The sequence below is a fragment of the Cetorhinus maximus genome, chromosome 12 (assembly GCF_964194155.1).
Source record: "Cetorhinus maximus chromosome 12, sCetMax3.hap1.1, whole genome shotgun sequence".
Classification (NCBI taxonomy): domain Eukaryota; kingdom Metazoa; phylum Chordata; class Chondrichthyes; order Lamniformes; family Cetorhinidae; genus Cetorhinus; species Cetorhinus maximus.
This window is the reverse complement of record NC_135890.1, coordinates 108,719,373-108,791,461: the sequence shown is the minus strand read 5'-3', so window position 1 is coordinate 108,791,461 and position 72,089 is coordinate 108,719,373. Positions and strand designations below refer to the sequence as shown.

Below are 72,089 nucleotides of genomic sequence, written 5' to 3'. Positions count from 1 at the left end.
TGAGTCTGTCAGGACAGGTGGTCACTGACCTATGCGGCATTGCTGGAGATGGAGTTGAGGCCAATGGGATGTGGTGTGCACCCATTGCAAAGGTGACCATGGTGTTCAACATTTTCACTACAGGATTGTTTCAGGGATCACCTGGAGAAATTTGTGGAATCTCAGTCAGTGGCTAATTATTGGATCAAGCAGGTGACGGATGTCTTGTTCGAGAGAGCAGGGGCATATATCAGGTTTTGCACCAATCAGGCAAGTTAGGCCAAGAGGGCTATTAAATTCATCGCTCTATCAGGATTCCCTTAGGTCCAAGGGGCTATAGACTACACATGTGGCCATTAAATCTCCCTCAGAGTAGCCAGGTACACTTGTGAACAGGAAAGGTTTCCACTCCCTTAATATTTAATTTGTCTGTGGCCAACGCTAAAGGGTCATCCAAGTGTGCGCAGGGTTCCGAGGAAGCTGCCATGACTCGTACACCCCGAGACACTTCTAGCTGCCTACCACCAGAACGCCTTGGAGAATGGATCCTCGTCAGAATGGTTAACCGCTAAAGACATGGCTGCTCACACGATTGCGGACAACACCAAGGCAGAGGAAACATACAATTGCTAGTATTGGACTATAGGTTGACCACTGAGCAGGCAAGTAGCCCTCTGAAAAAGCAGTTCAGATGCCGAGATCTTTCTGGGGGATCATCCTCCGCCATTTCCGCCAACTCCAGCATGATGCCACCACCAAACGCATCTTCCCTTCACCCCCCTCGGCGGCATTCCGTAGGGATCGTTCCCTCCGGGACACCCTGTCCACTCCTCCATCACCCCCTACTCCTCAACCCCCACCTATGGCACCTCCCCATGCCCACGCAGAAGATGCAACACCTGCCCCTTCACTTCCTCTCTCCTCACCGTCCAAGGGCCCAAACACTCCTTTCAAGTGAAGCAGCATTTCACTTGCATTTCCCCCAACTTAGTCTACTGCATTCGTTGCTCCCAATGCGGTCTCCTCTACATTGGAGAGACCAAACGCAAACTGGGCGACCGTTTTGCAGAACACCTGCGGTCTGTCCGCAAGAAAGACCCAAACCTCCCTGTCGCTTGCCATTTTAACACTCCACCCTGTTCTCTTGCCAACATGTCTGTCCTTGGCTTGCTGCATTGTTCCAGTGAAGCCCAACGCAAACTGGAGGAACAGCACCTCATCTTCCGACTAGGCACTTTACAGCCTTCCGGGCTGAATATTGAATTCAACAACTTTAGATCTTAAACTCCCCCTCCCCCCATCCCCACCCCGTTTCTTCCCCCTCCCCCTTTTTTTTTCAATAATTTATATAGATTCTTCTTTTCCCACCTATTTCCATTATTTTTAAATCTAAAACTAAAACTTTGTTAGTCTTTCCACCCCACCCCCACTAGAGCTGTACTTTGAGTATCCTGCCTTCCATTCTTAATTAGCACTTTTCTTAGATAACATCACCTTCAACACCCCTTTGATCCTTTTGTCTGTGATATCTTTTGATTATCTTCTCCTATCACTGCTTGCTTATCTCCACAACCACCCCACCCTCAACTTCTCTCTACCCCCGCCCCCCCACCTTAGACCAGCTTATATTTCACCTCTCTCCTAACTATACCTCAGTTCTGCCGAAGGGTCGTGAGGACTCGAAACGTCAACTGATTTGTTCTCCACCAATGCTGCCAGACCTGCTGAGTTTTTCCAGGTAATTCTGTTTTTGTTTTGGATTTCCAGCATCCGCAGTAGCTTTTAGCTTTTTGTTTTTATCTTTCTGGGGGAGCTCACTGCCAATTACACACCCATAAATATAATTTGCTGCTTACATGATTTGCAAAGTCAGGTTTGGATGTAGAGTCTGATGTACTGACACAAATGGGATGATAGGCTGAGAAGTTGCTGTAGGTTTGTTACACCAGTGATGAAATCAGCCATACACGGAGATGAAAGCAAGGACTGAGTGATAAGTGACAGCAAGTGCATGTGAAAGGAAGATAAGGGGGTCATTAGGGAACAGCAGAGAAATGAATCATGCAAATTGGGAGCAATAACTCATGCTCAAGGACAGGATTTTCTGTTCGAAGTTAAAGGTTGCTTCCTGTGGAGAGCCCGGATGAGGACAGCTGATAAACAGTGCCCATTAAAATGTGGGGACAGATGCAAAACATCAAGTTTTTGTTTGTTATTACTTTTCCTTCCAATCTTCTCCCCTCAACTTCATCAGACACTGTCCTGAAACTCCAGTATCCTACCTAACTTCAGCCGGAAACTAGGAAAACTTATGTAAATAACTTAACATAAACATTTGCTTTACGTATTTTTTTGGGACTTTGCCCATCTTCTCTTGAAGTTACAGTGGAAACCAGGAGCTTCACTGCAGGACGATAAACGTTTGCTACGATGCTGTGTTTCATACGAATGCAGCAACACTACATTCAACCTCATAACCACTGATGGGTAATATTTCTTACCTCCACCACTGAAGGTGGGCAGAGGTAATGTTTTTGCCATTGTTTGTTAGTCTGTAACAATATATCTCAAAAACTATCTTGGTATATACGGTTAGGATATTGCCCAAGGGTTAGTTTCTGGCAAAGATGTGGATCTGGATGTGGATCCTGGAACTTTTTTTTAAAGGAGATAAGGAAAATTATGCCTTTTAAAGAATGTTGTGGGTTATTTTATTTAGAATGTTGTTGATTGTCTCAGCCGCTTGTGGTGGAATTTGTCACAGCTGCCAAAATGTGAGTTTTCAGAGCAGGTTGTTGGATGTGGCTTGGACTGAAACCTCCTCACTGAGCTGGAAGCTCTTTATAAAAAGATTTCTTTTTTCAGCTTTGTAGTTACAGAACACCAACTACACAGGGAAAAGTCTCAAGCAAGAGCTGTGTATTTGCAATAATGCAGAGTTAACACAAGGTGGTATGCACTCTATGGAGTGCTTTTTCACTTGTAGTACTAATTGGTGTCTCCCACAAGGTTATTTATATATATATTTTTAAAGTTGCACCTCTTTTCCTACAAATGTGTCTTGTTCCATGCTGCCCTTTCTGGTATGCTTCGCTCTCTCTTTCTGTTTACCTTCCAGTCCTTTCCTCTGTATAACTCTCATGCACTTTTCTCACTGAAGTGTGCCTGCCTCAATTTCTCAATCTTCCTTTCTTTCTTTAGGGTTGATTTTAATCCCACCCACCTGCTAGAAATCAGGCCTTCGATTGATTGGGAGGTTTACCTGACATCATGCACCAACCCTTTTAATTTTAAGATGCTCTTTTGAGCAGATGGCATGACATTTGAAGCTGGCAGGGCTCTTCTTTAAATATGTAGATCTGCCATCTCCCTACACATAAGGAGTGCTTAAGATTGCTGCTGCCAAAAAGAAAAGAAAAAAAGCAAAAAGGGAACATCTATAAAATTTTATGAGAATCCTTATGATAAAATAGTTTGTTGAGACAGTCCATATTTATACATGAAGACTGGCCACTTAGTTGAGGTTTCGGGAGGTGAGGGGAGCAGGGGGTGCTTTGACATCTACGATACTGTGCATACTCCAATGTGAACCAGAAGAATAAGGAAAATTGAAAAGAAAATTTTTAAGTACATACACAGACCAATAGGCAAAAGCACAGTTGGTAGATATGATGGTTGACAATTCACTGCTACAGCTCGCTGCACCTGGGAATTAAATCTTGGCTCTCTGCTGACCTCTGGTGTACTGACAGCTCTAGATCTAATGAAAGTTACTGACCTAGAAATTCAGCCATGCAGCATTTTTTTTCCCCCCAGGTGCTAACCAGCCTAACAAGTTCCCAAATGCCAGACAGGAATCATGTGTACCCATTTCTTGCTAGAAGTGCGTTGCCCGCCATTGGTTAAAGTAGATGCACTAGTAGGGGTTCAGGTCAGGAACGTTTAAAGGCCAGAATAAGTTATTCAATCAAGAGTCCCATGTCTTGCAGGATCAACTTTCGATTCTTCACTCTCTGCGTACTGAAATCAACTCAACAAAGGTGCTTGCTGGCAGGTAGACCTTCTTACCAGCATTATTTAAAAGGAATCGTTCAGTTCCCATAGTTGCTAGTTTATCAATTCATACTGTTGCTTGACCTCGGAGCAATTTTTGGTGTGTTTCATCAAGTCTGCACAAACAAATTGCTGATCTTGCATTGTTGTTGTTTTCCTCAGACTAGCCAAGATGTATTTAGGGGAAGCAAGATAAACACTTGAAGAGAGAAAGGAACAGAAGTATATGTTAATAGGATTAGGTGAAGAAAAGTGGGAGGCTCCTGTGGAGCATAAACACTGGTATGGACCCGTTAGGCTGAATAGACCACTTCTCTGCAGTAAATACAATGCAAATTGCCTGGCGGCAGACATAGATAGTCTCATTGGGATACCTTTGGGGCTGGAGGATGATGGAGAGCAGCAAGAAAGACACCAGAACAAGAGAGACTGCTCTAAAGGGATAAGGAGGACACTACACAGGAAGCCATATCCACAGCTCATATTCGGGGAGCACTTCTCCTACAGAAAGTATACTCAGGAGAAATGCATGAGATATCTTCACTTCAGCAAGGATACAATCACTGAGGTAAATCACCTGCTGCAATCAGAATTAGAGCCTCAAACCAAGGAATGGACAGCATTTCCTTGGCTGTATAGGTCATCACAGACTCCAACATTTATACCACAGCTTCCTTTCAGGCTACAACAGGTGCTGATATAAGCAATATCTCAGTTTGCAGTGCAGGAAGGTCACGGGAGGCTCTCTACACCAGGAGGAACATCTCCTTTCATACGGACAAAGCAAAGCAAAATGTGAGATCACTAGGTTTCATCCCCATGGAAGGCTTCCCAAGGGTACAGGATACCATTGACTGCCACACACATCACCGTACACGCTCCATGGCATTTTTGTAAATTGAAGTGGATTCAATTAGCTCATCTGGTTTGTGAAAAAGAGTAGTGCATCATGCAGGTCAGTGTCCCCTATCTCAGAGGCAGTCATCAATCTTTCATCCTGCGCCAATCCTCTGTCTCTAATCCAACCAGGATACAAACTGGTTATTGGGTGACAAGCACTCTGAACATGACTCGTGACTCCTGTCAGGAAAATATGCACTGCTGCAAAGGAAGCCCATGCTGCTATGTGAATATTAACAAGCAAACAAGGATATGCTCAAGGAACACATTCACTGCCTGGACTATTTCAGAGGAGCTTTGCAGTACGCTCCTGAGATCCCCAGAGCAGATATCCAGATTTATCATTATCTGCTGCATGCTCCAAGATTTTGCCTCATCACAGACCAGCCTTTACCATCATCTGGGAAGTAACAAATGCATGAGATAGAAGAAGAGGAAAGACTATGACCACCAGTGCCCCTACACAGCTCTCAAAAAAGCCAGCAAATCGAACAGCACTTCACTGAAATCAGCCCTACAATTCCCCACACTCTAATAGTGCCACAAACCTTACCATTTTCTTTACAACCATCCTTTGATGGCCTTCCTTCACTCCATACTTATGAGTCTTGCCTCCTCACTTCACTACAAAGGCAAAAACTAACACCAAATCCAGAGCAAAAAACCAAATTTAACAAACAAATATTCTAACATAATGTTATCATTTACATAAATTAAATCACAACTTAGCCTTGTGCAAGCCCAACCTGTCCGGTGTGCTTGTATCCTCATGTTCCTACAAAGTCTTTCCCAGTGGTTCCAGCTTGAGAGGTGGAGATTGCGAAATTTCCATTCAGGATACTTTGAATGAGCTTGACTGGCTCTGGATTCAGAGGGCCCAGCTGCAGACTGTAGCATCTCAACATGGGCTGAGCAGTCTGGATTGGGTACATCTGTGGCACAATCAAAGGCAGTGGCAAAGTAGCTGGTGAAGCATGCTCTTATCTTGAGAGAGGACAAGTAACGGGACAGTGCCTCAGCAGTCCTCCATCAACATGAGAACAGAGTACAAGAGTGCTGTTGCATTCAGGGAGCCCTTTCAACAGTGGAGTGCATGTCTCTGGCACAAATACACAGGTCTAGGCCAAGTGTTTTTAATAAGGAAACTCCAGTAACTGTGATAGGGAAAATTTGATAAGGGCTGAATGTTCTAAATTATAAACCTTTATTACAGCAACACTAATGACATAATATACAAAAGTTATTGGGCATGAGCAGAATTAATTTTGAAAGGTCCACAGAAAGTGATAGAACTTAAAACAATTTGCCTTTATATAGCACCATTAGCAGGCATTCTACAAGAGAAGGAATGTAAAATGGACCTTAGTGGAAGAAAAAACAATGAACGATAAATAACCATGAGGTCAACAGCACTCATTATTATTTACATTCAATCAGACAGTAATTTCTAGCCACAGGATATAAATAGTTAAATGTGTCACTCAGGAAATTACTTTCCAAGACGCCCTTCTCCTCAAGACTGCACAAGAATGGAATATCACTGAGAAACTCACCATTGAAATATATGGAACGGTGTGAAGTTGGTGTACTTACCTGATGCATAAATATTAAACTAGTCAGAAAAGGTTCACACATGTCCATTCCTGCATAAATAAATTTTTCACAGCATGCCAGTTCTTATGTACTGCCAAACAACCCTCTGGCACTGTAAATTAATTTTAACAAGTTTGGTGTCTCATCCCTTCAAATTATTCGAGATTCAAAAAAAACTTTCAGAAAAACTTTTAAACTTGGTTTCTTATTTGTCCTAGTCCAATCTTTCTCTCCCTCTTTTCATATCACTTTCTGTACTCAATTTGACAGTGAACTGAATATTCTAACAGATGCTTTCTGGTTCAGATTCCGCATTGCTTATTAATGATTCTTTAACCTGATTAGTTAAGGACATACACAGCATCTTGCCCTGTTCACACAGGTCCCAGATACCCTACACTTTTTTGATAGTTTGCTGACCGGAACTTTTCAGTGCAAAATCCCACAGAAAGTCTACGGACAGATGCAACAAACTTCTCTGGTGATTGCAAATCTCAGGCCCAATGTTCAGAGGGGCACTGAGGTTATAGGAAAGCCACGCACCAATAACTGTTTGGTTTTAAAATCAGAAAAAAAAAAACTAGAAATGCTCAACAGGCTTAGGCAGTGTCAATAGAAAAAAGAGTGTTAACGTTTCAGGTCAACAACCTTTGATCAGAATTCTGTTCAGGTTGTTGACAGTTCTGACCAAAGGTCACTCATTAACTGTTTCTCTCTCTCCGCCATAGATGCTGCCTGACCAGATAAAAGACTTGCATTTATTTAGCACTATTCACGACCACCAGATGATCCAAAGCACTTTATAGCCAATAAGCACTTTTGAAGTATAGTCACTGTTGTAACGTAGGAAACACAGCAACAAGAGGGAGGTGGTGGCATAGTGGTACTGTCACTGGACTAGTATTCCAGAGACCCAGAGTAATACCTCAGGGACCCATGTTCAAATCCAACCATGGCAGATGGTGAAATTTGAATTCAATAAAAATCTGGAATGTTAATTGTCATAAAAACCCATCGGGTTCACTAATGTCCTTTAGGGAACATTGCCTGGTCTGGCCTACATGTGACTCCAGACCTACATCAATGTGGCTGATGAGAAAATAAATTTGCGCACTATAAGCAGACTCCCACATACACCGTGATAATAACCAATCTGTTTTTGTGATGATGACCAAGAGATTTTTTTTAAAAATTCATTCAGGGGATGTGGGCCAGCATTTATTGCCCATCTCTAGTTGCCCTTGAGAAGGCCATGGTGAGCTGCCTTCTTGAACCACTGCAGACCATATGATGTAGGTACACCCACAGTGCTGTTAGGAAGGGAGTTCCAGGACTTTTACCCAGCCACAGTGAAGGAATGGCAATATATCTCCAAGTCAGGATGGTGAGTGACTTGGAGGGGAACTTCCAGGTGGTGGTGTTCCCATCTATCTGCTGCCTTTGTCCTTCTAGATGGTTGTGGTCGTGGGTTTGGAAAGTGCTGTCGAAGGAGCCTTGGTGAATTCTTGCAGTGCATCTTGTAGATGGTACACACTACTGCTACTGTGCATCGGTGGTGGAGGGAGTGAACGTTTGTGGATGTGGTGCCAATCAAGCTGGCTGCTTTGTCCTGGATGGAGACAAACTTCTTGAGTGTTGTGGGAGCTTCACTCATCCGGACAAGTGGGAAGTACTCCATCACACTCCTGACTTGTGCCTTGTAGATGGTGGATAGGCTTTGGGGAGTCAGGCGGTGAGTTACTCATCGCAGGATTCCTAGCCCCTGACCTGCTCTTGCAGCCACAGTATTTATATGGCTAGACATGTTCAGTTTCTGGTCAATGGTAATCTCAGAGGGAGGCGATGGTCACTGTCAAGTGGCCTTACAAGCCACTCATGTACAAGGTCTCAAAAAAGGAATGTACTCTGGGTGGGGGACTTCAATATCCATCACCAAGAATGGCTCAGTAGCACCGCTACTGACCGAGTTGGCTGAGTCCTAAAGGACATAGCTGTTAGACCGGATCTGCGGCAGGTGGTGAGGAAACCAACAAGAGAGAAAAGCATACTTGGCCTCATCCTCACCAACCTGCCTGCCACAGATGCATCTGTCCATGACAGTATCGGTAGGAACGAACACCATTGTTGCGGCGACAAAGTCCCGTCTTCACATTGAGGATACCCTCCATCATGTTGTGTTATACTACCACCGTGCTAAATGGGACAGATTTCGAACAGATCTAGCAACTCAAGACTGGGCAGCCATGAGGCGCTGTGGGCCATCAGCAGCAGCAGAATTATACTCAAACACAATCTGTAACCTCATGGCCCAGCATATCCTCCACTCTGCTATTACCATCAAGCCAGGGGATCATTCCTGGTTCAATGAAGAGTGCAGGAGGATACACCAGGAGCAGCACCAGGCATACCTAAAAATGAGGCGTCAACCTGGTGAAGCTATAACACAGGACTACTTGCATGCCAAACAGTATAAGCAGCAGGTAATAGAGCTAAGCAATCCCACAACCAACGGATCAGATCTAAGCTCTGCAGTCCTGCCACATCCAGTCGTGAATGGTGGTGGACAATTAAACAACTCACTGGAGGAGGAGGCTCCACAAATATCTCCATCCTCAATGATGGGGGAACCCAGCACATGAGTGCAAAAGAAAAGGCTGAAGCAATCTTCAGCCAGAGGTGCCGGTGGATGATCCATCTCGGCCTCCTCCGGAGGTCCCTAGCATCACAGATGCCAATCTTCAGCCAATTCGATTCATTCCACGTGATATCAAGAAACGGCTGAAGGCACTAGATACTGCAAAGGCTTTGGGCCCTGACAATATTCCGGCAAAAGCATTGAAGACTTGTGCTCCAGAACTTGCTGCACCCCTAGCCAAGCTGTTCTAATATGGTCACAACACTGGCTATGTGGAAAAATGCCCAGGTATGTCCTGTACACAAAAAGCAGGACAAATCCAACCCAGCCAATTACTGCCCCATCAGTCTACTCTCGATCATCAGTAAAGTATTGGAAGGGGTCATCAACAGTGCTATCAAGCAGCATTTGCTTGGCAATAGCCTGCTCACTGACGCTCAGTTTGGGTTCCACCAGGGCCACTCAGCTCCTGATCTCGTTACAACCTTGGTTCAAACATGGACAAAAGAGCAGACTCCCAAGGTGAGGCAAGAGTGACTGCCCTTGACATCAAGGCCGCATTTGGCCAAGTGTGGCATCAAGGAGCCCCAGCAAAACTGGAGTCAATGGGAATCGGGAGAAAACTCTCCACTGGATGGAGTCATACCTAGCACAAAGGAAGATGGTTGTGGCTGTCGCAGGTCAGTCATCTCAGTTGCAGGACATCAGTGCAGGAGTTCCTAGGCCCAACCATCTTCAGCTGCTTCATCAATGACCTTCCTTCCATCATAAGGTCAGAAATAGTTCTGTTGAAGGGTCATTGGATTCAAAACGTCAACTCTCTTCTTCTCCACCGATGCTGCCAGACCTGCTGAGTTTTTCCAGGTAATTCTGTTTTTGTTTTTGTTTTGGATTTCCAGCATCCGCAGTAGTTTTTTGTTTTTATCAGAAATAGGGATGTTCACTGACGATTGTACAATGTTCAGCACCATTCGTGACTCCTCAGTTACTGAAGCCGTCCTTGTCCAAATGCAGCAAGACCTGGACAATACCCAAGCTTGGGCTGACAAGTGGCAAGTAACATTCATGCCACACAAGTGCCAGGTAATGATCATCTCCAATAAAAGAATCTAACCATTGCCCCTTGGTGTTCAATGACATTACCATCACTGAATCCCCCACTATGTTAGCCAGGTCACTGGGAATGCCTCTGCTTTTCTTTAATATGGTGCCATGGGATCTTTTACATCCACCTAAGGGGGAAGGCGTGGCTTCAGATTAAGGTCTCATCCGAAAGAAACATCTCCAACAGTTTCACACTCTCTCATTGCTGCACTGATTTTTGTGTTCAAATTCTGGAGTGGGGCTTGAACCAGCAACCTTGTGACTCAAAGGCCACTGTTACCAACTGAGCCACGGCGGATTTGTTAAGTATTCTGCATTATGTTATAATTTCAGATTTCCGACATTCACTGTATTTACACCTCTGGACTCATTTTGTTTCTTTGCTTGTCTCATTACCATTCCCTTTGGCTCTGTAGCGCCAACTCTTTTATCATGTAATCTCTCTAGTATTCCACCTTATCACAGACCTTCCCTTCCATTCTTTTACCACCCACCCCACTTCACACATTTACAATCGTTTTAAAGCATCTTTCACTGTTCCCAGTTCTCATGAAAGGTCTTCAGCCTAAAACATTAGAATCACAGAATTGTTGCGGTGTAGAAGGATGCCATTTGGCCCATCGTGTCTGCACCAGCTCTCTGAGCATTTTAATTTAGTGCCAATCTCCTGCCTTTTCCTCATAACCCTGCACATTGTTTCTATTTAAATAACCATCCAATGACCTCTTGAATGCTTCAATTGAAGCTGCCTCCACCACACTTCCAGGCAATGCATCCCAAACCCTAACTACTCACTGTGAAAAAGCTTTTTCTCACCTCACATTTGCTTCTTTTGCAAAACACTCTAAAACTGTGTCCTCTGGTTCTCGATCCGTTTATGAGAGGAAACAGTTTCTCCCTATCTACTCTGTCCACACCCCTCATGATTTTGAAAACTTCTATCAAGTCTCCTCTTAGGCTTCTGCTCTCCAAGGAAAACAGTCCTAACTTCTCCATTCTTTCCTCAACTGGAACCATTCTCGTAAATCTCTTTCTGCACTCTTTCCAATGCGTTGACATCCTTCCTTTGGTGTAGCAGCCAGAACTGTACACAATACTCCAGCTGAGGTCTAACCAGTGTCTTATACAGGTTCAAGGTCAACTAAGGATGGCCAATAAATGCTGGCCCAGCCAGCGAAGCCCACATCCCATTAATTAATAAATGTTTTAAAAATCATAACCTTGTACTCTATGCCCCTATTAATGAAGCCAAAAACACTGTATGCTTTAGAAACAGCTCTCTCTACCTGTCCTGCCACCTTTAATGACTTTATGTACATATACACCCAGGTCTCTCTGCTTCTGCACTTACTTTATTTTATACTGTCTCACCATGTTCTTTGTACCAAAGCGTATCACCTCACACACCTACGCATTGAACTTCATCTGCCACCTATCTGCCCACTCCACCAATGTGTCAATGTCCTTTTGAAGTTCTACACTGTCCTCCTCAAAGTTTACAATTCTCCCAAGTTTTATGTCATCTGCACTTTGAAATTGTCCCCTGCACACCAAGATCTATAGGAAAAGCCAGGGTCCCAATACCAACCCCTGGGGAACTCATCAACCATCTCCTTTACCTCATCAAAATCTCCAGCAAGTCAGTTAAACACAATTTTCCATTTACAACTCCATACTGCCTCTTCCAAATCAATCCACATTTTTCCATGTGACAATTAATTCTATTCCAAATAATTGTTTCTAGAAGTTTCCCAACCACCGAAGTTAAACTGACTGGTTTGTAATTGCAGAGCAGATCTTTACATCCTGTTTTGAATAGGGACGTAATGTTTGCAATTCTCCAGTTCTCCGGCTTCTCACGTTTCCTGTGTTTCTCTCTTCACCTCTGCTGCTTGACCTGCTAAGAAAGCATTTTTTTAAAAATGCTACAGTGTTCTACTTTGGTTCTAATGTTTTTGTTTTGCTGGTTTTACATGTTTTAAGTCAGGACAACAAACTCCGCATACTCCTCCCAGCTTCCTCCTATTAACAGTAATCATAAATAGCTATCCTAAACTGACCTTTCGTTGGCTCCTAAGCGACTGGTTGAAAATCAATACGCCTCATGCATTCCCAATATATCATACACATGAAGTCCGAATGGGAGGACTTAAGGTCGTCTGCTGATAAGTGCGATTTGAAGAGACCTTACTTCACAGTGGACATTAAAAAGGAACGACACGAAGTTTAACTGAAACTAACATATATTTTTTAAAACGTTATTTTTCTGTGGAGAGCTAATGTAACGTTTCCTTATAAGTTCCTCGTGATGTTCCAATAAGGAAAATGCGGGATTTGTGAAGAAGGCCCCATCATCACGTGACGCCAAGGGCGGCTGTCGGCGCCATCATATGGAGTGCGGTTGATTTGGAATCCTGGGCGGTTAGCAGCTGTGGCTGATGGGGGCGGGGTGGTTGACGACCGCGACTGTTAGGGGGCGGGGCACGCCGTGTTTGACAGGGAAAGAGGTTAACGGCCGTGACTGAGCAGGCGCAGGGTGGTTACCAAGGCGGGAGGCTGGGCTAGGATCTGGAGCAGTGTTTGGTGCCAGTCCTCTACAGCAAGGTTTCTGAGGAAAGGCGATCCACCTGAAGTGGATCCTCTCCTACCCCCTCCAAGATCCTTCAGATTTTCTGTTTCCTGGTTCCAGCAACTGTGTTATTTAAAATTCCTGCTGGTTGATTGACAGCTGGTTTGGAGGTGGGCTGGCTGATTGCTTGTGGGAAATTGGCGACTCTTTGAGATCGAGGAGGAGGAAGTCTCCCTGTTTTTTTTTAAGCGCAAGTGAAGTGTTTTTTTACCCCCTCGAAAATGTTGCGGTCAGTAGCCCGTCGGTTGCCCAGGGTTTCTGCAGTAATTGCCCCTGGAGCCAGGAGATATTCTGCGGTGGCAACACTTCCAGCCCCAGTCACTCAGCCGGACATTTACTACGATAAGGTAACAGGAGGTAGTTCTGTGCATAATAATAATCATGGTTACAAAAGTTCGATTATGTGTATTTTGCAGATGTACCTAACGAAGCTGTACCGAAATTTGAAATATAAGACGTAGGAGCAGAAATTAGGCCATTCGGCCCATCGAGTCTGCTGCGCCATTCAATCATGGCTGATAAGTTTCTCAACCCCATTCTCCCGCCTTCTCCCCGTAACCTTTGATCCCCTTATCAATCAAGAACCTATCTTAAAAACAAAAAACTACCGCGGATGCTGGAAATCCAAAGCAAAAACAGAATTACCTGGAAAAACTCAGCAGGTCTGGCAGCATCAGCGGAGAAGATAAGAGTCAACGTCAACTCGAAATGTCAACTCTTTTCTTCTCCGCCGATGCTGCAAGAACCTATCTATCTCGGTCTTAAATACACTCAATGACCTGGCCTCCACAGCCTTCTGTGGCAATGAATTCCATAGATTCACCACTCTCTGGCTAAAGAAGTTTCTCCTCATCTCTGTTCTAAAAGGTCTTCCCTTTACTCTGAGGCTGTGCCCTCGGGTCCTAGTCGCGCCTACTAATGGAAACATCTTCCCCACGTTCACTCTATCCAGGCCTTTCAGTATTCTGTAAGTTTCAATCAGATCCCCCCTCATCCTTCTAAACTCCATCGAGTATAGACCCAGAGTCCTCAAACGTTCCTCCTGTGTTAAGCCTTTCATTCCTGGGATCATTCTCGTGAAATATGAAATATTACTAAACGAAAAGTAGTGCTATCAATGTATGTAAAAATGAGATCTTCCCATGTAAAGGATTTCGTCAAGTTTTATTTGTTTTAAATTTGGATTTAGATTTGCCATCGTTTGCAAAACAACATTTCCATCATTGAATTCCTCCACCATCAATATCCTTGATTAGATGCTTAACTTGACCAAATATTGTGGCTACATGAACGGGCCAGCGGCAAGGTATTCTGTGGCAACTCAACTCCTGACTCCAGAAAACCTTTCCACCAACAAGGCACAAGTCAGGAGTGTGATAGAATACTTTCCGCTTGCCTGGATGAGTGCAACACTAATAACGTTCAGAGCTCAACATTATCCAAGGTGAAGCAACCTACTTGATTGGCACCCCATCCACCATGTTAAACACTAATTCTTCACCACTGCTGCATGGTGGTTCCGGCGTCTACCATCTACAAGATGCATTGCAGGAAATCTCATACCCGTGACCTGTACCACCAAGAAGAAGAGCAACAAGCTCTGTGATCTTGAAGTCGCATACCATTCTGACTTGGAAATATATTGTTGTTACTTTTTGTCACTGGGTCAAAATCTGTGAACTCCCTATTCAGCAGCACTTTCAATGTAGGATCACCTTCACTACACAAAGTACTGCAGCAGTTCAAGGCAGCAACTCTCCTCTACCTTCTCAAGTGAAATCAGGGATGGGCAATAATGCTGGCCTTGTGCCCACAACCTGTAAATGAATAACACTCAACTTATCTTTGACTTTGAAGAAGTGACATTTTTGAGGAAATAAGCAGTGGAAATTCCTACAGATACCTGTAGCAGTATTTTTCATTAAATTTTTTATTTTACCATATCTGTGGAAGACGTATTGACCCTATGGATGAAGTCTCCCCTTTGGCACAAACTTGAAAAATTACCTCAAAAGTGCACCATGATGATTTGACCATTAGCAATAAAGGGCAGAATTTTCTGGTCTGAGAAAAAGTTTGGCCAGTGGGCCCATTTTTGGGTCCTGGCCTCATTTGCAGTAGCAGTGCATCTTCCAGTTCAATCCTAGAGGTGTCAGCTGTGGCTCAGTCCATAGCACCCTCGCCTTTGACTCAGAGGGTTGTGGGTTCATGTCTCACTCCCGGAAACCAAGAACTGTGATTGTACTCGAAAGAGTTGCAATCTGTGACTGTTGATAACTCGAAAGAGTTTCCAGTTCAATCTTCCAGAAGGCAGCCAATTTAAAAACCCACCTCTGGGTTCACCATCCAATTAGGCTTGAGGAGTTACGAGGTCAATTCAGCACACCCCATTGAAAGAGCAACTGAGAGCTTTCACCAAGATAAAAGCAAAAAACTGCGGATGCTGGAAATCCAAAACAAAAATAAAATTACCTGGAAAAACTCAGCAGGTCTGGCAGCATCTGTGAGGGGGGGAGGGGGGACTAGAGCCAGTTCTAGCACCCCCCCCCCCTTAAACCAGCTTATATTTCACCTCTCTTCTATTTTTCCTTAGTTCTGTTGAAGAGTCATACAGACTCGAAACGTTAACTGTGTTCCTCTCTGCAGATGCTGCCAGACCTGCTGAGTTTTTCCAGGTATTTTTATTTTTGTTTTGAGAGCTTTCACTGTCTGCAGTGTGTGCGCTACTGAGGAGAATGCAATGGAGGCCCAATCAATCTGATGAGAGTTTCTGTTAATGGTATCAATTAAGATTAAGTACATACAGATAGAGAGCATTGATTGGTTACTTGAGCACATATGAAGAATCACATACTGACAGGCGGTGTGGAGTCAGTAGAGATATACCTGTAATGTTTCGCTTTGTGAATAAATCTATTCCATGTAAAGACTGGCTTTGGATTTTCCTTCACCAACTAGCTGTCAGAATATAACAGCCCCAGGTCTATCGGAGGCATCAGTCTCCAGAAACTTCTCTCAGAATGGCAAACCTTTGCTAGCGGAAGATATCAACCTTGCCATTTTTTGATGGTAAAGGTTAGAAAACCTTGAACTGCCACACCAACTTCTCACCGTACAGCAGCCTCCTAATTACTGAGGTGCTGAGACAGTGTGAAGTTGGTGGAAGATTGCTGTCAATTGCCTAATGATTCATTCAGTTGGCTTCCTGCTGTTATCAGGTGGGTTCCAATGTCGGACTGTTCCCTTGGGAAAAATAGCCACAGATGTGAATTCATCAGCAAAGCGGGTCCACGCATTTTTCTCCAACTTTATTCCCTTTTTCCTCCTCTTTACCCCCACCCCGCCCAGGTCTAATTCTAGTAAAATTCCCTCCAATATCTGTAAATCTGAATTCCTTGACGCCTGAGTCACTGGAATTTACAAATCAAATAATGATTGGCCTTCAAAGATAGACTCACTTGATAATTCAAATATTACTAGAGCACTAAGTTTCACAACCGGGAGAAATTTCTGTTACAATTTGAAGTGGAATGCGATTTAACTGATTTTTAAAAATGTTAGTGACCCTGAAGGCTGTTGAAACAAAGATGCAAGAGTGATTTGTTCAATGTTTCAAAATAATGAAGGGACTGGGTTGTTCAGCAAAAAAGATTAAGGAAATGAGAGGGCAGCGTTGGTTTGAATGTTATGTTGATTTTCTTTTCTCGGAGGCTATGCGGACCTATGGAACAGGTCAGATTGTGTAAGACCATAAGACATAGGAGCAGGCCATTCGGCCCATCAAGTCTGCTCTGCCATTCAATGAGATCATGGCTGATCTGATAATCCTCAACTCACTTTCCAGCCTTTTCCCCATAACCCTTGATTCCCATACTGATTAAAAATTTGTCTATCTCAGCTTTGAATATACTTAATGACCCAGCCCTCTGCGGTAAAGAATTCCACAGATTCACTACCCTCAGAGAAGAAATTCCTCCTCGTCTCTGTTTTAAATCACAGAATCACACAGTGCAGAAGAGGCCCTTCGGCCCATCGAGTCTGCACCGACACGTGAGAAACACCTAGCCTACCTACCTAATCCTATTTACCAGCACTTAGCCCATAGCCTTGAATGTTATGACGTGCCAAGTGCTCATCCAGGTACTTTTTAAAGGATGTGAGGCAACCCGCCTCCACCACCCTCCCAGGCAGTGCATTCCAGACCGTCACCACCCTCTGGGTGAAAAAAAGTTTTCCTCTCATTCCCCCCCCTAAACCTCCTGCCCCTCACTTTGAACTTGTGTCCCCTCGTGACTGACCCTTCAACTAAGGGGAACAGCTGCTCCCTATCCACCCTGTCCATGCCCCTCATAATCTTGTACACCTCGATCAGGTCGCCCCTCAGTCTTCTCTGCTCCAACGAAAACAACCCAAGTATATCCAACTTCTCTTCATAACTTAAATGTTTCATCCCAGGCAACATCCTGGTGAATTTCCTCTGCACCCCTCCAGTGCAATCACATCCTTCCTATAATGTGGCGACCAGAACTGCACGCAGTACTCCAGCTGTGGCCTCACCAAGGTTCTATACAACTCCAACATGACCTCCCTACTTTTGTAATCTATGCCTCGATTGATAAAGGCAAGTGTCCCATATGCCTTTTTCACCACCCCACTAACGTGCCCCTCTGCCTTCAGAGATCTATGGACACACACGCCAAGGTCCCTCTGTTCCTCAGAACTTCCTAGTGTCATGTCGTTCATTGAATACTTCCTGTCAAATTACTCCTGCCAAAGTGTATCACCTGACACTTTTCAGGGTTAAATTCCACCTGTCAATTATCTGCCCATTTGACCATCCCATCTATATCTTCCTGTAGCCCAAGACACTCAACCTCACAGTTAACCACCTGGCCAATCTTTGTGTCATCCGCAAACTTACTAATCCTACCCCCCACATAGTCATCTATGTCATTTATATAAATGATGAATAATAGGGAACCCAGCACAGATCCATATGGTACGCCACTGGACACGGGCTTCCAGTCACTAAAGCAGCCTTCTGTCTTCATCCTCTGTCTCCTACAACTAAGCCAATTTTGAATCCACCTTATCAAATTACCCTGTATCCCATGTGCATTTGCAACCCCTTATTCTGAGATTATGCCCTCTGGTCCTAGACTCTCCCGCAGTCACAGAATTGTTCCGGTGTAGAAGGAGGCCATTTGGCCCATCGTGTCTGCACTGGCTCTGAGCATTTTAACTCAGTGCCAATCGCCTGCCTTTTCCCCATAACCCTGCAGGTTGTTTCTATTTAAGTAACCATCCTATGCCCTCTTGAATGCCTCAGTTGAACCTGCCTCTACCACACTTCCAAACAGTGCATTCCAAACCCTAACTACTCGCTGTGAAAAAAAAGTTTTTCTCACCTCACCTCACCTCGCATTTGCTGCTTTTGCAAAACACTTTAATACTGCCCCCTCTGGTTCTCGATCTGTTTACGAGCGGGAACAGTTTCTCCCTATCTACTCTGTCCACACCCCTCATGATTTTGAAAATTTCTATCAAGTCTGCTCTTAGCCTTTCCTCTCCAAGGAAAACAGTGCTAACTTCTCCAGTCTTTCCTCATAACTGAAGCGTCTCATCCCTGGAACCATTCTTGTAAACCTCTTCTGCACTCTCTCCAATATGTTCACATCCTTCCTGTAGTGTGGTGCCCAGAACTGTACACCATACTCCAGTTGAGGTCTAACCGACGTCTTACATAAGTTCATCATAACCTCACTGCTCTTGTGCTCTATACCCCTATTAATGAAGCCTAGAATACTGTATGCTTTAGAAACAGCTCTCTGCCTGTCCTGCCACCTTTAATGACTTATGTACATATACACCCAGGTCTCCCTGCTCCTGCACCCGTTAGAATAGCATCCTTTATTTTATACTGTTGCTCCATGTTCTTTATACCAAAGTGTATCACTTCACACTTCTCCGCACTGAACTTCATCTGCCACCTATCCGCCCACTCCACTGAGGTGTCAATGCTCTTTTGAAGTTCTACACTGTCCTCATCACAGTTTACAATTCTCCCAAGTTTTGTGTCGTTGGCAAACTTTGAAATTGTCCCCTGCACACCGAGATCAGCCAATTTTGTATCCACATTGCTACTGTCCCTTTTATTCCATGACCTATAACTTTCCCCAAGTCTGCTGTGTAGCACTGTATCGAATGCCTTTTGGAAGTCCATATACACCACATCAACAGCCTTGCCCTCATCAACCATCTGTTACCTCTTCAAAATCTCCAGCAAGTTAGTTAGACACAATTATCCTTTAACACATCCATGCTGATTCTTCCGAATCAATCCACATTTTTCCATGTGACTATTAATTCTATACAGAATGATTGTTTCTAGGAGTTTCCCCAACACCGAAAACACAAGGGGAAACAGCCTCTCAGCATCCACTGTATCAAGCCCCCTACGAATCTTATGTTGCAATGAGGTCACCTCTCATTTTTCTAAACTCCAATGAGTACAGGCCCAATCTACTCGACCTCCCCTGATGATAAAATCCCTCCATACCTGTGATCAACCCAGTGAACCTTCTCTGGACTGCCTCCAATGTCAGTATATCTTACATTAGGTAAGGGGACCAAAACTCTGCACTGTATCCAAGATGTGGTCTAACTAGTGCCTTGTATAGTTTTAGCAAGACTTCCCTATTTTTATACTCCATTCCTTTTGAAATAAAGGCCAATATTTCATTTGCCTTTCCTATTACCTGCTGAACTTGTATGTTAGCTTTTTGTGATTCATGCACGAAGACTCCCAAATCCCTCTGTGCTGTATCTTTCTGCAGTCTTTCTCCATTTAAATAATATTCAGCTCCCCTATTCTTCTTGCCAAAATGCATAACCTCACATTCTCCCACATTATATTCCATCTGCCAAGCTTTTGCCCACTCACTTAACCTGTCTATATTCCTCTGTAGACTCTGTGTCATCCTCATGGCTTGCGTTCCCAGCTACTTTTGTCATCCGCAAACTTGACAAAAGTACATTCATTTCCCTCATCTAAGTCATTAATATATATTGTAAGTAATTGTGGCCCTAGCACCAATCCCTGTGGCACTCCACTAGTTACAGTTTGCCATCCTGAAAATACCCTCCTTATCCCAACTTTGTCTTCTATTAGTTAGCCAATCCTCTATTCGTGCTAATATACTACCCTCAATACCATGGGCTCTTATTAAGTAGCCTTATGTGCGGTACCTTATCGAACACCTTTTGGAAATCCAAATATATTACATCTACTGGTTCCCCTTTATCTATCCTGCTTGTTACCTCCTCAAAGAATTGTAATAAATTTGTCAGGCATGATTTCCCCTTCATGAAGTCATGCTGACTCTTGATTATATTATGCATTTATAAATGATTTATTACATCCTTTATAATAGACTCTAACGTTTTCCCTTTGACGGATGTTAAGCTAACTGACATATAGTTACCTGTTTTTTTGTCTCTCTCCCTTTTTGAATAACATTGGCAGTTTTCCAATTATCTGGGACTTTTCCAGAATCTAAGGATTCTTACTACCAGTGCACCCACTAACTCTGTAGGTACTTCCTTTAATATCTGAGGATGCAACCCATCAGGCCCAGGGGACTTATTGGCCTTAGCCCCATTAGTTTACCTAGTACTTTTTCTCTAGTGATAATTATTGTATTTATTTCCTCCCACCACCCTTTTTTCCCCCTTGATTATTTAGTATTTTTGGAATGCTATTAGTGTCTTCTACCGTGAAGACTGATGCAAAGTTTTTTTTCAACTCCTCTGCCATTTCCTGGTTCCCCATTATTATTTCTCCACCCTCATTCTCTAAGGGGCCTATGTTCACTTTGGCCTCTCTCTACCATTTTATATATTTAAAGAAGCTCTTACTGTCTGTTTCTTTTTTACTTGCCAGTTAAAGCTCAAAGTTTATTTTCTCCCTTTTTTTTTGGTTTTTAAAACTCTCTCAATCCTCTGGCTTACCACTAATCCTTGCCACGTTGTATTTGATACTATCCTTAACTTCCTTGGTTAACTATGGTTCATTTATCCTAGGATCCTTCTTCCTCACTGGAATATATCTTTGTTGTGAGTCAAGAACTATTTTCTTAAACATCTGTCATTGTCTATCAACCGTCTTTTCTGCTAAACTTCTTTTCCAGTCCACTCCAGCTAACTCTGCCTTCATTCCTTTGTAATTACCCTTATTTAAATTCAGCACAGTTGTTTCTGACCCAAGTTTCTCACTCACAAATTGAATGCTAAATTCTACCATGTTATGGTCACTGTTTCCTATGGGATCTTTTACTCTGAGATCATTTATTGAACCTGCCTCACTACACATTACCAGATCCAAAATAGCCTGATCCCTGGTTGGATCCATAACATATTGTTCCAGGAATCTGTCCTGAATACACTCTGAATTCTTGCTCATGGCTACCTCTGCCAATTTGATTTTCCCAATCTACACGAAGACTAAAGTCACCCATGATTAATGTACAGCCTGCTTTACATGCCGTTATTATCTCCAGATTTATTCTCTATCCTACTGTATAGCTACTGTTAAGGGCCCTATAGACTACTCCCACCAGTGTCGTCTTCCCCTTGTTATTTCTTACCTCCACCTGTATGGATTCTACATCTTCTGATCCAAGATCATTTCTTGCTATCATACTTATTCCATCCCATACTAACAAAGCTACCACACCACCCTTTCCTTCCTGCCTGCCCTTTCGAAAAGTCACATACCCCTGAATACTTAGTTCCCAGCTTTGATCTCCTTGTAACCATGTCTCCGTAATGGCTATAAGATCATATCCATTAATCTCTATTTGTGCCATTTATTTTGTTCCGAATACTACGTGCATTTAAGTAAAGAGCCATTAATTTTGCCTTTTTACCATTTTTTCCCCTTTTGACCCTATTTTCTGCTTTTCTTTTATGTCTGTACACTGTCCCTTCCTGTCACACTCTGGGTACCAATACCTAAATAGATGCCCTGCAATGCTGCTATATCCTTTTGCTTTGTTTGCCTACATCCCCATACCTGCCTCAGCTGCCGTCACACCCTCTTGTCCCTGATCACAGAACAAATTTGAATTACCTAATCTGAGGGGTGTGACCGCCTCCTGGAGCAAAGTGTCCAGGTTACTTCCTCCCTGATGTGGTGCAATGTCTGCAACTGAGACTCCAGCTCCTTAACTCTGATCCAAAGTTCCTCGAGCTGCAAACACTTACGACAGTTGTGTTTGCTCTGAATCACCTTAGTGTCCAGCAGCTCCCACGTGCTGCGGCAGTAACACACCCGTCCTGTTATCACTATTGTATTTTATTTAATTAATTACTCTATTGTCCCTGCATTTTACACTTGAAGAATCCCCCGCTCTTTACACTTATTGTGATTAATTTTTTTTTCACCAGTATCGATCTTATACTTAACACGCAATTTTTAAGAAAAAGACTAGAGACCTAGACACAAACTAAAGACCTTACTTTAGACTAGAAATACTCACCAATCAGCTGCTATCTCTGCACTTGCGTCACATTGTGGTTCGTGACATCATTCTGCCACTGGTCTTACTGCAGGTAGGCCTCTCAATCCGCGCCTTTTATCTTCTGCTCACCTCTCACTCAAAATATACCCTTTTGAGCCTTGGGAATAGAATAACCCTTAATCATTTACCAGTTACTCACCAATTAACCAGCTGTAGTGAGGGTTGATTTGCTGTTATCCTTCAGGCAAAAGCAGGGCCTCTTTTTGATTGGAACTAAATTAATCTCAAACAGAAGTTAGGCCTAAGTGGGTTGGAGAGGAATTTTCCAGTTGTTCCCCACAGCCTCTGGCTTGTTTTATTTTTCTTTTCTCAGGATATAATTAAATTGTTCAGGTGCGTGGAGAGTGTATGTCCTGTGATGCATACAACTGTATGGGAGAGGCCAGGTGGACAGTTAATTTTTTTCTATTCTGTCATTTTTGTATGCTCGTATGATTCTGGAGTTCTCAAATAAATTCAAGTGGTATACCATTGTGCTGCCACCTCTAGTCAGCCTGACCTGTCAGTGAGATAGGATGTTGATGAAGAAACCTGAGACATTGGCTACTGGTTATGATTCGGCGAGTATGACTGTCAGCTTTGACTAGTGTATGGGATGGCTCTCCCAATTTTTGCACACTCCCCAGATATAAGTGAGGATGGTTTTGCAGGGTCATCTGGACTCTTTGTCCCTTTTGTGTCCGAATCTGATGCTTGGTCTATGCTAGTCAGTCTGTTTTACTTTTGTTTAATTTGATACAAATTGACCTAGGCGTCAGATACTACAAAGGCACAACCACCCAGTTAGCCTTGCAATGACCTCCTCACTAACATCTGGGGGACTTCTGCCAAAATTGGAAGAGCTTTCTCACAGGTCAGTCAAGCAACAGCCTGACATGGAATCATAGAATGATTATAGCACAGAAAGGGGCCATTTGCACATTGTGTTCATACCAGCTCTGCAAGAGCAACTCGCCTAGTCCTGCTCTCCCGCCTTTTCCTACAGCCCTGCAAATTTTTTCTCTTCAGATAATTATCTAATTCCCTTTTGAAAGCTACAGTTGAATCTGGCTCTGCCGCACACTTGGGCAGTTCTTTCCAGATTCTAACTACTCAGTTTTTTTTTAAAAAAGTTTTTCTCGTTGCCATTGCTGCTTTTGCCAATCGCCTTAATTTGGTGTCCTCTGGTTCTCGACCCTTCAGCCAATGGAAACATTTTGCTCCTATCTACTCTGTATCTACCTCGTGATTTTGAACACCTTTATCAAATCTCCTGTTAACCTTCTTCAAGGGGAACAGCCCCACTTTATCTGATCTATCCACGTAACTGAAGTTCTTCATCCCTGGAACCGTTCTCGTGAATCTTTTCTGCACCCTCTTTATGCCTTCACATCCTTCCTAAGGTATGGTGCCCAAAACTGGACACAGTACTCTAGTTGAGCCCAAACCAGTGTTTTATACAGGTTCATCATAATATCCTTATTTTTGTACTCTGTCCCTATTTATAAAACTCAATCCTGTATGCTTTACTAACAGCTTTCTAAATCTGTCCTGCCACCTTTAATGATTTGAGCACATATACTCCCAGGTCCCTCTGCTCCTGCACCCACATAGTCATACTCTCAGAATCATTCCCTTCAGCCAACACTCCTGACTCCCACATCACCATCACCATTCCTGGTTATGTCCTGTCCCACAGACAGGATTGAGTAGGCAGCACAGTGGTATACAACAGGGAGGAAATGGCCCAGATTTCCTCAACATTTATCCCGAACCCCATGAAATCTTGTAGCATCAGGTCAAAAGTAGGCAAGAAAATCTCTTGTTGCTTACCATCTACCACTCTCCCTCAGTTGAATTAGCACTCTTTGCATGTTGAACATCACTTGAGGGTAGCATGGGCATAGAATGTACTCTGGGTGGGGGACTTCGATGTCTCAATAGCACCATAACTGACTGTGCAGATTCAACATTGAAGGACAGAGCCGCCAGACTGGGTCTGCGGCAGGTAGTGAAAGAAGAAAAAATTTCAACTTGTCCGCTCCAATCTACCTCCAATCTTCAGAAGTGTCTATCCGTGACAGTATTGGAAGGACAACCATTGGACAGTACTTTGGAAACCAAGTCCCGTGCTGAGAGCAAAGTCTCCATCATGTCACGTGGCACTACCACTGATCTAAATGGAATAGATTCAGAACAGATCTAGCAGTTCAAATCTGGGCATCCATGAGATGTAGTGGGCCATCAGCAGCAGCAGAAGTGTATCCAAAGATAATTTGTAATCTCATGTCTTTTTATTTGTTCATGGGATGCAGGTGTCACTGGCTAGGCCAGCATTTATTGCCCATCCATTATTACCCTTGTTCAGAGGGCATTTAAGAGTCAACCACATTGCTGTGGGTCTGCAGTCACCTGTAGGCCAGACCAGGTAAGGATGGCAGATTTCCTTCCCTAAAGTGAACCAGACATTGTTTTTACGACAATCGGCAATGGTTTTGTGGTCTCCATCAGACTTTTAATTCCAGATTTTTATTGAATTCCGATTTTGCCATCTGATGTGGGAATTGAACCTGTCCCCAGAGCATTACCCTAGGTCTCTGGAATACTAGTCCAGTGACAATACCACTATGCCATCACCTCCCCCAAATATGTCCTGGCATATCCCTGACTCTATCAATAACATCAAGCCAGGGGATCAATCCTGGTTCGATGAGGAGTGCAGAGAGTACACAAGGAGCAGCACCGGATGTTGGTCATGTTTGCACTGGTTATAGTTTTCCCAAATTCCCTAGGTTCTAGAAAGGTCCCAGCAGATTTGAAGTTAGGAAATGTAACTCTGCTACTCAAGAAAGGAGGGAGGAGAAAATGGGGAACCACAGGAGGGTTAGCTTGACATCAATCATCGGGAAAATGCTAGAATGTATTATGAAGAAGGCTTAATGCACTTAAAAAAAAAAATCATAGTATTATCAGACAAAGTCAACATGATTTTACAAAAGGGAAATTCTTTGACATATTTGTTACATCTTCAAACTAATAAAATGAGGTAGATAAAAGGAAAGTAGTAGATGTAGTATACTTGACTTTCCAAAAGGCATTCAGTATGATGCCACACAAAAGGTTAGTATCCAAGATAAGGGCTCATGGAGTTGGGGTACTATATTAGCATTGATAGGGAAATGGTTAACCGACAGGAAGCAGAGAGTATGGGTAAACAGAGCATTGGAGTGCTGTAACTAGTGGAGTGCTGCAAGAATCAATGCTGGGGTCACACATATTTATAATATATGACTTAGACAAAGTGACTAAGAGTAATGTATTTAAATTTGCTGACAATTCAAAGTTATCTCCGAATGTAAGTTGAGGACACTGAGGCTGCAAAGAGATATAGACAGGTTAAGTGAATGGGCAACAAGGTGGCAGATGGAGTATAATGTGGGGAAGCAGAAGGTTATTCACTTTGGTAGCAAGAGGAGAAAATATATATTTTTTTTAAAGGAATGAGATTTCTAAATGTCACAGAGACTTGGGTGTACTCCTACTAGGAACACAGCATGCAGATACAGCAAACGGGAAGGCAAATGAAATGTTGGCCTTTGTTGCAAGGGAATTGGGGTATGAGAACAATTGTATAGGGCTTGTGGCAAGACCTGAAATACTGTGTGTAGTTTTGGTCTCCATATTTAAGGAAAGATATACTTGCATTGGAGGCAGTACAACAAAGGATCACTAGATTGGTTTCTGGAATGAGAGGGTTGCCCTGTGGTGAGAGGCTGAGTAAATTGGGCTATACTTTTTGGAGTTGAGAAGAATGAGAGGTGATCTCATTGCAGCTATGATAATCTGAAGGGGCACAACAGGGTAGGCACTGAAAGAGGTTTTCCCTGGCTGGGGAATCTAGAACATGGGGGCACAGCCTCAGGATAAGGGATACGACTGAGAATGGGGAGAAATTTCTTCACTCTCTCTAGAGTTGTGAATCTTTGGAATTGTCTACCCCAGCAGGCTGCGGATGCACCATTGAGTATATTCAAGTCTGAGATTGAGATTTTTGGTTAGCGGCCAGTTGAATGCAATGTAACCTTTTGGTTGCCTGATGTTTAAAATTAATTTAATCCCATGTTAAACTTCTTGTGACATTGCTAATCCTTGGAAGATTCAGCCCAATCATAGTCGGGTTGCCACTCCACTCCTGTTTACATTCAAGATAAGACGGTATTCCAGATTCCGTGCTTGCCCATATTTGTGTGCATCATAATAACTGCACTACTGCAATTCAAGTTGTATTGATTTATTTTTATGCTAATCTTTGAGCACATGTCCAACAGCAGATCAGTTCCTTATCAAAAGCTACATACAGGGTAAAAGAGTCAGAAAATTAAGAGAGAGAATTCCTACCTGAGTTCTTTGTTGGTCACGTCAATTGGATTCTGCAGTGAAAGATGTTTGGTAGCTGCTTTCTCGATCGCCTTTAAAAGGAACTCGAGAAATGAAAAAAATTCCCATCCTCAACAAAAAGTAGTCTGTCTTCATGAGCATTTTTTCCTTTTGCAGATCTTTATAAACAATGAATGGCATGATGCAGTCAGTAAGAAAACATTCCCAACCATCAACCCCTCCACAGGGGAAATCATCTGCCAAGTTGCCAAAGGAGATAAGGTAATTTGTGCTGCTTTCCTTTTATCCGTTGCTCATAAATCTGTTCTTTCATTTGAGCCAACTATTTCCTCTGTATCCCTATTATTTGTGATGTGACAAATATCTAGTTCATAATTCATGTTAATATTTTAGAAGTAATGTTTAGTTCTGGGCAGATTGTTGTTGTGAAAGTAAAGAGAAGAGATGGAGCAATTAAACAGCAAGTGGACTTATTTAATTGGAGAGTTGGAGACATGATGTTTACAGTACCGCACAGAAGTGCAGTCCAGAGACCATTTTTGTTTTGTTAGTTTGAGCTAAATTAATTTCAAAGCATTCAGTGAACCCAGAAGAGCTTAAGAATGTTATCTGGGTTCAATTTGTGTGTTTGCTGGGAGAGGGGGTTGGTTGCAGTTTGGACCTCGTGTGGTTTGTAGCTCACAGAAGAGCCCTAAGAGCTGTTAGCAGGCTCCAGACAGTTAGGGCCCTGAAGTCCTGGGGAGCTGAGAAGATGGCAAAAGACCACTGGTGCTCTGTACCAGTCAGTTGGGGCTCAGAAGCCTGGGAGCCATTTATAGCTCAGTGCAGCCGGAGGACTGGAGTTTGGAAAAACCCAGGGGCAGTGCCAGTGTAGTGAAGCTAGTGGTCTGCGGAAGAGATGAATTGTGCCCATATTTAGAGTTGTGAGTGCAGCTTTATGAATTCCATGGGACACAGTCTCAAGAGATTGAACCATCGGGGATGAGCAGTTGTTGAGGCAGCAAAAATCAGAGTGGCTTCTGAGGAAATTCAGAGGCTAGATCTTCAAAAGTAAAGAGTTAAAATCCCTTGAGACACAAGAGTTTTAATGAGATTTTGTGACTCTGTGGTCACTGACGTCTGGGTGGGTGCTGAGAAATCTGTGGGATCTGACTTATTTCCATCTGCCATTTAATGTGCAGTGTTCAACCACAGTTTGCCGGTTAATTCATATATACCTCATGTTAATTCTGAATGTTACAATAGAATATCTATCTTATATTTTAAATTGTTTTACTTTTATGACTTTGTATAGTAAAGTTTGTTTTATTTGTTTAAGATCATGGAATCCTGTAGCTTTTTTCTCTTAGTGGGTAATTGGGATTTCAAACTTTGTCTACTTTAAACAAAAAGTTATTAGCTCCTAACAGGATCATAAGTTAACTATTGCTTAAAAAAAGGGAGACATGTCTAAGCTTTTCGTCTTGCCTTCAACAGGGCACTTACAGGAATACCGATATAAGGGGAAGACGACTATTTATACCGTATGTGAGGAGAGTGCTGATTGTTTGGCAAGTGGCATTGCCACGGTGCATGCACCACTGCTGGTGCTGACAGTTAACTGCCAAACATTGTCTGAAATTTAAACCAGGCAGCTTGACCCTGATTGGTCAAGGCATTGCCCTGAGGAATGTGTCAGCTAATGGCTGTTACTTATTTTGTTTAGCTGAAACGGGTGCAATGTATGTACATGCTCTTTCTGTCTGCAAAGAACAGGGCTCTGTGTATTAATATATGTAGCTTCCAGATCATAAGTGTTGAATCCTATTAAGTGGGTACAGATTTATGGAAAATTTGTTATTCATTGTGCAGGCGTTTATAGTGCACATAGATAAGATTGTGTAAACAGAAAAATCTCTCGGGTGCCTTGAGTTGTATTGGAAATTTGTTTGAAACAGAACAGAAGTAAGCCCTCCTGATGGCCTAGTGGATAAAAGTACTAAGTCACACATAGCAGAAGGTATCTAGTTGGATTCCTCATCTGGGCCAAGTTCACTGAACTCTGAGGCAACTGTTATCTTCCATGCCCCTTGCGTAAGGAAGAAAAACATCAGCCAAGATTCATGATCATGCTAGAAAGTGAGTGTGGTGATTGGTCATTGAGAGAAATAGGAATTTATTGCCTCTGATACTGTACATGATCAAAGGGCTGACATTATTTAGACAGGTATGTAAAGAGTGGCTGTTTTGTCAATATACTGGAGCTTATTGGCACCTGTTGATACTTTCATGTAAGGAAGGAAAATTGGGGCGATTGGAAAGGAAGGATGAAGTAAATTTGAAATAAGAAGTTCCAGTGTCTGAGTTAAGGTTCCTACTCCTGAGTTGTGCATTCTAGTACCAGGTTGAATTCCCATTCTGAGTTGGCTGCTCTCAGTCTGTAACTGTAGGGATTCTATAATTGGCTACTGAACTTTTTAGGATAGGAGAGAGAAAGTGGCTGTGGCTTTCTGCTCCTGACTACTATGCGGTGACTTCCATGCAAGTTGTACATGTATAATATATTGGGCACTGGGAGGACTAGATATATTTAAAAGCTGTAAAGATTTATTTACATCCCTTTCCTGATGGTTAAAGCAGTATGGAGTTGAGCCATATAGGACATGAAGATTCTAGGTTTGATCCACAATCTGTGTTAAGTTAGCTGATTTCAGCTAGGATAAATGAATTGACCTCTGTTCCTGACTTAGGGTTCCTGCTACTGACTTGGGATCTAAAGGGGTATTCAGGAACAGAGGGACCTAGGATGCATTAGAGCAAATTATTGAATGTTGAAAGAGTGGTTAATAAAGCATACAGGATCTGAGGCTTTATAAATAGGGGCATAGAGTATTAAAGCAAGGTAGTTATGATAAACCTCTGTAAAACACTGGTTCAGCCTCAAAACCAGAGTATTATGTCCAGTTCTGGGCACCACACTTTAGGAAGGAGGTGAAGGCATTAGAAGGGGTACAGTAATGATTCATGAGAATGGTTCTAGGGATGAGGAACTTCAGTTATGTAGTTAGATTGGAAAGCTGGGACTATTCTCCTTGGCAAAGAGAAGGTTTAGAGCAGATTTACTGGAGGTATTCAAAATCATGAGGGGTCTGGCCAGAGTAGATGGGTAGAAACTGTTCCCATTGGTGGAAGGATTGAGAACCAGAGGACACAATTTTAAGGTGGTTGGCAAAAGAAGCAATGGTAGCATGAGGGAAAATTTTTCTATGCAGCAAGTGGTTAAGATCAGGAATACACTTTCTGAGATGTGATGGAGGCAGATTCAGTCATAGCTTTCAAAAGAGAAGTGGGTCATACCTGGAAAGAAAAATTTGCAGGGCTATGGGGAAAAGGCAGGGAGTGGCACTAGGTCAATTCTTGCAGAGAGCCAGCATAGACACGCTGTGCCAATAGGCGGCCACCTGTGCTGCAACCATTCTATAATTCTATGACTGTTTATTCAGTGGCCAATGCGGGAAGTATCCTAAGGGTGTAAATACTCAAGTCTTTGAAGGTACCAAGACAAGTTAAGAAGACTGTTTGAAACGGCATATGGGATCTTTGACTTTGTTTATAAAGGCATAGAGTAGAAAAGCAAGGAAATTAGGCTAAACCTTTCTAAAACACTGGTTAGATCCCAACTGGAGTATTTTGGCCAATTCAGGGTACCATACTTTAGGAAGAATGTGAAGGTGTTCAAGCAGGTACAGAGGAGATTTACTAGAATTATACTGTGATGAAACACTTCAGTTATGTGAATAGACTGGAGAAACTAGACTTGTTCTTTCCCCCTAGAAGAGGGAAGGTTAAAGACATATTTGATAGAAGTGTTCAAAATCATGAAGGGCTTTGATGGAGTAAATAAGGAGAAACTGTTTTCAGTGGCAGAAGGGTTGGTAACTAGAGGACACAGGTTTAAGATAATTTGCAAAAAAAAACAGAGGTGGCATGAGTGGAAAAAAATTGTTGATATCTGGAACACCCTGACAGGGTGTTGACAAATTCAGTAATTTTCAAAAGGAACTTGGATAAACAATTGAAGTAGAAAAATCTGCACGGGAAAGAGCTGGGGAATGGGGACTATTTGGATAGCTCTTTCAAAGAGATGCAATGGGTACAATGGACCAAATGGCTTCCTCCTATACTATGAAATATGTTGACAGGTATTCATTTAGAATGCAAGTGGCTAAAATTTAGTTAACAAGTGAGTTAGTGAATGTATTTTAAAATTGTTTTGGGTTTTCAATTTTTGGTAACTGGCATAGCCACTTAAATGAGTGTTTCCTTGAATATTGTCAGATGCTCTTCTTTCTTTCTGTCGGTGCTGTATGGCTTATGTGCTCTGTTTAATCTGTCCACAGGATGACGTGAATAAAGCTGTGAAGGCAGCAAAAGAAGCATTTAGATTTGGATCGCCATGGCGATTAATGGATGCATCGCATCGAGGGGTCCTTCTAAACCGTCTAGCTGATCTCTTTGAGCGCGATAGAGCATATTTGGCAGTAAGTTCTCTGTGTAAGGAACTGTGGTTTTGTTGAACTTGGTAGCCCACTTTACTTTCTCTGCTGTGATGTTTGCAGAAGATTTGTCAAAACTTTTTTTTAATCAGGGCATTTCCAAATTCCATCCTAAAGTTCCTTCAAGTATTTTAATCTTTTTTGGTTGTCACCATGGGCAGGATTTTTCAGATGGCGGGGTTTTCTGCCCTGCCACCTGAAGAGTCAACAGGGAACGCATCACCATATACCAGCTGCCATTTAACGCTCAGAGGGGTGTTAACTGGCTAAGGACAAGATTTCGACCCCCATCTAGGGAGGAAGTCCCACCTTGGAGCTGCCAGCCAAGCAGATTGGGAATACAGGCCTGAAGAAGTCCAGCCTCCGTTAGCTCCTTTTTTAAGTCCAGGGTATCGATGGGGCCTAGCTGGCAGGCCGCAGCGAGGTTAGGGGAACTGGGCTTGAGGAGTGAGAAGAGAAGTCATTGCAGATAACAATCTATTTGAGTCACTGGGATGCTTTAGATTAAATCAACAGCACTCTCATAAGTGATAAGTAAATTTTATTGCTGTGGTGTTGATTTGTGTGTTAGTTGGAAACATGCTGGCTAGCCCTTGTGGTCAGACAGAAGGCTAATCTTGGGAGGGACTGATGTGTTTGCAGGTGTCTCTGATCTGATGGCAGCCACTTAATTGTAATTCTTTTCTGTTTTTCAGTCACTGGAGACATTGGACAATGGAAAACCATACCACGTAGCCTACATGGCAGACCTAAGTTTGGTTATTAAATGTTTCAGGTACATGTATTACTTTACGTAGCCTCTCCACTTTCTTCCTTTTGTTAAGAGTTTATATAATAGTGTTGCCTGACTATGTAAAGATTACGAACATACAAGTTAGGAGTAGGCCACTTGGCCCCTCAAGCCTGCTCCTCCATTCAATAAGATCATGGCTGATCTGATTTTAACCTGATTGCTGCCTACTCCTGATAACCTTTCACCCCCTTGCTTATCAAGAATCCATTTAGCTCTGCCTTAAAGATATTCAAGGACTCGTCCTCAAATGGTAGTTGGGGCAAAGAATTCCAAAGTGTCTCAACCTTCTGAGCGAAAAAAATTCTCCTCACCTCTGTCCTAAATGACCCCTTATTTTGAAACCATGACCCTGAGTTCTGAGTCTCCCTCAAGGAAATATCCTTTCCACATTCACCCTGTCAAGTTCCTTCAGGATCTTATGTTTTTCAACCAAGTCGCCTCTTACTCTTCTAAACTCCAGTGCATACAAGCCTATCCTGTCCAGCCTTTTCTCATAAGATAATCTGCCCATTTCAGGGATTCATCTAGTAAACCTTCTCTGAACTGCTAATGCATTTACATCTTTCCTTAAATAAGGAGACTGATACTATACACACTACTCCAGATGTGGCCTCACCAATTCCCTGTACCTGAAGCATAACCTCCCTACTCTTGAATTAATTACCCTTGCAATAAACAATAACATTCTATTAGCTTTGCTAATTACTTGCTGCACCTACATACTAACTTTTTGTGATTCATGCATGCGGACACCCAGATCGCTCTGCAACCCAGAGCTCTGCAATCTCTCACTGTTTAGATATGCCTTTTTTTATTCGTCCTGCCAAAATGGACAACCTCACATCTTTTTTACATTATACTCCATTTGCCAGATCTTTGCCCACTCACCTAACCTATCTATATCCTTTTTGTAGCCTCTTTACGTCCTCTTCACAACTTATTTTCTACCTACTTTTGTGTCATCTGCAAATTTAGCAACCATATCATCGGTCCCTTCATCCAAACCATTTATATAAATTGTAAAGAGTTGAGGCCCCAACACTGATCCTTATGGCACACCACTCATTACATCTTGTCAATCAGAAAATGAGCCATTTTTGCCTACTCTGGCTAGCTAATGGGAAACAATCTTCTATCCATGCTAATATGTTACCCCCTACACCATGAGTTTTTATTTTCCACAATAACCTTTGATGAGGCACTTTATCAAATGCCTTCTGAAAATCTAAGTACAGCACGTCTACCGGTTCCCCTTTACCCACAGCACCCGTTACTAGTTCAAAGAACTCCAATAAATTGGTTAAATGTGATTTCTCTTTCACAAAGCCATGTTGACTCTGCCTAATTAACTTGAATTTATCTAAGTGCCCTGTTATAAAAGCTTTAATAATAGCTTCTAGCATATTCCCTAGGACAGATGTTAAGCTAACTGGTCTATAGTTTCCTGCTTTCTGTCTCCCCCCTTTTTGAATACATTAGCTATTTTCCAATCTAATGGAACCTTCCCCAAATCTAGTGAATTTTGAAAAATTAAAACCAACGCATCAACTATCTCACTAGCCACTTCTTTTAAGACCCTAGGATGAAATCCATCAGGACCAAGGGACTTGTCAACTCACAGTTCCAACAATTTGTTAAGTACCACTTTCCTGGTGATTGTAATTTTCTTGAGTTCCTCCCTCCCTTCCAATTCCTAATTTACAGCTATTTCTGGGATGTTACTTGTATCCTCTATAGTGAAGACCGATGCAAAATACCTATTCAATTCATCTGCCATCTCATTTTTCATTACTAATTCCACAGATTTGCCTTCTATAAGACTAATGCTCACTTTGTTTAACTTTTTTTTCTTTTTTAAATAGCTATAGAAACTCTTACTGTCTATCTTTGTATTTTTAGCTAGCTTTCTCTTGTACTCTAATTTTTTCCTCCCTTATTAATCCTTTAGCCATTCTTTGTTGTTTTTTATATTCTGTCCAATCTTCTGACCTGCCACACAACTTTACACAGTTATGTGCTTTTTCTTTAAGTTTGATGCTACCTTTAATGTTTTTAGTTGACCATGGATGGTGGATCCTCTCCTTGGAATTTTTCTTCCTTGTTGGAATGTATCTATTCTGTGTATTCTGAAATATCCCTTTAAAAGTCTGCCACTGGATCTATATTGACCTATCCTTTAACCTAACTTGCCAGCTCACTTTCGCTAGCTCTGCTTTCATGCCCTCATAATTGACCTTAAGTTTAAAATACTAGTGTTAAACCCAGTCTTCCCTCCCTCAAGCTGGATGTAAAATTCAATCATATTATGATCACTGCTCCCTCAGGGTGCCTTCACTGAGGTAATTAATTAATCCTATCTCATTGCACAATACCAGATCCAGTGTAGCCTGCTCCCTCATTGGCTCCAGAACATGCTGATCTAAGAAATTATCCCGAAAACATTCTATGAATTCGTCATCCATGCAACCTTTGTCCAGCTGATTTTTCTAGTCTATATCTAGATTAAATCCCCCATGATAATCGCCATACCTTTCTGACAGGCTCCCACTATTTCTTCTTTAATTACTGTTAGGGGGTCTATACTCCACTCCCACAAGTGACTTCTTGCCTTTATCATTCCTCATCTCTAACCAAACCGCTTCTATAATCTGGTTTCCTGCACTTGGGCCATCCCTCTCTATTGTGTTAATGTCGTCTTTAATTAACAGAGCCATACCTCTACCTTTTCCTAACTTCTATCCTTCCTAAAAGTCACATACCCTTCAATGTTCAGGTCCCAATCTATCCCATCCTTTAGCCATGTCTCTGTAATGCTATTAGATTGTACTTATTTATCTCTATTTGCTCTGTTAGTTCATCTGTTTTGTTTCAAATGCTACATGCATTCAGATACAGAGCCTTAAGTTTTGTCCTTATTACTTTTGTAACCTCTAGTCTTATCTATTGGCTTACTCTTAGACTTGTACCCTCTATCTCTTCCTGTCATGGTCTGTTTGTCATTTCCCAAATTAATACCTTCCTCTCTTGCCTTGTCTGTACTCTTTAATTTACCTCATCTTCCCACGTTTGATCCCTTGCCCCCCCATGATTTCATTTAAAACCCTTTCTACTTCCCCAGTTATGCAGTTCGCAAGAACACTCGTCCCAACATGGCTCAGGTGTAGACTGTCCCGATGGTACAGCCCACACTTTCCCCAGTAAGTTGTTAGTAGTCTCAACAAAGATTAAAGCGTTCCTTTTAAAGAGTCCAGTATTTAATGAGACAAAGTGACTCATCCACTGATTTGTAAAAAGCAATGTCCTGTTTACCCTAAACATTCTGCCTTGAATTCTTTTTAAATCAGTTTGAGTTACTTTTAAAAATAATGAGCAGAGTCTTCTCAAGTTAGAAGATTCTTGGGCATTGGGACCATATACGGGTCCCTACACTGATGGTGCCTGAGTCCTACCCACCTGCACTGCACAATCTTCCAGAGGCAGCCAATTAAGCTACCTCTGGGAGGCCCATCCAATTAGGGATGGTGAACAAGCTCTGCAGATGAGGGCTAATCGGAGTGCCTGATGCTATGGGCGACCAGCAGCCCCATTGGGAAAAGTGGGCGCTACCGATGTAGGTGAGAGATCGTAAGGGTGACTTAAGATGGATGTCTGACCCCACCTCCAGCAAGATAGCTGGGAGGTGGGAACTAGTTTGATACACAAGCAACTACCAAAACTTCCCACCTCGAAGCTGCCTCCATGTGGATTTCACTAACGTTGTCTAAAAAGGATTGTTCTAAGAAATTCTCTCATAATTGTATTTGTGGCCTTTTAAGAATTAACAGTTACCTAGGAAAAATATATAAAATGTTGCTGTATCGCAAATTAGTGTTTTTGTTTGAAGGTCATGGCTATTCTAGTATCAGAGTTTGACCCTGGAAAAGATAACTGTTTCAATTTTGAACTACAATATTTGTTTGACACAATGGAGGACTGAGTAGTGGTCCTGTTCCACATTGCTACATGTAGACTTACATTGATGTAGGTACTTTTTGGATTTGAATGCAGTCAGGAATTGCTCGGGTAGTAATGAAGCTGTTACAGTAGATAATGCTGTTGCGGTGTCTCTTATTGTTGTTTAAAATAAGAAAAACAAAAACTGTTATTTGGAGGGTATCTGGATACCACACTTCAGATAGGATGTCAAGCTCTTAGAGAAGTTGCAGAAGAAATTTACTGCAGTGGCACTAGGGATGAGGGACTTCAGTTATGTCGTGAGATGACAACCTTAGAAGCAGAAGAAGATAAGAGGAGATTTGATAGACTTGTTCAAAATCATGGAGTTTTAATGGAGTAACTAAGAAGAAACTTTCCAGTGGCAGAAGGGTCAGTAGTCAGGGGGACAGATTTAAGGTGATTGAGAAAAATCCAGAGGCGAAATGAGGGAACATTTATTTTACTCGGCAAATTATTGTGATCTGCTGTGCACTGCCTAAAATATTGGTGGAAGCAGATTCAAAAGGGAATTGGATAAACAGGTGCATGGAAGAAATTTGCATGGCTATGGTTGCCCACTCCAGATGGACTGCAGCAGTTCAAGGCATCAGCTCACCACTACCACTTCTCAAGGCAGCTAGGGATAGGCAAACAGACACATGCCTTGCCAGCAATGCTCACATCCCATGAAAGAATTTTTTATAAAAAGAGCAGCGGCGTGGCATCAATTGGGTAGCTCTATCAAAGAGCTGGCATAGGCACATTCTGTATACCAGATCACCCATTGCTGCCCAAATGTTCATTTATCTGCAGTTTTTTTTTTAAATACTGTAGAAGCCAACTTTAGAAAATACTGTACCAAAAAAAAGAAAAACCGCCTAAATGAATATTAAAAAAGGAATGTGTCTGTGGTGTATTTCCTGCAGTTGGAACTGCACACTGCATGCATCATTTTCACTGTTTGCACATGTGTGTTTCTTCTTGTTGTGATTTAATGCCTGATCACAGTGCAGTATCTGGGCAAACTTTATGCCTATACAGTGCAGTACTGTATTTAAAAATGAGTGAGTCAGAACCAAGCAGTAAGTACCTTAGAAAAGTGATGACACTTGCCCAAAAAGTGACAATTTAGATAGACTGAAAAACGGTGCAAGTGCTACTATGCTGTCCAGGGAATACAGTGTCAATACTGTAAGTGCGACAAATTTTACATTGTTCTTGTTTTATTGCTTTGTTAGACAATTTCTTCAGTAAATTTCTCATTTATGAAAAACATAATTTTTATTGCCTTCGATTCTTTATACATGTCAAATTTTAGGATGGCTAGAACCTATCTAATTGAGTCCCATTGTAAACTATGTTCATCGTTCGTGATTTCACCTTTTATGAGATTTTGTGGTAATGTAACCCCCGCAAACCACAGAACTGTACTGTACTCAAGTATATAACAAGCTCTCAATCTCTGGGTTCAGTTTATCGATTATGGATGGAAATCTTCTCTGGTCTTCCAAACCTTATTGCTTCGTCAATTGTATAGATCCCTGGAAGTACTAATTTTGAAAGAAAGGATTCAGTGTGGGAATTTTCTTTCTTATAAAGAAGTTGTAACGTGTTATCCGTTTTGAACTATGCAAAGGCCTTTGACTTGGTCCACCATGTAGAGCAATGGAAAACACTAATTGGATTTGGAGTACCACATCAATCTGGCTCATTCAGAGACTTTGCAACAAGCAAAAGGTGTAGTGTATGTACTTGGCGACACAACAGAACTATTCAGTTTTCGCAAAGGAATTAAACAATGTCTGCTTTAACCACTACTTCTGGAAGAAAAGATCATGACAGAAGTCAGCTCTGTTCTGTGGGAACATCTTGGGGCCAGTATTGTTGGATACAGCATCTGAAACATCAGATATGCTGATGACACTACCCTAATGGCCTAGGACAAGCAAGAACAATCTATAATGGCTGAAGAGCTGAGAAAGTAAAGTCTGAAATTTGGATTGAGCATCAACAGCAAAAGGCAGCTGATGACAATTCATGGTGAGAACAGTGTGACAATTCTGTCTGCAATCATTGCAAATGTAGATAATTTCAATTTCTGAGATCAAAAGTGACAACAAATGGGGATAGCGGCACTGAAATGAAGACGAGACTAGCAATTGCCTTCTCTGCAACTAAATGAGTATGGAAGATGTCCAACATCAGCCTGCACTTGAAAAAGCAATTTGTAAAATCCCTAGGATGGAGCATTGTGCTGTGTGCATGCAACCGTTAGGTGACAAGGGCTATCCGCTAACTTTGCAACCCATGCGCATGTCTGCAATATGCATACAATGAGAGCCATGTGGCACATAAAACATGATGGGGCAGACCATTGGCATGCTGAAACAAAGCTGCTGCTGCATGGACCACTCGGGAGGAGCTGTGCCGTACTCACAGAGCAGGTGTCAAGATTTGTGATCCACTGTATCCTTGCTATCAGTTTTACACTGAGCACCTGAGGAGCAGGAGGCTGAGTGCCTCTTTCTGCCTGGATTGTCCATGTAGCACTCATCTGAGTGTGGTATCAATAGCCGCATCTCTAATTTCCCAACCGCCAACAGGCCCACACCTTACTTTCCCTCTGTCCTTGGCCAAGAAGATTCTGTGATGGTCACATTGCAAAAATAGGGTCTTAAAAGAAGTAACTGCAGAAATAGTGGGTGGTTGTAATCTTCCAAAATATGCTAGATTCTGGAAAGATCCCACCAGATTTTAAAACTGTAAATGTAACACCTCTATTCAAGAAAGGAGAGAGATGGAAAGCAGGAAACTATAGCCAGTTAGCGTAACATCTGTCATTGGGGGAAAATGCTAGAAACCATTATTAAAGAAGTTGTAGCAGGTTACTGGTATCCAGAAAATCATAATACAATTAGGCAGAGTCAGCATGGTTTTGTGAAAGGAAAATTGTGTTTGTGCAATTGATGTTCAAACATTGCTGATCTTCAGCACCATTTGTGACTCCTCTAATGCTGAAGCAGTCCATGTCTAAAAGCAGCAAGACCTGGACAATATCCAGGCTTGGGCTGATAAGTGGCAAGTAACATTGCCTGGCACTTGTGTGCCATCAATCACCATCTCCAACAAGAGAGAATCTAACCATCATCCCTTGCCATTCAATGGCATTACCATCGTTGAATCCCCCACTATCAACATCCTGGGGGTTACCATTGACCAGAAACTGAACTGGACCAGCCATATAAATACTGTGGCTACAAGAGCAGGTCAGAGGCTAGGAAACCTGTGGTGAGTAACTCACCACCTGACTCCTCAAAGTCATTCTGCTATCTACAAGGCACAAGTCAGGAGTGTGATGGAATACTTTCCACTTGCCTGGATGAGTGCAGCTCCAACAACACTCGAAGCTTGACTCCATCCAGGAAAAAGCAGCCCGCTTGATTGGCTCCCCATCCACAAATATTCACTCCCCCCACCATCAATGCATAGTGGCAACAATGTGTACCATCTGCAAGATGCATTGCAGGAACTCACCAAGGCTCCTTAGACAGCACCTTCCAAACCAACAACTGCTACCATCTAGAAGGACAAGGGCAGCAATGCATGGGAACACCACCTGGAAATTCCACTCTAAGCCCCACATCATCTTGACTTGGAACTATATTGCTGTTCCTTCACTGCTGGGTCAAAATCCTGGAACTCCCTCCCTTTTAGCACTGTGGATATACTTGCACCACATAGACTGCAGCAGTTCAAGGTAGCTCACCACCACTTCCTCGAAGGCAATTAGGGATGAGCAATAAATGCTGGCCTAGCCAGTGATGCCCATATGCCATGAATGAATGAATAAAAAATACATTTTATTATAACTTGAGGATGTAACAAGCAGGGTAGCTAAAGGAGAACCAGTAGATGTAGCATATTTGGATTTCCAAAAGGCATGCAATAAGATGCCACAAAAGGTCACTGCACAAGACAAGAGCTCATAGTGTTGAGGGTGATATATTAGCATGAAGAGAGGAGGAGGATTGGCTAACTAACAGGAAACAGTCAGAATAAAAGGGTCATTTTCAACTTGGCAAACTGTAACTAGCAGAGTGCCATGCGAACCAGTGCTGGGGCCTCAACTATTTACAATCTATATTAATGACTTGTATTTGCTGATGGTACGGATACAAAGGTAATTAGGAAAGCAAGTTGAGAGGAGGATACAAAGGCTCTACAAAGTGATATAAATAGATTAAGTGAGTGGGCAAAAATGTGATGGATGGAATATAATGTAGGAAAATGTGAGATTGTCCACTTTGGCAGGAAGAATAGAAAAGCAGAATACTATTTAAGTGGAGAGAGACTGCAGAATGATGCAGTACAGAGGGATTTGGGTGTCCCTTTACATGAATCACAAAGTTAGCATTCAGGTACAGCAGGTAATTAGGAAGTCAAATGGAATGTTGGCCTTTATTGCAAGGCGATAGAGTAAATAAGGGAAATCTTGAATCAACTGTACAACATGTTGGTAAAACCACACCTAGAGTACTGTATACAGTTTTGGTCTCTTTACTTAAGAAGGGATATACTTGCATTGGAAGCAGTTCAGAGAAAGTTCACTAGGCTGGATTCCTGGGATGAACAGGTTAATGGGCTGTCTCATGAGGAAAGGTTGAGCAGGTTGGGCCTATACTCATTGGGGTTTAGAAGGAGAGGTGATCTTATTGAAACATATAAGATTCTGAGGGGGATTGACAGGATAGATGCTGAGAGGATGTTTTCCATCGTGGGAAAATCTAGAACTAGGGACCATCATTTAAAAATAAGGGGTCTCCCATTTAAGACGGAGATGAGGAATTCATCTCTGATGGTCATTAGCCTTGCCTTTCGAATTCTCTTCCCCAGAGAGCAGTGGAGGGTGGGATATGAATATATTCAAGACTGAATTGGACAGATTTTTGATCTTCAAGGGAATCTAGGGTTATTTGTGGTGTGGGAAGGGAGGGGGTCGGAGGGGGGAGGCAGAAAAGTGGAGGTAAGGCCACAATCAGAATGATCTAATTGAATGGCTGGAGACCCTGCCCCTGCTGCTAGCTCTTATTTTCTTATGAGGCGAGGGCTGCAACATTCATGCTCCATGGAAACACCGCCACTCCCCAGACCTGACTTCAGCAATCCTAGTAATCTGTTGGAGTATAGCATGCTGGACAGCTGCGATACCCTGCAAGTTCCGTTACACATTTTAACCCGCTGCCCCACTTTTATGCCACCTTTTCCTCAGAGGGGAGTGTGCCATTGAGTTGCAGTATGTTTAGTTGATGTGGCTGTCATGGTGTGCATGAACTTTTGATGAGTGTGAAGCTTGTAGCAATGCTCAATGTGAGGGTGAGGTGAATGTTGGTTAAGGCCTGATTGGTGGAGATTGTTAGTAGGTGAGTGGTGATTTGAGCAGTGCCTGAGGCTACTGGTGCAATTGGTAGGATGTGGCATTTGAAGATGCATTCACTGATCTTGACAACTTGTGTGAGGTTATTGGACTTCTTACAGCACTGTATCCAGTGGTCTTCGAGGCTTGATTCCTGGCATTGACATCCACAGCTGTCTGCTCCCACTGCCTTTTGACCATGTGTCTGGAGGGCTTCCGTTCCATCCTCTGCCCATAGATACAGGACACTTCTCTTCCTTTCCACTTGCTCTACCAAGACCTCAGTGCAGGGTCCAAAAACCTTGCAGCCTGCACTCCCTTTGTGCCATTCTTCACTCTTTCCCAGGTCAAATTCTCTTCAGCCACAAGTCCAAGCACCTGCTGCAGCCAGGAAGTATCTCCCCTTTTATAAGGTGCAGTCTAGCTTTATAGTGTTCAGTCTAGCTTTAAGTCGCACAGACTAGCTTTAAGTGGTACTAGCTAGGCCCTTTTTCTCTTTATTTTCTTAGAGGACACCATAACACAACAGGGGAAAATTTGTTCATTTAAGTAGTGCTACGCGGAATTATCAATTTCCTGGGGGTAGATAGTGTCGGAGGGTGGTACTGCAAGGCCCATGTGGTGTTCCTCATTGATACCATTGAAAGAACCCATGCAGGTATCATCCCACAGTGTTTACCATTGAAGGAACCCATGCAGGTATCACCCTGCAGTGTTGTTCACCCGGTGGCGGATTGACACAGTCTGCGATGTGCCATGCAACGTGAACAAATTTTTTCCACTACTTGTTTAATGGCATGACTTGAAAATATCCCTTAAACCTTGCTGAATTTCTCATAGGTACTATGCCGGCTGGGCTGATAAATATCATGGTAAGACTATTCCCGTAGATGGAAACTACTTCTGCTATACACGTCATGAGCCAGTTGGTGTGTGTGGGCAAATCATCCCGGTGAGTGATCAGTGAAGAAATTTTACTGGGCAGGTTGAGGGACTGATGAAAAATAAAGATTGCTTTCCATTTTGACTTAAATTATTAGGTTCTTAAAATTATTTGGTTGGAGTACCCCTTTTTGACCAGATTAGTTTTCACAAACCCTCCGCCCATCTACAATATAGATGCAATATATATATACAATAACCTTCTAGTGCATTTACATTTCTGAATGTAAACTTCATTAAGTGTCGTGCTAAAGGGATTTGCATGAAATTTTTCTGGGACTTTCTGATATAGTGAATATTAATGTGATTAGTGATGTGAAAATTTTTATCTTCCCTTCAGCTGAAAGGCATCCTCACAGGTTCAGCCACATGGCTGTTGAATACTTCACTGCATGACACCTCCCTGCACTACCTGGAGTGGATTAAGGCTCAGTGGCTGCTGTTGAATATACTGACACTGTTCCAGTTGTGATCCTCCACCACTTGCCTATTCACTGCAGAGCTACTAGCCCCTGAGTGTTTCAGGATTTTTCCACTCCCTTCTGCTGTTTATTGACCTGTTGGCACTAAAATATCGCCGACATGTTTCCTGTTATGCGGCATTTCTACTATTTAGATACTGTCAGTAATTGCAACAGCCAACTGAGGGAGTCTGGCCCATGCTATTGCAGTAACTGGTCCCTTTTATGTTGTTTCATGGACCTGCTGAACAGTCTCTACAGACCACAGTTTTGAGAATCACTATAAGAGAATAGTTTGCTAACAATATGCCAAAGCCATCTTACTGTTGTGTAACTTTAAACTTTTTAAGAACATAAGACATAGGAGCAGAAATTAGGCCATTCAGCCCATCGAGTCTGCTCTGCCATTCAATCATGGCTGATAAGTTTCTCAACCCCATTCTCCCGCCTTCTCCCCGTAACCTTTGATCCCCTTACCAATCAAGAACCTATCTATCTCGGTCTTAAATACACTCAATAACCTGGCCTCCACAGCTTTCTGTGGCAATGAATTCTATAGATTCACCACTCTCTGGCTAAAGAAGTTTCTCCTCATCTCTGTTCAAAAGGTCTTCCCTTTACTCTGAGGCTGTGCCCTCGGGTCCTAGTCTCTCCTACTAATGAAAACATCTTCCCCACGTCCACTCTATCCAGGCCTTTCAGTATTCTGTAAGTTTCAATCAGTAAGTTTAAACCACTAGCCACTGTCATTTTAATTGTTTAAACGGAAATGTAAATTGGCAGCATACGTGATGTAATTGATTAGAAGATATGGTTTTTACTCGCCCAGATTTCAAAATGATGGGTGTCATATTTTTTTCATTCTTGGGACATTAAATCTTAAATTTCAAACAATTGTGAATATTTGGGAAGGAGGACTATAATATGCACAAGGGAAGACAATTATCAATGAGGGCCTTGATGTCATCCTTTCTCCAAAAAAAAGGAAATGCGTGTGCTAAGAGCCTTGTTGTATTGTCGATAGTTGCTCTGAGAAACTAATGCAGCATGTCCATGCAATTTAGCAAAGGTGTGGGAAAAACCTTAAGAGGTTAGGTGGAGGAGTAAAACAGCAGTTGCAGATCTACTGTCTGTTAGCCAATCTTTATTTAAGTTATTGTTTTCTAATAAATTCTAATTTTTTCCAGACAACTTAAAATATGTAATTCTTCAAAACTGCTTTTTGCTCTTTAAAGCTTCGAACTTTAAACTGGTTCATCTATCATTTAATATTAGAAGTCACTGCCATAAACACATCTGCACCTTATACTCAGATTTTAACCTAATAGCCAGAGTAATTACTTTGTCTGAAACTTGAGAAGCGTGTTAGCTTCTGATTAACCCCAAAGTTGCATGACTGCTAGTTTCTCTCCAATGAGGTGACAAATATGCCCTGAAACCATCAGTAATTTAGTTGCAAATGGCCACCAAAATAATGGTAATGTCTATTGAATCTGGAGCATGGAAAGTCTGTTTCACAATTAGAATCAAGTATCTAATCCCTGCATGTATTTGAATTATTATCAATGTAATAACTTTGTGTATTTTTATAAGTAACTTCCAATTTTCTATCTCTTTTTCAGTGGAATTTTCCACTGTTAATGCAGGCCTGGAAGCTTGGACCAGCACTAGCAACTGGAAATGTGGTGGTGATGAAGGTGGCAGAGCAGACCCCACTAACAGCACTCTATGTAGCAAATTTAATCAAGGAGGTTGGGCTAAGTTCTTTAGTGTATAAGTTAAAAAACTGTGATTAAATACTATTGTGCTAAAATTGCATTTGCCTGTCTTTTATAGGTTATTGGGTTTGTGTCTTCACAATCTGGTTCTTTCATATCGTTCAGGGGAGGAAATCTGTCATCCTTACTCAGATGGCCTACACCTGACTTTGGATCTGCTGCAGTGTGATTAACTCTTAACTGCCCTCTGAAATGACATAGCAAGCCACTCAGTTGCTTTAAACTGCTATAGAAAAAAACGCTATGGGTGGACCTACACCATATGAACTACAGTGGTTCAAAAAGGCGGCTCTCCACCACCTTGTCAAGGGCAATTAGGGATAGACAATAAATACTGGCCTTGCCTGCAACACTCATCTCTAGAATGAATTTTTTTTTTCATTGATTTGTTTGCTGACTATGGAAAAATGATGAGACCACATCTTGATTGTTGGTGAAGGATGGAGAATTGCAAGGCAGCTCACCAATGGTCACATTTCTTAGTGACCAGCATCAGAGTAACAACATCAGATGGTTGGTTTCATTTTGTATTATGGTACTCTCTGTACTGGAGGAGGTGCAGGGTGAAGAAAGAGGAAGGAAACTGCACTAGAAACAAATGCTGATTTATACAGTCCCTAAGTGTTTAACAGGTTGCTGCTGTTGGAGAAACCTGAAATGGCTCCTGCTGTTTCTTTGAATGTTGCTTTAGCATAGCACACAATGCTACCGCAGTGTGCTTGTGGGTTACCTGATGATTGAAATGTGATGTCACCTTTTGTATATATTTGTTCTCAATCCACTGGTCTGATTGATACATAAAATACTTTGAGCTGACTTTTGTCACCCATTCCACTGGATTTCTGCATTAAGAGTCAGGTGGAACTGTTTGGAAGAAAGTCAGGGCCCAGAGAGAGACATTCCTGAGCTGACTTGGGATTTCCTATGATCCTATAAAGGGCTAAGCCTCTGCCTGCTCTTTACAAGGCTAATGATGTGGAGGGGGCTAGTTCCCAATGCTGGATGTCCCTGCTTCAGTGGCCCATAAAGGATCCCACATAATACTAAAAGCAGGTACATTGAGTTAGATGGTGTGCCAGCCCCAGAGGGTATTTTTTGTCCATTCTTTGAATGTGGATATCATTTGACAAGATCCAACATTTGTTGCCCATCCTGAGTTGCCTTTGAAGGTGGTTTGCTGCCCCTTGAAACCCTGCAGTCTGTGTGCTGAAGTTACTCCCACTGTTGGATAGAATTCAGAATTTTGATCCAGCAATGATAAGAATGATGAAATAGGTCCAAGTCCAGTTGAAATGTGACTTGGAGAGAAAGTTTAGAGATGATGTTCTTGCTGCCATTGTCCTTCAGGGTGTTGGGAAGGTGTTGCTGATGAAGCCTTGGTGCATTGCTGCAATGTATCCTGTGGATAGTACATAGTGCAGTCACGAAATGCTGGTGGTAAAGTGGATGAATATTTAGGCTAGTGGGTGAATTGTTGATCAAGTGGACTGCTTTGTCCTGGCTATCGGTTTATGTAACTGCATTCATTCAGAAAGTTGGGGTGTTCTCAATCATACTCCCGACTGCCTTGTAGTTGATGAAAAGACAACCCAAGCATATGTAACTTGTCCTCATAATTTAACCCTTTAAACCTGGTATCAAGACTCTTGCCATTTGTCTATCCAGGTCTTGCTGAATGCTGACAAATCTGAGGGATTGCAAATGACCTGAAGACTGCAATCATCAGCAAACAGCCCCGTATTTGACCTTAACGATGGGGGGTGGTTGGGGAGGTTGGGGGGGAGGGTTGTGAAAGAAGATCACTGAGCAAGCAGCTGAAGATATTTGGGACTAGCACTGTGCCATAAGGTACCCTCCCAGGGCTAAGATGATTGACCTCCAACATTGTCGTCTTTTGTGCCAGATGTGACTTCAACCACTGAAGAGCTTTTCCCTTGATTCTGATTGACTTCAGTTTTACTCGGCTCCTTGGTGTCATACATGGTGGAATGCTGCCTAAAACGTCAAGGGCAATCACTCTGGTCCTCTGGAATTCAGGCCTTGTGTCCATGTTTACACCAAGGCTGTAATGAAGCCTGGTTTGTTTCTGGCAGAACCCAAACCAAGCATCAGTGAAGAGGTTATTGCTAAGTGCCACTTGATAGTACTGTTGGTGACTCCTTCCATCGCTTTATTAATGCAAATAACCCACAGGAAGAGCAGTCCAGGCCTGGATCCCCCAAACTGGCAATTTCCTTTTCCAAAAATTTCATTTCAAAGCATCAGCCACAGAGCATATGAATAACATCTTAGGGAGAGGGGAGAACAGAAGGGCTTGAGCACCACTTTACCTTAAATACCTGAGTTACTATCTGGAAGGATCATTCAGGTGTCAAGGTCCACCCATGTAAACTAGGTAACCCCTCACTCACCCTGCAAATTTCAGCAGGGATGGTACTGGTGAACATAATCATGGTATAACTGCTAGGATTGCATCTGTCAGATTTTCGGTTCAAACTTTATGGTTTGTTATTTAGCAAGTTGGAAAAGTAGATAATGCAATGAGGGCAGAAAATCACTGTTATGTGAGATCTGGATGGAAAGGATTTTCTGTTAATTTCTATTAATGTTAGTGTCACATTTCTCTTTAACAGGCAGGATTCCCACCAGGGGTTGTGAATATTATTCCTGGTTTTGGAGACACTGCAGGAGCAGCCATTGCCTCACATATGGATGTTGATAAAGTTGCATTCACAGGATCCACGGAGGTCAGTTTGGAAACTGGAACCTCTTAAATTAAACCTTGGAATTTTGTTACGGATTGAATTAGCGAATAGCTCATTCGTGAATAGATTGCACCACAGTACAAATCCTGGAAGTGTAATCCACTTTTTAACTCTTTTAAGAGTAGTAATCCACTATTTAACTGGACAAATTAGTGCAATAAGTTTATAGGCTATTAAGTAATAGCTTTTAGTTGAGGGGGTTTGATTGCATTCCACCATGCAAAAATGCCCCTGCTGCAAAGCAGTTTATCACTTCAGTTGCTGACCAATCCAAGTGCTTCTAGCATTCCTTTTGCTGTATTATTACCAAAAATTGCTTCAATCTATGCACATTATGTGCAAACAGTTCTGCAATTGATACTATCCTGTTCTTAGTTCTGAGCTCTGAAATTAATTGATTTGATGGTGATGGTCTACTCTGGCTCAATGGCCAAGAAGTTTGAGTTTTATAGCTTTGACTTGGCATGTAGATATCACTTGAGCTGGTGGATCATCACCACCAGCAATAAATAAGAGACTTTATAGGAATAAATTCTGACTTTGGAGATGGTTTTGGAAATTTTTCTTTTGGGTTCTTGAATTATATCTCCTTACATATTCTAATATTTCTTCTATTTCACTGCTTCCTGCTGACAGTTCTGTTTTTTTTAAGATGCATGTTTTTCAAAAGCATGTTCCTGTCTTACACACACAGGTTGGTCACCTGATCCAGCAAGCTGCAGGAAAAAGTAACTTGAAGAAGGTGACACTGGAACTCGGAGGGAAGAGCCCAAACATTATCCTTTCTGATGCTGATCGTAAGAAATGCTGTTGTACTTGTGACTTGAACAGTTAATTTGTTATAGAACTCATTAATCCCGTGTTTGTTTCTAAGTGGGGAGGAGAGGACATAAAACTGTTAGATTCAGTAAAACTCGATCTTTATGGCTGTTAGGGCTGCTGCTGAACGTACATACATTTAACATATTAAATATATAATATGAATATAATTTATTATAAATGTATTTAATATGTAAACATGTGTGAATATAATAGTGCTTGAAAGGTGATAATTCTATTCCAGAACATCATGCTTACTCCTATAAGAATTTATCAAAAGCTGATCCAGTCTGATTACATTGCTTGAATTTACATATCCAAGTTAATGGTCAGAAGTAAAGGTTCATCTTTTAGGTGTAGAATCAATCTAAAAGAAGATCTTTGTTTCCCAGCTGGGTTAAGCTGATGTATTACCTTCATTATGTATCTTGATATGGCGATGGGAAGCAGAATTGAAAGTTAATTGACCTGCTTGAGTCTTGGAAAAAGTCATGATTAATACTTGTAGACTCCAGAGACCTACAATCTTGTTGCTTGCCTTGTCCCTTTTTCAATCAGAATAGTAACTAGGACCTGAAAGAACAAATATCCTGCAGATTGGGCTGGAGGAGGAAACTTGGGCCAGAATGTTGAACCAAAATATGTTTGTCTTGTAGCAATCTCTAAATAAACTGAAATTGTATTTTGTATTACAATGATTTCTCCCCTCTGTCAAAATTTATTTTTAGAAATGTTCTAACTGATGCTGATTACTCTAATTTTCCAGTGGATCATGCAGTTGAGGAGTCCCATACGGCTCTGTTCTTTAACCAAGGACAGTGCTGCTGTGCTGGATCTCGCACATATGTTCAAGAGTCTATCTACGATCAATTTGTAGAGAAGAGTGTGGAAAGAGCAAAACATCGTACTGTGGGAGATCCATTTGACTCCAAGAATGAGCAGGGGCCACAGGTAAATGTATAGGGAACTGAAAAACTAGTTACAAAAATCTCTTTCTGTTTTCCTTTATTTTTCTTCACTATTTAATGAATACTACCACTTTGCCCCTCATGTTATACAAAGATCTTGTTTGCTGTTGTCTTTTTATCATCACATTCATAGGCTGGAAATATATGTCCCACAGCAGGGTGGGTTGTCAGGTGGTGGGGGGGTAAAATTCGGTGGCATGGGGCATAAAATTGGGCACCTTTGCAGCAGCACGTGCCAGTCACCTCCTACCTCTGCTAAAAGTTTACCAATTAATGGCCACTCAGGGGCCTCATCCTGCTGCAGCTGAGATTTTCCCCACAGCGGGAGGTGTCCACACAGGCTGAGGTGGGGGGGAGATCATTTGATTGGCTGGAAACTCAGGTAAGACCTCCTTTCCAATGAGGGCAAAAGCCCTGCTTTGAGCCAATTAAATTTTGACTTTTTTTACTTTTCAGCCAGAGGGGTGAGGCCACTGCCTCCACATAAAATTGCAGCCATAGTTTTTGTTTTATTCTTTTCTCTGAAGTTAATATGTTAATTGGTCAATAGCATTAGCACTGATCACTCCCAGTAGTTCATATTAGTGTCCACAATAGGATCACTGCCCCTTGCTGTGCTTCATTGATGCTGAATGTAACTAAAGCAAGAGAAATCAATGTGTCAGGAAAATATAATAATTTTCATAATGTTGGAATTTATTGTAAGGATAGGAATACGGTGTGGGACTTAATTGAATTAGAGACAGCTGGTTTGAAGGTTTTGATGTAAGAAGACAAGCTTGGTTTGAAGTGTTAAGTAGGTAAACATGGTTGAAGTTGTAGAATGTGAGGTATAAAAGGAAAACTTGCATTTTTAGACCGGAGTAGTGAATTTCAGAGGTGGTAAGGTGTCTCACCTAGCCAGGAGAAGTTAAGAAACAGTGTGTTTATTTTTCCCAAAGCTTACTGATAAAAAAACCTTTCATAGGACCAATTTTTTTATTAGAAAAGTAGAGTTGAAAAGACATATTGGGACATTGGGATTTACATTGAAAAGGGAGAAATCTACATAAAGGAGAGAAGGCTGTGTGTAAGGGAAGGCATTCTAAGATCTAACAAGTGTGAAAAGCCTCCAGCATCTAAGCCTCAAGCTGCTGTCTACAAGGAATCAAAGCTGTGAAAAACTCACTTTGAATTCGACTGTCCGAGGTGTGTGCTTTGCCTGGGACTGTTTAGATCTGTGTTCTACTGTTGCCTTACGGAGGTAACTGGGAGTTAGATTAACTATGGGAGCTAGGAGTTATATAGGAATTGTAGACCTATGTATGTGCTTAACATTTTATTAATAAAGGTTTAATTTAGTAAGAAACCTATAAGATTTGGTAGTCTGAATTCAAGGCATGCATCTCAAAATAAGTACAAATTGTAAAATAGTTGTGGCAGTTGTCTTAAGTTTCCCTCTGGGATTTGAACAGCTCAGCATTTACCATCCACTGTGCCATAACAAATGGAGTGATTTACGTTTTCTCAAAAGATACATCATTGCTACATGTGATCTTAGATCCTGCTAATACTTGCATTCAGAATTGGCTAATGGTGTTCCATTTTTCAAATAAGCAAATATTCTTAAATCTGGTAGCTGTGATGTCTTCAATGTTGGAATTGTCTGCCAACATTTGCCATCTAGATTCACAAATGAAGAGTGGCCACTTGTTGGAAAGCAGATGATGCAAATAGAATTGAACTCCACTAAGAGATAGCAACCTCCAAGGAGGGAGAGGAGAAAATTTGGAGCAGAAAAGGAAAGATCTTTTAAATATAGGAACAGAAATTATTCATTGGAATCTAAGTTCCCAGAGGACAATCATTTATGGAAAGAAAAGAAAGATTTGCATTTGTACAGCGCCTTTCATGACCACAAGAGATCCTAAAGCACTTTACAGCCAATGAAATGTAGTCACTGTGTTATAATTTAGGAAATGGAGCAGCCAGGTTGCACACAGCAGAGTCCCACAAACAGCAATGTGTTCATAACTAGGTAATCTGTATTTGTGATGTTGATTGAGGAATTAATATTGGCCAAGAAACCGGATAACTTCCCTGCTTTTCTTCCAAATAGTACCATGGGATCTTTTATGCCCACCTGACAGGGCAGGCAAGTCCTCAGTTTCACAGCTCTTCTGATGGACAGCACTTTTTGACTGTGCAGCATGCCCTCAGTACTGCACTGGAATGTTAGCCTTTTTTTTGTGCTCAAGTCCCAGAGATCCAGCTGAGCAATGGCTGAATAATTGTTCAATATTATGAACATTTGGCTATTGGCTTAGCCCTGGTCATTGGAGCAGTTCTGTGAATTTAACAACTGGTGGTGATTGGTTATGCATGATTGTTACAGGTGGATGAGGAACAATTCAAAAAGATTCTGGGATACATTAGTAGCGGAAAAAAAGAAGGAGCTAAACTACTCTGTGGGGGAGGAGTGGCAGCAGATCGTGGGTACTTCATCCAGCCAACTGTGTTTGGAGATGTGAATGATGATATGATTATTGCTAGAGAAGAGGTAAGTCCACACACCCAATTTATTTGGCCATGACTATGGATAACAATCTGTTTCCTTATCTAGTGCCCAGGAAATTTTCATTGGAAATGTTAAGTTGTTAGCTTAACTCAGTTAATAGCATGCTTTGTATTTTGGCAGAAGCTTGTGGCTTCAAGCCATGGACATAAAATTCATAAAATGGCAATCAGAACTGTACACAGTGCTCCAAGTGTTGTCTAACCAATTTGATTCAAGTGTAGCATAACTTCACAACTTTTCAATCCCTCCCAATTTGATGTTCGCAAATTTAGAAATTGTGTTTTTGATTCCAAAGTCTAAATGATTAATATGAGTTGTGAACAACAGTGGTCCCAACACTGATCCTTGTGGAACAATATTTCCCACTTTCGGCACTCTGAATGGCAACCCTTTACCAGTACTCTCTGCATTTGTCTTTCAGTCAGCTACTTTAGTTCATCCTGCTAATTATCTCTTGACTCCGCATGTCCTGACCACCTTTATTAGTCTGTTTTGTAGTGCCTTATCAAAGGCCTTTTGGAAATCTAGATGCATTACATTTGCTACATTACCCGTGTCAATCCTCTGTTACCTCTTCAAATAAATCAATGAGGTTAGTGAAAAAAGACTTTCCTTTTTGAAACCCATATTGATTATTCAATATTTTTCATTTCTAGATGCTTTCCCATTTTCTCCTGAGGTAGGGATTTCATTATTTTTCCTACAACCAATATTAAGCTGACTGGCCTATAGTTCCTGGATGTGTTCTAACCCTTTAAACATAATTATAAAGTTAGCTGTCTGCTAGTCCTCTGACAATCCATTAGAAAAAGATGTAGTATTGAATAAGTGTAATTCTGCTTCTGTTTCTTTCCTAGATTCTTTAGAATGGGTGGGTGCACTCCATCCAGACCAGGGTTTATCCTTTACAAGTTTGATTAGTTTATTTAATATTTCTCCTTTATTTTAAACACAGTTATATCATTTCTCATCTTCTGATGTCACTTAATCTGTCCCTCTGGTAAGATACTAAAGCTACATAATTTACTTAATATTCCTGCCATTCCACTATCCCTGCCTGTGATGTTATCCTGACCATTCTTTAATGGCCCTATTCCCATTGCAACTTTATATATCCGTGGAATATTGTACTATTTTGTTTAATGTTTCTTGATAACTTCATTGTTCTTCTGTCTTTTTTTTACTTCTCTCTTAATCGCTCTCTTCTCCTTATCATCTTCTCTTCTGCTGTTCATGTACTTAGTCTTATATCTATATTCATCCATGATGTTTCACTACTTTAGTAAAGACTAATGAAATGTGTTATATAGATGTAAGTTATTTTTCTGTTGTTTTTGAGATCTTGCCATGTATAAACGGTGATAATATTTCCCAGCACAACTGTGTTTCTAAATATTTAATTATAATAAATTCACATTGAGTAATTGAAAGTTACTCAATTTTGACTTAAAATGTTTTACTAGTTTAAAAAAAATTAATCGCTTCAGAATTCTGCTCAGCTGTGATCTTTCTTTCCCTTTCGGGCACTTGAGTACTCTGTTCAAACTCAGTCAAGGTGCACAAATAAATATTAACTATTTGTGGATGATGCACCAGAAGGAGACTAGCCTCCATAGAACAGTACCCACCACGGCATCACAGTATTTATTAAATGAAGGGAGAGGAAAAAAAATTCTTGTTTCTCTATAAATTGATGGTAATTTTGCCATGGTTGTTGACCCTTTCCTATTTGTCAGTTACAAAGAGTAGACATCATGGCCTTGCTGACAACTTCTGGTACAAAACTCCCTTAAAAACTAATGAGAAATGGACAAAATGATAAACAAACAACATGACAACTTAAATTTATATAGCACCTTTAACATAATAAAATGCCCCAAGGCACCTCACAGGAGCATTATAAAATAATATAGATTACGGACATTAGGGTTTGATGTCAAGGATGTAATCTAATTTTAGAATTCAGTTTACTGTTCATGCATCAATCTGATGGTTTGGCTTTACCTGAACTTGTCCAGTTAGATTGTAGCCTGTAGCCCAAGCCTGGCTATCTTTTATTAACAGAAAATATCACAGAAAAGTCACTGTCCTGCTAGGTGTCGATTATTGGGGGTTTGTGCCTCTTTATCAAAAACAGAGCTTCCTAGAAATCTAGGAGGCTGTTGGAAGTGATATTAAATACAGCAGAATTAACATACATTCTTGTTTTCGTTGTCTTGTAGATCTTTGGACCAGTGATGCAGATTCTGAAGTTTAAAACAGTGGAGGAAGTGATTGAGCGAGCAAATGATACCATGTATGGACTTGCAGCAGCAGTGTTCACCAATGACATCAACAAGGCTAACTACGTGTCTCAGGGGCTGCGTGCAGGAACTGTCTGGTTAGCTTCCCTATATAGTCATAGTTTGATATGTTATGCATTTGGAAAAAAATGTTCGTTCAGAATACTCCAAGGCCGTGGAATGGAATGAACTGGTGCAGCCCCAAACTGTAATTAAGATTAATTGTTCCACCAATAGCTGGTGGGTTCATGCAAATACAGCTTACCTTTTTATATGCATTAGCTAATATAACATGGTAGTGTCTCAAGAATGTTATTGTTGCTCATCAGCATCTACAGCTCCCTAAACCACTACCTCAATGAGCCTCATTACAGCCAGACTCAGGACCCTGTGCTCTGCAGCACCAACCTCATATGAAGGCAGTCATCAAGAAACTGGGGGAGCAGGAAGTGGGATAACCTTTTTAAACAACCTAAACTGATTTAGTTGGGCAATCATTTAAACAGCTCATTAGGGCACTAAATTTCAACTGCTGGGATTATTGTGCATGAAATGGTTTTGTTAAATTTTGCCTTGGTTTTTCATCTGTCCTCATCCCAAAGGTTGGCCACACTGAATAATCTTTGTTCACTGATTTCCATTCTCTGCTGCCCTCACTGCCTGTCCCATAGGACATGTCCTGATATTATCTATCCATGCCATCTTTGGTCTTCCTTGTGCACGTTTTCTAGGTGTTTGCCTTGCATGATCTCTTTTTTTTTCCCAAACACTTCCCTCCTGTTTGCATGACGTGTCCAAAATGTGAGTTTCCTTGATATTATTGCCTCAAATAATTCCTCCTAACATCAGCTTTCTCGAGCACCCACTTGTTTGTCCACTTGGCCGTCCATGACACACGTAATATCCGTCTGAGTCCTTTAATTTCAGATGCTCTTATTCGAGCCTCGTTGCCCCTCTTGATGGTCCAGCTTTCGCAGCCATACATTGTTCCTGGCCACACAAGGACTTTCAGAATGCACATTTTCATCATAATCAATGCTGTGGCTACTCCTTTGAGTTCACAACACTATGACCCTTGTTAAGTCTACCCTGAATTTCTTCGGTAGCCCCTGCATCTTCCATGATGAGTGACCCAAAATAGCGGAAGGTATCAACCTGAACTCCGTTAATCAGAATCTTGCAAGTCTTTCCAGCCATCCCCATTACCTTTGTCTCGTTGACATTGATCAGGAGAATATATTTCTGGTTAACTTGATCAAGACACTCTACCAACTTCTGTAGCTCCTCCACTGAGTTAATGAGCAGAATGTCATCAGCATATTGAAGATTTGAAACTTGCCGTCCACCAATTGGTATCCCACCTTTATATCCATCAAGTGTCTCTCTCATAAGCATTTCTGCTAAGTTGTTGAAAAAATATGGTGAGAGGACACATCCCTGTCTAACACCTTTTTGACTCTGAAGCATTCTGGGAGGGCGTCGGCAACTCTGACCCTAGCTCATCGCTTATGGTAAAGGCTTGGCTAGCAAGTCGACTTAAATGTGGTGGGTATCTCATGTCTAACATTGTCAACCAGAGTTTCTCGCGTGAGACCGAATTCTCAAAATCAATGAAGCACATTTATATTGGCTGCTGATGTTCTTGGACTTTGTGCATTATGATTCTAAGATTAGTGACTTGATTTCTGGTTCCATTTCCACATTGAAATCCAGCTTGCTCATCAGCAATCTCACTGTCTTTTTCTGGATCCATTCCAGGATGATCCTGAGCAACATTTTACTAGCATGGGAGATCAAAGCAATTGATCTATAATTTGTGCACTGTTTCAGGTTGTTTTTTTTTTGCAAAAATATACTTTATTCATAAAATTTCTTCAATCACATTCCAAACCATTTCAAAAACACCATTACAAGGGTACAATCCAGGTTAAACTTTTACAAAATGTATCACCAGGTGCATCAGTACAAACAATATTACAATCATTTACAGCCTTTCATTTTGAGCTGTACAGCCCGAGGGGCTCTAAACAGTTCCCAGTCTCTCGGTGCGCTGTGGCAGAAAGGTCTTAGACAGCGACCCTTCCCCATTGCGCCTTTGCGGCAGCTGCCCCAAGCTTTAGTGCGTCCCTCAGCACGTAGTCCTGGACTTTGGATTGTGCCAGTCCGCAACAATCGGTCGGGGACAACTCTTTGTGCTGGAAGACCAACAAGTTTCAGGCAGACCAAAGCGCGTCTTTCACCGAGTTGATGATCCTCCAGCTGCAGTTGATTTTTGTCTCGGTGTGTGTCCCTGGGAACAGCCCGTAGAGCACAGAGTCCTGTGTCACAGAACTGCTCGGGATGAACCTCGACAGCAACCACTGCATCTCTCTCCAGACTTTCTTTGCAAAGGCACAATCCACAAGGAGGTGAACAACGGTCTCTTCCCCACCACAGCCACCTCGAGGGCAACGTGCAGAGGGGGTGAGACTCCTGGCGTGTAGGAAGGATCTGACGGGGAGGGCCTTTCTCACCACCAGCCAAGCTACGTCTTGGTGCTTGTTGGAAAGTTCTGGCGATGAGGCATTCTGCCAAATGACTTTGACAGTCTGCTCGGGGAACCATCCCACAGGGTCCACCCTCTCCTTTTCCCTCAGGGCCTCTAGGACGTTACGTGCTGACCACTGCCTGATGGACTTGTGGTCAACAGTCTTTTTCTGCATAAATTTTTCCACGAGGGACAGGTGGTACGGCACGGTCCAACTACTTGGAGCGTTCCGCGGCAGCGTGGCCAGACCCATCCTTCGCAACACCGGGGACAGGTAGAACCTCAGCACGTAGTGACACTTGGTGTTTGCGTACTGAGGGTCTACGCACCGCTTGATGCAGCCACACACAAAGGTGGCCATCAGTATGAGGGCGATGTTGGGCACGTTTCTCCCACCTTTATCTAGAGGCTTGTACATCACATCCCTGCAAACACGATCCATTTTCGACCTCCAGATAAAGCGGAAGATGGCTCGAGTGATCGCCATCGCGCAGGAGTGTGGAATGGGCCAGACCTGCGCCACGTACAGCAACAGCGAGAGTACCTCACACCTGATGACCAGGTTCTTACCCGCAATGGAGAGGGAGCGTCGCTCCCACATGCCCAGTTTCCTTTTCACCATAGCCACTCGCTCCTTCCAGTTTCTAACGCATGCCCCGGTCCCTCCGAACCATATCCCCAGCACCTTCAGGCCGTCAGCCCTGACAGTGAAGGGGACAAAGGATCGGTCAGCCCAGTTCCCAAAGAACATGGCCTCGCTCTTCCCACGATTTACCTTGGCTCCCGAGGCCAGTTCGAACTGGTCGCAGATGTGCATCAGTCTGCGCACCAACAGCGGATCCGAGCAGAAGACGGCGACGGCGACGTCGTCCATGTACAGGGAGGCTTTTACCTGAGTGCCTCCACTGCCTGGGATCGTCACTCCTCTTATGCCCGGATCCTTCCTGATGGACTCGGCAAAGGGTTCTATGCAACACACGAAAAGGACAGGCGAGAGAGGACAGCCCTGCCTGACTCCAGATTTAATCGGAAAGCTATCTGTTTCCCACCCATTGATTGAGACTGCGCTACTGATGTTAGTGTAGAGCAGTTGGATCCAATTTCGAATTCCCTCCCCAAACCCCATTTTGGAGAGCACATCCCCCATGTAGGTGTGCGATATTCTGTCAAAGGCCTTCTCCTGATCCAAGCTGATGAGGCAGGTATCCACACCCCTGTCCTGTACATAGGCAATCGTATCCCTGAGCAGCGCGAGGCTGTCAGAGATCTTCCTGCCTGGCACAGAGCAGGTCTGGTCAGGGTGAATCACCAATTCCAGAGCGGATTTGACCCGATTGGCGATGACCTTGGACAGAATCTTATAGTCCACATTCAACAGTGAAATGGGTCGCCAATTTCTAATTTCCTCCCTTTCCCCCTTGTGCTTGTAGATGAGGGTGATGATGCCTTTCCTCATGGATTCTGACATACTACCGGCCAGGAGCATACTCTCGTACACTCCTAGCAGGTCTGGGCCGATCAAGTCCCACAGAGCCGAATACAACTCCGCCGGCAAGCCATCGCTTCCGGGAGTTTTACTCTTCTCGAAGGACTCAAGGGCCTTAGTCAGTTCATCAGGAGTTAGCGGTTTGTCCAGGCTCTCCCGCGTACTGTCGTCTAAGACCTCCGTGATAGAGGACAGGAAGGACTGGGAGGCCGTGCTGTCCGTGGGCTTCACGTCATACAATCCGGCATAAAAGGATTTGCTGATCCTCAGAATGTCGGACCGTGATGACTTTACTGAGCCGTCTTCTTCCTTCAGGCTGCTGATCACAGAGCTCTCTCTGTGTACCTTTTGGAAGAAGAAACGTGAGCACGTCTCATCCTGCTCCACGGAGCGGACTCTGGAACGGAAGATGATCTTGGAGGCCTCCGAGGCAAAGTGCGAGGCTTGCTGGCCCTTCACCTCTTGGAGCTCCTCCTTGACATCGACCCCCATCGACTGCAGCCGGAGCAGATTCTGCATCTTTTTCTGGAGTCGGGACATTTCCCTCTGTTCCTTTCTAGCTTTCTGGGTGCCTTTGAGGATGAAAAACCTCTTGATGCTTCCCTTGATCGCTTCCCACCAGTGTGTCAGGGACTCAAAGAGGGGTTTCACGGTTCTCCAACCTTTGTAATCCCTCTTGAGCTCCTCAATGTTCTCTGGGGTCAGCAGTTGCACATTTAGCTTCCATGCCCCCCTGCCCACCCTCAGGTCCTTCTCCAAGTGGCAGTCCGCCAGTAGGAGGCAGTGGTCAGAGAAGAACACCGGCTTGACGTCGGTGGATCTGACTGTGAATGCACGGGACACAAACAGGAAGTCTATCCTGGAACGAATGGACCCGTCTGGCCGCGACCAGGTGTATCTACGCTGCGCTCCGTCTGCAGGGTTGCTGAAGACGTCGTGCAGCTTGGCATCCTTAACTGTTTCCATTAGGGATCTGGACGTAGCGTCCAATCTGCTGCCGGCCCTGCCGGATCGTCCAGCCGCATCGATGATGCAGTTGAAGTCACCGCCCAGAATGACCGGCCTGGAGGTCGCCAGCAGCAGTGGGAGCTGCTGAAAAACCTCCAGCCGCTCAGCCCCTTGTGCCGGGCCATACACGTTAATTAACCGGAGTGGAGCGTTCTTGTACATTACGTCTGCTACGAGGAGTCGCCCACCCACCACCTCCTTAACCTCGGAGACGGTGAAGTTGCCTCCCCGCAGCAGAATACCCAGGCCGGAGGAACGAGAGTCGTTTCCGCCCGACCAAATCGTTGGCCCATGGGACCACCATCATGACCATTGCCTGTAGGAGCTGAGGTGCGGTATCGCACACTCCTGCAGAAACAACAGGTCAGCTTTGACCTTGGCTAGGTAGTCCAAGGTCGCAACACATCGCGTAGTAGATTTAATGCTACGCACATTTATGGATACAATCTTTAAACCCATTTTAAAGCATTTATTCTCCTACCAAACCCACTGTCTCTGAGAGTCCCAGACCTTTAGTCTGCTCCTTCATACCCGTAGTGAGCTCAAATTCCTTCACTTTGGATGGGCTGAGGTAGATCTCCTTGGCAGTGTTCTGCTCCGGTGGCATCTGGAGGTTCACGTAGAGAGCGGGTTTTGAGATGACCTTTGCTGGAGAAGCTTCTCCAAAACTCACCCCCTCTGGGGTGTTGCTGTTCCCCGCTTCCTGGAGCTGGGGTGCGATGATTGCCTCACTGCTCCCAGATTCCAGGGGCTGTGGTGCACTGGCCTCCTCAGGTTGCAGGCAAAGTTGGGGTGCGCTGGTCTCCTTGTTGTCTCCAATTTTCTGGAGCTCGGGTGTCTCGTCCTCCAACGCCCTGGAGCTTTGCCGCCTCTTCTGTCGGTGCACTGTTTCAGGTTACCTCTCTTCAGAAAAACTATAAAGGTAGAATGAGTCCAGAGCTCCGGCCAATCGCTGAGTACCTATGGTGCCACTCACATTCCATACACCCTGTCCACTACTGATTCTCCCCCCCATCTTAAGTAATTCTGCCAGTATATTGCCTGGGGATGTGGCCTTACAGCTGGCTGTCTGTCTGATGATTAGCTCACTGTACCTCAGCTCGAAGTGGGGGAAGTTAAATACAAAAAAAAAATGAATACCAGATGAGTGTTTTTGTTTGTGTTCTTCACTCATGCAATAATGTCACTAGTGAGGAAGTTCAGCTGTCTACCTGAAATTAACGGAGCACTTAAAATGCTGTAACTTTAGACATTTGCACAAATTCCAGTTTCAACTGTTGTTGTGTTTTTACTGTTATAAGTGACTACCCAGTTTAAACATAGATTTTTTTACTGATAGGTGCTGCACTTGTCCTTTCCCTAGTATTGCTCCACAGATATCTTGCAAGGCTGTTTGGATGGGGGAGAAATAACAATTCAGCTATTTCATGGATTCAGTACTTGCACAACATTTCCGTGCATAAATATGTAGTGACCTGATACTGAAATAAAAATCCACAAAATAATTAGAGGATGTTCAAGCTGATCTCAATTTATTTGTATTTGAGAATTTCCAGTGATGACTGCTGTTGGTTAATAAGATACCATTAGACAAGAAAAGTCTTGATAGAATTTTTGAGCTAGATTCTAAACTTGTACCTCATTTATAATTTCATGCTTTACCCCCTCCCCATACAGGATAAACTGTTACGATGTGTTTGGGGCTCAAGCTCCATTTGGTGGATACAAAGCATCAGGCAACGGGCGGGAGCTTGGAGAATACGGATTAGAAGCATACACAGAAGTAAAAACTGTGAGTAATGAGTGGTAGCACTGTAAACTGAGTTTAGAATGTGGTGGTCATTGTACCAGTTCATGCAGGGTTTTGGATTACTTTTTACAATTGTGGCCAAAATCATTTTCTACAGTACACATGAATAACTTTTCTCCTTCCTTCCATTTTCTCATAACTAATGTCACCTTGTAGTCTTCCAATACCTCAACCAAATGTGTGCCTAGACACTAGGATTTAGCAGGTTATTTGTGGCCAATTTCTGATATTGTCCTTACCTGTGTCCACAACGACACACAGCCAACAGGGATCATTGGTAGCAGCACCTCCACTCTTAGTTTTGCTCATCACTGGTTCAGGCAGTTCCAGCCAAGTGGAGTGCCTTGGCGTTGCTGGAATCGAGATCAGTTATCTCTGCATAGACCAGAAATAAAACCTGGCACTTTTTCTAACTGCATAATTTGGGTAATTTTGTTTCCAACATTAGTGGTGTCTTCTAAATTACGTTTTGTAATTTATCTATTCTCTGCTGGAGCACCAGGAAGTAGGGAAATAGGAGAAAGCAGATAGGAGGGCAGGTACTCTTGTGCACTTGCAAAATAAAACTTTCTACCAATAAGTCCTAGTAGCATCCACATAGAAAGCTAGGAGGCACTCACTTCTGGGAGGCAGCTGGTGTAAGGATGAATGTTGATGGTGGTGGAGCTTTATTTTTGCAGAAGAATAAATTATCTGTTTTCTTTTCCATTCAGGTGACGATCAAGGTTCCCCAGAAGAACTCTTAAACCAGCCACTAACTTTACATGTCGTTTTAAACATGAAATTATAAAGAATGTGAGACATTTAAACTGATACACATTAAAACTTGTGTAATGAAAGGTCTGATTATATAGTCATAGCATTAACTTTTGAACCTGATGATCAATGTAATAATGGCCTTTTATCTTTTGAACTAAAATGTAATTGCTAAAAATAAACATATGCTGTGTAAATTCCCTTAAGTATGTGCTAATGAGCATTGATTGAATTTATAGTTATAGTTTCATATCAGTAAATTAGGGATTTAAATTCAGTGATTAATCGACAGTTGAGCCAAAATATTAATTACGCTTTTCTTGTAACTGGCTTGGTACGGTTGCTTTCTTGGACATTGCAAAGAAAATACTTGACTGGTTAAAGGTATAAGGATTCCAGTGGTTTCTAAGATTTTTTTTCCTTTTTTAGAAATATTTCTTGTTGCCTAAAGCTACAGTTCACTATACATAGCACAGATGAGATAGAACATCTCTTTTTTTTAATGGACTAATTTCTGTGCAGTATTAACAAGGAATTTGCTTTTGAATTTTATACCAGCAAATCTCAATGATGATCATCAAATAAAGAAACATATTTGATTAATGCATTGTGTTTTCACTTTGAGCTAATTCATTTCAGTGAAGTATCTTTATTCTCTTGATTCACTATTCTGTCCCACTAGATAGTTTAAGAAAAGACAGATAAATCATTGGGATCCTTCATAACTAGGTCACCATTGCTGGTCTGTGGTCAACCCACAGAAGCAAATTTGGCACAGAAGGAAAACGTGCATTGGAGTCATCTATTTCTTCTTTTATTACATAAAAGACTTGGAAGTTCCCCTCCGAGCCACTCACCACCCTTACTTGGAAATATATCATCGCTCCTTCACTGTTGCTGGGTCAAAATCCTGGCGCTGCCTCCCTAACAGTGCTGTGGGTGTACCTACACCACAGGGACTGCAGCGGTTCAAGAAGTCAGCTCACTACTGCCTTCTCAAGGGCAATTAGGGATGGGCAATAAATGCTGGCCTAGTCAGTGACGCCCACATCCTGTAATTTTTTTTTAAATTCTTGTTTGGATTCAAATAACATAGTTAAGATGTAGCCACCAGAAACAGATTAGTAAACACATTACCAATTTGAAGCCAGCAATACGTGGGTGCAGTTGAGATTTTCCAGGAGAGAAGTCTGCTTTCTCAAAGCAGCAGACCCTTTTGAGAATATTTGATTGTAGTTTGACTCTGCACTGGAGTTGCATTCCATGTGGTGTCAAATCCAATGACATGAGGGCAATTGGGGATGGGCAACAAATGTTAGCTGCCTTGTCTGGAGATTTTGCATTAAGGAGTTGCCAGTATCTGACTCAAGAGGTGTATTGTCAATCTTGCATTGTTGCAAAATGTAAATTGCATGCTGTGAAACAAAAGTGGCAGTATAACTGCATGCTAAATTGCTGTGGTGTTCAAAAAAGGTTTTTAAAAGAGTAACCACACTAGTAGTAGATTACTCTATGGAACACTCATTGAACTTGAACTTTCCCTAGAAAATGTTCTATCTAACTAAATATGTCTGTAAGCAGGGGAGGACTATTTCAACCTGAAATGAGATTACTGTGCTAATCCTTAGCGTTCAATCAAATTGAGAAAAGTATGTTCTCTGTGCTGTTCATAAATGGGAAGAGTGACCATTGGTTTATCTTGCCCCACATGAAGTAATAGACAGCCAATCTCTTCCCAGTCACCTGTGAATGTTGATTTATTTTTAAATTAATTACTAAGTGCATGAAAACTGCACATATGAATACTTATATTCTTCCCTCATGCTCTCATGTTCCCACAGTGGTTTATTAACATCAGGCACGCTCGACATGACAAATTATGGGTGAAGGATGTTTCACTTGAGGGTAAGGGAGGAGTTAAATTAGGGGAGGTGACTGAAAGCTTGAACTGAGGGACAAGTTAAAGCGGGTTTAGGAAGAGAATTCTAGAGTGCATGATTCTGAAGGCTATGCTGCCTAGAGTTGACTGGAGGGTCTGAGCAGCTACAATAGACGAGTTAAGACTGGTCGAGTTCAACAACTTCAGACCATGAACACTCTCCTCCACCCCCACCCCTTTTTGATTCTCTTCCCTCCCCCCACCCCCCCCGGCCATTTTTTCGATATTTATTTTTTCCCACATTTTCATTATTTTAATTTATTTCAATTTTTATTCTTTTTTATCCCAGCTTTTAGCCTTTTCAATCTTTTTTCCCCCACTCCACCCCCACTAGGGCCATCTGTCACTTTCCAGAGCGCTTACCCTGGTCCTGCCATTATCACATTCCGCTTTCCACTCTTAATGTCACCATTAGCACCTCCAAAGCCAGTATCACTGCTATTAACAACCCTTTGACCTTTTGTTTATGACATCTTTCACAATCTCTCCTTTGCCTCCACCTATCGCTGGCCTTCTATCCAGCTTCACCACCTGTTCCACCTCCCTTAAACAGTATATATTTCACCACATTTCTACTTCCCTTTAGCTCTGAAGAAGATTCATACGGACTCGACGTTAAGTCTGTCTTTCTCTCCACAGATGCTGTCAGACCTGCTGAGTTGTTCCAGCATTTTATGTTTTTGTTAAGATGGGTGGGTGTTGCCAAGGAGGGCAAGGTCAGAGGAGGTTGTTGAAACTGAAGAGATTTTCCATTGACGATAATGGTTATCAAATCAATACATTGGAGGTTGGGAGCAAGTGAATGTTGGCAAGGTCAGGAGTCAGAGGTGTGTAGGATGTGGGCAGGAGAATTTGGTATCTGGAACTTGGTCTAGAGTCAAATTAAGGAATCAAAGATTAACTTCATTAGATTCAGCAGAGTACAAGGGGAATGCAATTAGGCTGTGGTGCAAAATTGCTAGGTAGTGAATGTAATAACGATCTTGTGAAGATGAGGAATGTTCTGCTTGCTTGGGATTTGCTGAATAAGCAGTTGGAAAGCTGCGTAACAATCAGCTATTTGAGTGAGAACATTTTGACGACAATTACATTTCAATAACTATGGTTCCTAATATTTAAAACAATTTCCTACAAATCAAGTGGAAAAGGGGATGGGGAACTTCAGATATGATTTTTTTCCCATGATTATGAAGGGACTGGGGAAATGGGAAGAGTGAGGCAGATCAATGTAAATAAGAAATAAGAACAAAACTCTAGAAACATTCAGTGCGAAAATAAAAGCAAAATACTGCAGATGCTGGAAATTGGAAATAAAAACAGGAAATGCTAGAAAAACTAAGCAGACCTGGCAGCATCTGTGGAAAGTGAAACAGTTAACACTTTGAGTCTGTATGACTCAGCTCAAGAGAGGTAGAAATGTGGTGGGTTTATACTGTTGAAGAGATGAGGTGGAACAAAATAGGTCAGGGATAGATACAAGCTGGGAGAGATTTGACAAAGATGTCATGGACACAAGACAAAGGGAGTGGTAATGATAGTGTTAAAGCCTAAGGCAGGTGTTAATAGTGGTATAAAGATCAGTCAGCAGAATGTGTTAATAACAGAACAAGGGTCAATGCTCCCTGAAAGCAAAATATGAGAAGTTACAGACTGGCCCTTGTGGGGGAGGTGGTTGGGAAAAAAAGATCAAGATGAAGGACAGAGTTCATGGTCTGAAGTTGTTGAACTCTATGTTAAGGCCCAGAAGGCTGTAAAGTGCCTTATCAGAAGATGAGGTCTGTTCCTCCAGTTTGCTTTGGGCTTCACTGCAACATTGGCTGAGGATAGAAATGTGGACATGAGAGCAAGATGGTGAATTGAAATGGCAAGCGATAGGAAGGTCATGCTTGCAGATGAGCGGTGTTCCACAAAGCAGTCAACCAGTCTGCATTTAGTCTCCCCAATGTAGAGGAGGTTGCATTGTGAGCAGTGAATACAATAGACCAAATTGAAATAAGTGCAAGTAAAGCACTACTTCATCTGAAAGGAATGTTTGGGGCCTTGGACAGTGAGGAGCGGGGAGGTAAAGGGGCAGATGTTATACATCCTACGATTGCATGGGAAGGTGCCACGGGAAGGATATGAGGTGATAGAGGAGTGGACCAGGGTATCACGAAATGAACAGTCCCCACGGAATGATGATGGGGGGAGGTGAGGGGAAGAAACATTCAGTGGGTCAGGCAGCGTCTGAGGAGAAAGAAATAGTTAACATTTCAGCTTCAGTTCTGGTGAAAAGTCATCAACCCTAAAAGGTTAACTGTTTTTCCCCCATATGCTGTGCCTCCTGCCGCGTGTTTCCAAGATTTTTCCTACTTCACATTTCCAGCATTCTCACTGTTGATATTTTTGTTTAAATAAGAGTAATCGTTATTTTTTTTAATGAAGTGAATAGGCCAAGGCATGTCGGGTTTCCAAACCTTTTCGATTGAGACTGGTAGGTTTACAAGGTGATCCCGTCTAATCGAAATTTTCAAACCTGGGGTTTGCCGAGCAGCCAGGACAAGAGGCGCTCTCGATTCTAGCCGGCGCTGTGCGCCAGTGACGACCGAGGTCATCCATCTGATTCTTCTGGATCAGGAATCAGCTGAATTCGGAAAATGAAATAACAATCTTTAAAAGCCGCTGAGCGGCTGAGGGATCGGACAGAGGCAGCAATCGGATCCTGAAAGCGAGTGGATGGACAAAAATTGGAATAAATAACCAATGCTTTTTTTTTTACAAATTATGCTGGCTTGTCATGTTTGAAAAAAATGGACGAATGAGAATCGATTTATAAGAGAAAAAAAAAACGACGGAGAATAAAATAGGAACCATGGACATCCTGGATCCTCTAACCAGCATAAAAAAGGATCGGGAAAATACCTCGGGATAGCCAACCAAAGAGGGAAAGGATTATCCAGTTTTAAGGATTAACCAGAGGGGAAAGGAGCTTTCCCGGGATACGCACAAGAGCTACAGGAAAAGCTAGGCAAATAACAGAATTATGCCGAAACCAGCACCCATAGCCAGAGGGGGTGCCTCGGAATCCAAAGCCAGAGAAAAATAAGAATTATTTCCAGGATAAGCAGTGAGGGAGCAAAGTTATTATTCCGGGAAGGGGCGCAAGTGGGAGATCAATTATTCCAAAATAAACAGAAAGGAGAAATATGCAGGGTTAGCCAACAAATAAGATTCGGGAAAGCAACCAGAGAGGCAGGGGAATGGGATGCAGACAAATTACTTGACCATTAACACCGTTCAGAAAAAGACGGAAAACTGGAGTTCTAAAACTGGAATCCAACCAAGATTTGGGTAGAAGGAGGGCACAGTTCAAAAAACCCGGTGACTCAAGAGGGGAGAATACAGGAAATCATTCCACTTGATCAGAAAACAGATAATTTATCAGGATTTGCAATCCTACAGAAAGCAGGTTCATTCTGCACGCCTCGAACCACAAAGGGGAGAATGTTGTTGGGGAAATATTGATATGGGATAGTGTGGATTTAAAAAAATTTTACATTATAAAGCTTGATATGGAATAACCCAGGATAAATATTTTATATAACATTTGGAAAGGAGCACTTTGTTTGTTTTTGCTGGCCTTCAACCAACAAGAAACTTTAATTTTAAGAAGATCGAGTGGAGAGTAAAGACTGGAATTTGGCAAACTGACTGTAAGTAGTTTCAGAAACATCCAGGATTACTCGCCTGAGCTAAACCTCCCTGTGGTTTGACCTATAAACTGCGCTGAAAAAGGTCCCCTATCCAATCCTGCCTCCAATGGGCTGCACTTCCTCCATAACCACCGTCCAATTTGCACGCCAACATCCGGACATCCAAATCAATGGTAAGATTGATTTAATGAAGCTTTGTGTAACCATTGAGTGCTCACGTAACACATATAAGATCATTGACAGGAGAAACGGAGGCGCTGCAGTCCAAGGTGGACGCTCACTCTGGAACTGGGACTGTCTACAGTAATCCTATTGTCCAAATATTTTCCAAATATTCGCCCAGTTCCCTTTTAAATTGTAATCTCTGACTCAATACCAACTTGTGGTAAAGGATCCCATGTTTTAACAACCCTAAAAAAATTCTAACATTTCCATTTGTTTACCTGGTGATAATCCTGCCGCTTTATCATTAGTTCGCCAATCCGTGAAACTGTCTTTTTTTTACCTTTCTTTATAACTATGACTTTGTTTTCTTGATGTCATTCCCTTGAAGCTTTGCTGTACATTTGTCAGGGCTGTAACATCTTTCCTATAATGGGGTGTCCATAACTGCAATAGTGGCTTCACCATGTCATGTAATGCAGCATGACTTCATTGTTTTTAGTCAACTCTTCTATGAGTAAAACACAGAATGCCACAAGCCTTTCATATCAGCACTGTAATTTTTAAAGAACTGTGTATCTGGAACTCCAGGTCACTCTTCTTCCATCCTGACATGAATCCTGTTGTAGGAAGAACGCTTTATGCCTTTCTTTTTCCAAAAATACAGTTCTTTTATATCCATCTGCATTTGTCATCTATCTGCCCGCTATGCTAAGCTGTCTAAATCTTAGTGCAATCACCTGCATTCTTTTTCACAGTTTACAATGCACCCCATTTTTATTTGGCTACATTCTTGCCAATTCTATGGATAGGATTTTTCGAATGGTGAGGTTTCCTGCCCCGTCACCTGAAGAGCCGGCATGAAACATATCACCACCTATCACAGTGGCCCCACAGCCATATAACGCTCTGATTAGCTTTAATTGGCTGGAGTCAGGATTTCTGTCCTTCACTCAGGGGGCAGTTCAGCCTCAGAGAGCTGCCAGCCAATCTGATTGGCCAACAGTTCCATAGTCCCAGCAGTGCCACCCTGAGTGGCATCCATTGTTGGGGTTGTTGCCCAAAACCTCACCTGCCTCCCATAAAATTGCAGATGGGAAGGCGGCAGGAAGGCCACATGGGGAATTTTATGTGCCCCACTGCCTGCAAATTTGCCGGCAGGGACTGGTAAAATTCTGCCCTATGTGTATTAATTCTCAAATTTTTTTATGTGACACCTTACCAATTGTTTTCTGAAAATTAATTTATACTTTACCAAATTTTTTATTCATACACTCAGTAATCACCTCAAAACATTAATCTAAATTAACTTAATGTTGATGTCCTTGACTATTTCATGCTCACTGTCCCTCCTAAGTGTTCACTAATTCCATTCTGCACTGTGAGCTCAAGTTTTGTCCACAATCAAAGTAAGGTTAGCTGATTTGTAATTTTCTAGCTTATTCTTTAACCCTTCTTTGAACAAAGATATTACATTTGCCACTCTCCAACCCTTCAGCACAATTTCCCAGATGCAACTGTAACAATTCTACGTGAACTCTAGGCAGAATTGAGCTCCCTATATCCTGCCCCAACAATATGCCTCATCATCAATCTCAGGAGAAACCTCTCTCTGTTGTAGCAGTGTGAGATTTTTCATTTCCTATAACAGTAATCCTATAAATTCTCTGAATGTGATTGCCAGTTTGATGCCAAATTAATGTCAGCTTAGTATTGTCTGAGTCCATGGCAACTAAGTGGTTGATTCAATCTGCTCAAGTTAATTTCACATGGAATTGCTACAGCCAGCACTTGGGTCCCAGATGTGAAAGGTCAATGTTTAACCCACTGTGTTATCCTTTCATGGAGCATTTCTATACGCAGTGAAATGGTTTTAAAAAGTATGTGCTGACCTTGCCAATCTATTCAGTTCTCTGTATGATACCTTGTGATGGATTCTGATCGATTCTCCCATCACTTGAATGGATTATGTTCAGTAAGGAGACCAATTGTCCACTGTCTAGGTTGATGCCCTGTACAATCCATTAATTATGCCCTGTTCCGTACCTATAGCTCCTCATGTGTGATGCCATTTCAATCTTAACTTTCTCTTTTTGAATCCCTGTTCCTCTGAATTATTTTTCAGTGATTGAGCCCAGTACTGTGACTGCTGTACATGGTGACACACCCTCCTCTGTTATCTCAGTAACACAACCTTCAAGATGCAAAACATCTGATGCCCTTCAGGTCACAGACATTAGAAAGTATGGACAGTGTCATTCAGCAATCAGCCGCCTTGGGGAACCAAACAGTACGTTTAACGAAACATGGCAGCTGGCTTCAGGTTGTGGTAAAGATGAAACAAACCTGCCCAAGAGGAGCCAATCTGCCAAAGATAGCAATTCAGAACATGGATACTGTTCGTATTCCAAGAGAACAACCACTTGGGCCATTGGGATAGATTCCAAAAAGGATGAAAAGATGGAAGCTGGACAGCTCCTCCATTCAGGTATGGCTGTCTTCACTTAATGTAATAGATAACGTAATAGGTATAGCAAGACATGATATGAAAAGTCATTAACAAATTGTGAATTTTAACATTTCAGAATTATCTGCCTCCTGTTTTCCTTCAATGGTTCTCTTTAGCTTTCCCTTCCTCACCTGAAGGTGGTGATTCATGCTGGGAAACAATGTCCCAGTGCCAGCAGACTTGTACTACTTTGGCCAGGTGGCTCTTATTCATATCATCCAAGGCCATGACTATGAATACACTGCACAATAATGGGGGCATCACAGCTGAACACAAACTTCTTCCTATCTAATATTCATATCTAATATGCACTTCCAATAGAAGTCAGTGAATAATGAGTAGAAATGTTGGTTGATTTCCATACCCCCAAAACTGTGAATATTGAGGCCAATTATAGCACTTCCAACACCATTTTGGCTGCAATCAGTTAAATCCAGCTCAGGCTTGAGGCTGAACCTCAGATCTTCTGGTCTATGTAGTTCAGTACCTCACCAAATGGTGTACTTACCCACTGGTTTCCCCTGTTCCTGTTCTGTCTAAATCTGTTAACATTAAATGTAAACTTGTCTCATATTAATTTAAGGAGACTATTTACACACAGGTTTATTTAATTACTGTTGTGAGTTATGTCAGCTCCTCTCCACTAGTAATTGGGTTGAGATCCTTTCAAACATACTTTATATAGTGTCCTTACTGTCATCAGATAGAAGAGGCTTCCACCACTTCATTCTGGGTTCAATTTGAATCCCAGATTCCAGAGGCAAAAAGGCAACATTTTGGACACCATTTAGTCACCAGCTCCCAGTATGTGCCAACAACTACATTAAAACAAGCTAATAATATGGATTCCAGGCACTGACACAATTTAATCAAAGTGTTGACCCAAACACAGAAATGCAAGGATTGTTCTGCCACCAACTTTTTTTACTTCTTTCTTGAAAGTATTGACATGGCTGAAGGTGGAGTTATAACAAAAAATAAACCTGGATGAGAAGAAAAATATGTGGACAGAATTGCAACAATAAAATGCTAACTTCTGTGATAGAAGTAGCCAAGGTAGAATTCTCTCCTTGCTCTTTTTATTGAAACTAGAGGATTATGCTGATTGTAATTATTTTCTTACAGAACAGCTGGATTCACGTAGCCTGAAAGAAACTTAATTCCAAACATCTTGTGAGGACCCATCTTGGCAGTTGGACCTTACTAACTTGACCTTTTACTTGATTTTACTTTTACTCCAATCCTACCTCCCCCTTACAGAACTGACCATAAACTTCATGGTCCAATATTGTCTCCTTCCTCACTCATCTTGTAACATAGTAGCTGTATTTTGTAACATTAATCTATTCTTGATTACACACCATTCTAACCACTGACATGGCCAAGAGCCTCTCTAGAAAGACCCTTTCACTATAAATACTCCTTGATGTGAGTCAGTGCAACACTTCACAGTTCAGAATGACAGTAATTGTGATATGTTGTAATGAACAATTGATAAGAGATTGAGGGATGGATTTTCCCTCCAGCTGAGGGATGGATAAACCAAGGTCTGGACTGTTTCTGGGTTCTGAACCTGCACCTGGGGTGAACTAGTCATTCGTTAGAATTTTCTCTTTGATTGGCCTGGAGAGAGATTCACCAGGGCCAATCAGAGGTTTTCTAGTTAAGCAGCAGATAGTAATGGAAGGGATGTAAGATAGAGGGGGCTTCAAGATGGTGGCATCCTCTCTCCAACTATTGCAGTCAGGCAACTTCTGTGGTCGGGGGTGGGGAGGATCTACTCTACAGGGTGCCCTGTGACCTCTCCTTTATTCAGGCAAGCAGGGAGAGCCTTAAGACATAAACAAAAACAGAAATACCTGGAAAAATCAGCAGGCCTGGCAGCATTGGCGAAGAAGAACAAAGTTGACATTTCAAGTCCTCATGACTCTTCAACAGAACTAAGTAGAAATAGGAAAGGGGTGAAATATAAGCTGGTTTAAGGGGGAGGGGGCGGGGGAAGAAGTGGGGGGGGTTGTTGGGACAAGCAAGCAGTGATAGGAGCAGATAACCAAAAGATGT

General features: G+C 42.3%; 1 protein-coding gene across 1 annotated transcript; it reads left to right on the top strand.

Annotated features, from left to right (window-relative positions):
- Positions 1 to 12,796: 12,796 nt before the first annotated feature.
- On the top strand, positions 12,797 to 62,330 carry LOC144687836 (aldehyde dehydrogenase, mitochondrial-like). The gene is made up of 13 exons (XM_078554362.1): positions 12,797 to 13,240; positions 27,008 to 27,112; positions 31,231 to 31,371; positions 32,082 to 32,161; positions 42,408 to 42,519; positions 44,593 to 44,721; positions 47,382 to 47,495; positions 48,208 to 48,310; positions 49,099 to 49,283; positions 51,675 to 51,839; positions 54,080 to 54,237; positions 60,838 to 60,952; positions 61,684 to 62,330. The coding sequence occupies exons 1-13, from the start codon at positions 13,115 to 13,117 to the stop codon at positions 61,714 to 61,716; spliced, it is 1,566 nt and encodes a 521-aa protein (XP_078410488.1). The 5' UTR covers positions 12,797 to 13,114; the 3' UTR covers positions 61,717 to 62,330.
- The last annotated feature ends 9,759 nt before the right edge of the window (positions 62,331 to 72,089 follow it).

Excerpts from the sequence above, each read along its gene's own strand:
- LOC144687836 (XM_078554362.1), top strand. The coding sequence starts at position 13,115 with ATGTTGCGGTCAGTAGCCCGTCGGTTGCCCAGGGTTTCTGCAGTAATT. Across the intron at positions 51,840-54,079 it reads TGATTATTGCTAGAGAAGAG|ATCTTTGGACCAGTGATGCA; the intron begins GTAAGTCCACAC and ends GTTGTCTTGTAG. Across the intron at positions 60,953-61,683 it reads CATACACAGAAGTAAAAACT|GTGACGATCAAGGTTCCCCA; the intron begins GTGAGTAATGAG and ends TTTTCCATTCAG.